This window comes from Haliotis asinina, chromosome 4, assembly GCF_037392515.1.
Source record: "Haliotis asinina isolate JCU_RB_2024 chromosome 4, JCU_Hal_asi_v2, whole genome shotgun sequence".
Taxonomy (NCBI): Eukaryota; Metazoa; Mollusca; class Gastropoda; order Lepetellida; family Haliotidae; genus Haliotis; species Haliotis asinina.
In genome coordinates, this window is record NC_090283.1 from 47966525 (window position 1) to 48038613 (window position 72089).

Sequence of the window (72089 nt, forward strand, 5' to 3'; positions counted from 1 at the left end):
CATCACTCTGATCCTTTGTGTTTCATAAGAACTCTAGCATATACAGCGTAAACACAAACACAGCGTATACATATTGTTCTATTTCTGTGACAATGCGGAGCAGAGTCGGTTACTGAAGTAAAACATCACGCTCTGCTAGTCCGCTTGAGGCTCAAAACCTGGGATCTCTCTCTCTCTCTCTCGCTCCACAACGCACCAGTTTGCCTCGTAAATTGTTATTATTTACGGAAAGGAAGGTGACAGATGACTGACGTTTTTCAACAGGACCCTCATTTTTAAAAGCATTATTTAAACCTCAGACGGTGGGATTGCTGAGTCATTTACTGCTTACCTAAGAGAACCTCGAAGGAACAGAAAGTTTTGATTTCAGCTGGTCGTGATACGACGGGATACAAGGGGAGCTAGGACAGGTATGTACGACATACAAGGGGAGCTTGGACATAGAGAATACTATATGAGATCTCATTACATACGAATTATACTAAACGAGTGTCCTTTCTATGGTATCCGACCGATGTTATTACATCTTGAAAGTGAGTTATGATTCAAGGTCCGCAGCCTTCTCTCAGCCAAGGTGAAGACCCCAAGGTCTGCACCTTGTGTACAATATGGGGTTTATAGCAGGTGACTGAAGCAGTGATTAATTGGAAGACTAATATTGTCATAAAATTCAGACACAGTATGAGTGAGTGCGTGAGTTTAGTTTGACCCCGCCTTTAGCAATATTCCAGCAATATCATGACGGGGGGCACCAGAAATGGTTTTAGAAAGTGTACCCATGTAGGGAATAGATCCTGGGTCTTTTGCGTGACGAGTCAACGGTGTGATGATACGGTATCCAATGCGAACATGTACCATTAGTAAATTAGTTGTAATATGATGCATAAACATTTTGTGCATACTCAGAGCGGAAATATACACAGTTTGTGTATGTGTGTGAACATAGTCAACGTTTGTGGTTTTTTTTTAAAAAAAATGTAAATCCAAACAAAACTTATGGTTATCAAACATGGATATATTTCCATTTTGTGTCTATTCAATATGGACGTGTTTATATGTTATGTTTACTTCGTATGGACAAGTTCACATTTTCTGTATGCAGTTATCAGAATAGATTTGGACGTACACAGAATTTATTCAACCTGGGTGTGGATGGAGATACTCAGATATCACGTATTTAATGTCTACACCAGCACGCTTCATGCTGATCCGGACTTATTTAGTAGCGACATATTTCTGCTTCTTGATTATCCATCTACCATGAATTATATCAAAATCATACTCACGTTTCAAAACCTTTATATTTTCCCATCAACCTCCACCCCACTTTGCTCTCCACTCTCCACAACGTGCCACCATAAGATAGATGCGCTTGCAGTACGTGCGTTAGTCTGAGGGAAACTACAAACAGTTTGCATTTTTGCATGTGTACGAACATCCAACGTTTGAGCTTATTTAATGTAAACATAAACACAGTTTCGAAAATTAATGCTCAATGTATACATTAGCACACTTTTTATTCATACAGCATGGATACTTCCATATTGTGCTTATATTTAATATGGACATATTTCCGTCTCTTGATAATCTGCCTGTACAATAAATCATAATTATTCTCACATTTCATGCAGATTCAACCTGTAGCTATATTCACTGTATCAATCCATTTTACATTTTCCTACCATACATTTCCTTTTCTTTTTACATCTACCTGCTTCATCCTCCACTCTTCACATGCCACCAGGTGATTCACATACACACACGCACGTGCGCACACACGCACGCACATATACATCATCACCACCACCACCACATGTCCGTCCATATCACCCCCACACAGCCACCATCTTACATAGACATACTCATGACAACCCACATAACACATACACACACACCACCACCACCACATGTACATCCATATCACCCCCACACAGCCACCATCTTACATAGACACACTCATGACAACCCACATAATACATACACACACACACCACCACCACCACCACATGTCCATCCATATCACCCCCACACAGCCACCATCTTACATAGACATACTCATGACAACCCACATAACACATACACACACACACCACCACCACCACCACATGTCCATCCATATCACCCCCACACAGCCACCATCTTACATAGACATACTCATGACAACCCACATAATACATACACACACACACCACCACCACCACCACATGTCCATCCATATCACCCCCACACAGCCACCATCTTACATAGACATACTCATGACAACCCACATAATACACACACACACACACACCACCACCACCACATGTCCATCCATATCACCCCCACACAGCCACCATCTTACATAGACATACTCATGACAACCCACATAATACACACACACACACACCACCACCACCACCACACGTCCATCCACATCACCCCCACACAGCCACCATCTTACATAAACATACTCACGACAACCCACATAATACATACACACACACACCACCACCACCACCACATGTCCATCCATATCACCCCCACACAGCCACCATCTTACATAGACATACTCATGACAACCCACATAATACATACACACACACACCACCACCACCACCACATGTCCATCCATATCACCCCCACACAGCCACCATCTTACATAGAAATACTCATGACAACCCACATAATACATACACACACACACCACCACCACCACCACATGTCCATCCATATCACCCCCACACAGCCACCATCTTACATAGACACACTCATGACAACCCACATAATACACACACACACACACCACCACCACCACATGTCCATCCATATCACCCTCACACAGTCACCATCTTACATAGACATACTCATGACAACCCACATAATACACACACACACCACCACCACCACATGTCCATCCATATCACCCCCACACAGCCACCATCTTACATAGACACACTCATGACAACCCACATAATACATACACACACACACACACCACCACCACCACATGTCCATCCATATCACCCCCACACAGCCACCATCTTACATAGACATACTCACGACAACCCACATTACACATACACACACACCACCAGAACCACATGTCCATCCATATCACCCCCACACAGCCACCATCTTACATAGACATACTCACGACAACCCACATAATACATACACACACCACCACCAGAACCACATGGCCATCCATATCACCCCCACACCACCCTCACCTGGCTGTCCATATCACACAGACACACACATGACAACTCATACAACACACACACAACATCCACCACCACATGTACATCCATATCACCCCCACACAGCCACCATCTTACATAGACACACCCATGACCACCCACATAACACATACACACACACCACCAGAACCACATGTCCATCCACATCACCCCCACACCACCCTCACCTGGCTGTCCAAATCACACAGACACACTCATGACAACTCACATAACACACAACCACCACCACCACCACATGTCCATCCATATCACCCCCACACAGCCACCATCTTACATAGACACACTCATGACAACCCACATAACACATACACACACACCACCACTACCACATGTCCATCCATATCACCCCCACACAGCCACCATCTTACATAGACACACTCATGACAACCCACATAATACATACACACACACACCACCACCACCACCACATGTCCATCCATATCACCCCCACACAGCCACCATCTTACATAGACATACTCATGACAACCCACATAATACATACACACACACACCACCACCACCACCACATGTCCATCCATATCACCCCCACACAGCCACCATCTTACATAGACATACTCACGACAACCCACATAATACACACACACACCACCACCACCACATGTCCATCCATATCACCCCCACACAGCCACCATCTTACATAGACATACTCATGACAACCCACATAATACACACACACACACACACCACCACCACCACATGTCCATCCATATCACCCCCACACAGCCACCATCTTACATAGACATACTCACGACAACCCACATAATACATACACACACACACCACCACCACCACCACATGTCCATCCATATCACCCCCACACAGCCACCATCTTACATAGACATACTCACGACAACCCACATAATACATACACACACACACCACCACCACCACCACATGTCCATCCATATCACCCCCACACAGCCACCATCTTACATAGACATACTCATGACAACCCACATAATACATACACACACACACCACCACCACCACCACATGTCCATCCATATCACCCCCACACAGCCACCATCTTACATAAACATACTCACGACAACCCACATAATACATACACACACCACCACCAGAACAACATGGCCATCCACATCACCCCCACACCACCCTCACCTGGCTGTCCATATCACACAGACACACACATGACAACTCATACAACACACACACAACATCCACCACCACATGTCCATCCATATCACCCCCACACAGCCACCATCTTACATAGACACACTCATGACAACCCACATAACACATACACACACACCACCACCACCACATGTACATCCATATCACCCCCACACAGCCACCATCTTACATAGACATACTCATGACAACCCACATAACACATACACACACACCACCAGAACCACATGTCCATCCATATCACCCCCACACAGCCACCATCTTACATAGACATACTCATGACAACCCACATAATACATACACACACACACCACCACCACCACCACATGTCCATCCATATCACCCCCACACAGCCACCATCTTACATAGACATACTCACGACAACCCACATAATACATACACACACACACCACCACCACCACCACATGTCCATCCATATCACCCCCACACAGCCACCACCTTACATAGACATACTCATGACAACCCACATAATACATACACACACACACCACCACCACCACCACATGTCCATCCATATCACCCCCACACAGCCACCATCTTACATAGACATACTCACGACAACCCACATAATACATACACACACACACCACCACCACCACCACATGTCCATCCATATCACCCCCACACAGCCACCATCTTACATAAACATACTCACGACAACCCACATAATACATACACACACCACCACCAGAACAACATGGCCATCCACATCACCCCCACACCACCCTCACCTGGCTGTCCATATCACACAGACACACACATGACAACTCATACAACACACACACAACATCCACCACCACATGTCCATCCATATCACCCCCACACAGCCACCATCTTACATAGACACACTCATGACAACCCACATAACACATACACACACACCACCACCACCACATGTACATCCATATCACCCCCACACAGCCACCATCTTACATAGACATACTCATGACAACCCACATAACACATACACACACACCACCAGAACCACATGTCCATCCATATCACCCCCACACAGCCACCATCTTACATAGACATACTCATGACAACCCACATAATACATACACACACACACCACCACCACCACCACATGTCCATCCATATCACCCCCACACAGCCACCATCTTACATAAACATACTCATGACAACCCACATAACACATACAACACACACACACCACCACCACCACATGTCCATCCATATCACCCCCACACAGCCACCATCTTACATAGACATACTCATGACAACCCACATAACACATACACACACGACCACCACCACCACATGGCCATCCATATCACCCCCACACAGCCACCATCTTACATAGACATACTCACGACAACCCACATAATACATACACACACATACCACCACCACTACCACATGTCCATCCATATCACCCCCACACAGCCACCATCTTACATAGACATACTCACGACAACCCACATAATACATACACACACACACCACCACCACCACCACATGTCCATCCATATCACCCCACACAGCCACCATCTTACATAGACATACTCACGACAACCCACATAATACATACACACACACACCACCACCACCACCACATGTCCATTCATATCACCCCCACACAGCCACCATCTTACATAGACATACTCATGACAACCCACATAATACATACACACACACACACCACCACCACCACCACATGTCCATCCATATCACCCCTACACAGCCACCATCTTACATAGACATACTCATGACAACCCACATAATACACACACACACACACACCACCACCACCACATGTCCATCCATATCACCCCCACACAGCCACCATCTTACATAGACATACTCATGACAACCCACATAATACACACACACACCACCACCACCACCACATGTCCATCCATATCACCCCCACACAGCCACCATCTTACATAGACACACTCACGACAACCCACATAATACATACACACACACACCACCACCACCACATGTCCATCCATATCACCCCCACACAGCCACCATCTTACATAGACACACTCACGACAACCCACATAATACATACACACACACACCACCACCACCACATGTACATCGATATCACCCCCACACAGCCACCATCTTACATAGACATACTCACGACAACCCACATAATACATACACACACACACACCACCACCACCACATGTACATCGATATCACCCCCACACAGCCACCATCTTACATAGACACACCCATGACAACCCACATAATACATACACACACACCACCAGAACCACATGTACATCGATATCACCCCCACACAGCCACCATCTTACATAGACATACTCACGACAACCCACATAATACATACACACACACACCACCACCACATGTCCATCCATATCACCCCCCACACAGCCACCATCTTACATAAACATACTCATGACAACCCACATAACACATACAACACACACACACCACCACCACCACATGTCCATCCATATCACCCCCACACAGCCACCATCTTACATAGACATACTCATGACAACCCACATAATACATACACACACACCACCACCACCACATGTCCATCCATATCACCCCCACACAGCCACCATCTTACATAGACATACTCATGACAACCCACATAACACATACACACACCACCACCACCACCACATGGCCATCCATATCACCCCCACACAGCCACCATCTTACATAGACATACTCACGACAACCCACATAATACATACACACACACACCACCACCACTACCACATGTCCATCCATATCACCCCCACACAGCCACCATCTTACATAGACATACTCACGACAACCCACATAATACATACACACACACACCACCACCAGAACCACATGTCCATCCACATCACCCCACACAGCCACCATCTTACATAGACACACTCACGACAACCCACATAATACATACACACACACACCACCACCACTACCACATGTCCATCCATATCACCCCCACACAGCCACCATCTTACATAGACATACTCACGACAACCCACATAATACATACACACACACACCACCACCAGAACCACATGTCCATCCACATCACCCCACACAGCCACCATCTTACATAGACACACTCACGACAACCCACATAATACATACACACACACACCACCACCACCACATGTACATCCATATCACCCCCACACAGCCACCATCTTACATAGACATACTCATGACAACCCACATAATACATACACACACACCACCACCACCACATGTCCATCCATATCACCCCCACACAGCCACCATCTTACATAGACATACTCATGACAACCCACATAACACATACACACACACCACCACCACCACATGGCCATCCATATCACCCCCACACAGCCACCATCTTACATAGACATACTCACGACAACCCACATAATACATACACACACACACCACCACCACTACCACATGTCCATCCATATCACCCCCACACAGCCACCATCTTACATAGACATACTCACGACAACCCACATAATACATACACACACACACCACCACCACCACCACATGTCCATCCATATCACCCCACACAGCCACCATCTTACATAGACATACTCACGACAACCCACATAATACATACACACACACACCACCACCACCACCACATGTCCATCCATATCACCCCCACACAGCCACCATCTTACATAGACATACTTATGACAACCCACATAATACATACACACACACACACCACCACCACCACCACATGTCCATCCATATCACCCCCACACAGCCACCATCTTACATAGACATACTCATGACAACCCACATAATACACACACACACACACACCACCACCACCACATGTCCATCCATATCACCCCCACACAGCCACCATCTTACATAGACATACTCATGACAACCCACATAATACACACACACACCACCACCACCACCACATGTCCATCCATATCACCCCCACACAGCCACCATCTTACATAGACACACTCACGACAACCCACATAATACATACACACACACACCACCACCACATGTCCATCCATATCACCCCCACACAGCCACCATCTTACATAGACACACTCACGACAACCCACATAATACATACACACACACACACCACCACCACCACATGTACATCGATATCACCCCCACACAGCCACCATCTTACATAGACATACTCACGACAACCCACATAATACATACACACACACACACCACCACCACCACATGTACATCGATATCACCCCCACACAGCCACCATCTTACATAGACACACCCATGACAACCCACATAACACATACACACACCACCACCACCACCACATGGCCATCCATATCACCCCCACACAGCCACCATCTTACATAGACATACTCACGACAACCCACATAATACATACACACACACACCACCACCACTACCACATGTCCATCCATATCACCCCCACACAGCCACCATCTTACATAGACATACTCACGACAACCCACATAATACATACACACACACACCACCATCAGAACCACATGTCCATCCACATCACCCCACACAGCCACCATCTTACATAGACACACTCACGACAACCCACATAATACATACACACACACACCACCACCACCACATGTACATCCATATCACCCCCACACAGCCACCATCTTACATAGACATACTCATGACAACCCACATAATACATACACACACACCACCACCACCACATGTCCATCCATATCACCCCCACACAGCCACCATCTTACATAGACATACTCATGACAACCCACATAACACATACACACACACCACCACCACCACATGGCCATCCATATCACCCCCACACAGCCACCATCTTACATAGACATACTCACGACAACCCACATAATACATACACACACACACCACCACCACTACCACATGTCCATCCATATCACCCCCACACAGCCACCATCTTACATAGACATACTCACGACAACCCACATAATACATACACACACACACCACCACCACCACCACATGTCCATCCATATCACCCCACACAGCCACCATCTTACATAGACATACTCACGACAACCCACATAATACATACACACACACACCACCACCACCACCACATGTCCATCCATATCACCCCCACACAGCCACCATCTTACATAGACATACTTATGACAACCCACATAATACATACACACACACACACCACCACCACCACCACATGTCCATCCATATCACCCCCACACAGCCACCATCTTACATAGACATACTCATGACAACCCACATAATACACACACACACACACACCACCACCACCACATGTCCATCCATATCACCCCCACACAGCCACCATCTTACATAGACATACTCATGACAACCCACATAATACACACACACACCACCACCACCACCACATGTCCATCCATATCACCCCCACACAGCCACCATCTTACATAGACACACTCACGACAACCCACATAATACATACACACACACACCACCACCACCACATGTCCATCCATATCACCCCCACACAGCCACCATCTTACATAGACACACTCACGACAACCCACATAATACATACACACACACACACCACCACCACCACATGTACATCGATATCACCCCCACACAGCCACCATCTTACATAGACATACTCACGACAACCCACATAATACATACACACACACACACCACCACCACCACATGTACATCGATATCACCCCCACACAGCCACCATCTTACATAGACACACCCATGACAACCCACATAATACATACACACACACCACCAGAACCACATGTACATCCATATCACCCCCACACAGCCACCATCTTACATAGACACACTCACGACAACCCACATAATACATACACACACACACCACCACCACCACATGTACATCGATATCACCCCCACACAGCCACCATCTTACATAGACACACCCATGACAACCCACATAACACATACACACACACCACCAGAACCACATGGCCATCCATATCACCCCCACACCACCCTCACATGGCTCTCCACATCTCACAGACACACACATGACAACTCATACAACACATACACAACAGCCACCACAATACATGTCCATCCATATCACCACCACACCACCCTCACCTGGCTCTCCACATCACACAGACACACACATGACAACTCACATAACGCAGACACAACCACCACCAAATGTCCATCCATATCATCCTCCACACTACCCTCGCTTGACTCTCCATATTACACTGACACACACTTGACAACCCACATAACACACACACCACCACAAAATGTCCATCCATATCACCCCCACACCACCGTCACATGGGTCTCCACATGACACAGACACACACATGACAATCCACATAACACACACACAACCACCACCACATGTCCATCCATGTCGCCCCCACACCACCGTCACATGGGTCTCCATATCACACAGAATCATTTATTTAAGAAGCAGTATGTAGTAGTAATGTCTAAGTCGTCCGATGGAAGCAATCTGTTAGGCGTCTTAGTGGTAAGCGACGCGTTTCATGTTTACGATCTCCATCCTTAATCGCAGTGTGCACATAGTTTAGAAATTTTCACTTTGTGAAGATACCCTTCCAACTCATCATTTCATAATGTGGTCAACGCATACACTATTACGATAGAAAAGTTCTACTGCAAGGTTATAATCCGAAATCTGTGAAGATTTGAAAATAACTAATCATGTGTACGCTTGTACATAACTTCACGTTGTACAAAGGTGTTCAGACTGAAAAAAGCTTCACAAAGTGTACTCAGTGAACAAAGTGTACTCAGTGAAGACATGCATGAATGAGCGCGATTGTCAGTGCAACCCGCAGGTGCGTGCATAATATCTGAATGATACAGTGACTTGAATTGTATGTCAGTATCGCTATAATACAAACACGGGTCGTCCGCGTGACATTCTTAGATGTAGTTTGGCTGACACTAGTTCCACTCCGACTGATTACAATATACAGTCTAGTCTGTCTCACAGTCTTTTTCTAACATTGAAATCTACACAAGTGGCTCTAAGGGACAACTCAGCGTTGTACAGTAGACTTCCTCACAGTCTTTTATGAGTTTATTGTCCCCAGGAAACCAGAACAGTCTCCTTAGATATAAACAAGTCAGCTTGTGGATATTCCAAGGTTATACATGAGCATGACCCTAGTGTGACGGTTATACATGAGTATGACCCTAGTGTGACGGTTATACATGAATATGACCCTAGTGTGACGGTTATACATGAGTATGACCCTAGTGTGACGGTTATACATGAGTATGACCCTAGTGTGACGGTTATACATGAGCATGACCCTAGTGTGACGGTTATACATGAGTATGACCCTAGTGTGACGGTTATACATGAGCATGAGTTTGACCCTAGTGTGAAGCAGATGTAAGTGACTGACCGCCCATAACAATGTCAACATTCAGGCCTCGCGTCTATCAGTGAAGCTTCCCATTCATAAATTGTGTAACCAGTGTACTACCGTATTTACGATAGGTTAGGGAAGATTTGTTGTTTGTTAAGGGACGTTTTTAGTTACATGATATATATCGCCCTCATTCAACCTTTGTAAGAGGCGACTAACGGGATCGGGTGGTCAGGCTCGCTGACTTGGTTGACACATGTCATCGGTTCCCAATTGCGCAGATCGATGCTCATGTTGTTGATCACTGGATTGTCTGGTCCAGACTCGATTATTTACAGACCGCCGCCATATAGCTGTAATATTGCTGAGTGCGGCGTAAAACTAAACTCACTCACTCACTCACTCATTCAACCTTTGTTTTGCTGATGTGTATGTGTACAGTTACTGTACCCTGTCTTTAATACATGTGAATGATGCCCATTTTCCCGTTCATGAGGTTGAACTGTAGTCGATCCTTAACTTTGGTGGTAGGTTTTAGATCAATGGTGAGTTGTCCATAGGGTGTTTCAGCAACCTTTTCATACATAGCCATCTACGGGCAAAGATTTGTTCGGGGAAAATTCGACGGGTTTGATTTGCTGTTTATCTATGGACGAATGAAACAGTCTGGCCTCATGTGCGTTGAAAGCAATGTCTCTCGATTTGTTACCTCTCGGAAACAGGTTTTGTACCAAGAGAGAGATCAATACATTCTTGTGATGGGAGGTTTGAGTAAACAGCCGCGAAATAGGCTTGTCGTGCTTTGCTTCGGCCATGAAATCGTCCAACACTAATACCTTCCACTGGCCAGCATCAAAGTAGTCCTCGGCCAAGATTTCAAGGAATTCCTTTCGCAAAGGTCACCCTAGGCAGGTGCTCGCTGATGTCCTGATATAAGGGCTGCCATTGAGTATAACACCAAGCAATGCGGGTAGGTTGGGGTTGGACTAGGCCATGTTGGAGCATGTGGGAGGTAAACACGGACTTTCCACAGCCACTGGGTCCAACCACGAGAACATTGGGTTGAATCAGGAACCTGAACTGTTCTTGCTGCTTGTCGTCTTGGCGAGGAGGAGGGTGTCTCTCCTGAGGAGGAGGTAGAGGTCTCTCTTGAGGAGGAGGTCTCTCTTGAGGAGGGTTATTACCTATGGGAGGGGCATCGGTATCTAGAGGAGGTACGTTTGGAGCGGATCCGTGCATCTGTTTCCAATGTCTCGTGTGAAGTTCCCATAGTCCTATAGAAGTGTTCAGGTTACCAGGGTTCAAGCTTTCTTTTAAGCTTTGACGTTTCAAGTCAGCTTCCGCCTGTTTCAAATAAGCTTTTGCCCGATTCACCACAACTTGCATCTCTGTTATATGTCGTATTTTCATGGGTTGGGGTGTTGTCTTCTGCCCCCTCTGGGTTGTCACCGTTTTCATTTTAAATGATACCTGTCTCTTCTTTGCCTTGAGCATCGACATCTTGGGTGCTTCGGGTTTCTTTCTCTTTTGTGATTTTCCTACGATGGTTAATATATCTCTAGGGTCAAGTGTAATCTCTGAAGCTTTCATCATGTTATTCACGTCCAGTCTGTTTGCTGGTGACAGTTACTGGTAAACTGTTTGTCAGGCTACACTACCGCCGAAGAAGTCTATAGAGTTTATAGTGTCTTACAGGCCCAGGAGGGAATCTTTTCTTCACAACCCACTTGTGGCTCGGCGTTAAAAAGCGATGATAAGTCTATTAAAATTGGTCTTAAAATACACACAGGTAAATAATACACACGGGAAACAGACCAGAACATGCGCCACATAGGTAATACTGTGTAACTGAACCATAAGCAGTCTTAAAGGGCATTAGTGCATGCACAACGGATCACAAAGCCTAAGGGTTGGAGGGGTGAGGCGGTAGGCTGATATTCGTGTATAACCGTGGATATTTGAAAGGGAGCCTTCAGAGGAATGGTTTATTCACAAGCTCATCTTGACTTGCTCATTTCTAAGGTGACTTTGGAGTGGCCGGCTCGGTTGAGTGGATGAGGAGACTATTGTAAACATGAAACACGTACTTGCCACTAAGACGTCTAGATTGTTCTTTCCTAACATACCTACTCTCTTGGTGTTGCACTCATCAGTTTTCTAAATGATATAATTATGTTTCAAACCAACTATTTTAATATACCACAACCTGAAGTAAAACAGTATACATATTTTAGTTGACACGGTTAAAGTCAAACAGTACGGTCTATTTGTCATAACGATGCTAGCATGCAATATCACATAAACATCGGGTTCAGCTATGCAAGTCGGCACAGGGCTGAGTAATTCTTTACAAATGGCTAACAATAGGTTCCAGACGTTCACCCGAGTTGTCAAACGCGCTCGGTTCATACTGGTCTGACGGATGCTGTCGGTCTTCACGTTTTGTTTTCTCATGAAAGGTTTTTCCCTCTCCCTTGACGGGCTATTTATGGCGCACCTAACGGTGATCACGTGACTTGAATCAGACAATCAACGTCGGATCCGGTTGGATCCGGCAAAACTGACATCTGACTTAGACATTACTACTATCAATACTACGAAAGTCTAATGCTGCCACTTTCGTAGCATAAAATATTTTGTCAAAGACAATTCTCGTTACTTCGGTTAATTTCTCGTTGCTTCGAATATTTTCTCGTCACTTCAAGTTCCGGTTAAAAACTTGAAATTTCGAATATTTTCTCGTTGCTTCAAGTTTCAGTCAAAACTTTGAAATTTCGAGTATTTACTCGTTGCTTCGTTTCTTTTTTCTTAATTTCTAAGTTTGATGAAGCTAGCATGTATATTTTAGGAGATCTGCTCCGAGCAAGATGACATCCTCACAGTCACAGCCCAAGTCAGGTGTCCATGGATACAGCAAAAAAATAAAATTCATATCTGAGTATAACCATCAAATGGCACATCTATGGGTCATGGTTGTGTGTCAAATTTGATTAAGCTAGCATGTACAGTTTAAGGAAATCTGCCCCGAACAACATGACATCCTCATATCCAAGTCACATTTGGATTCCTATCTAGGTTTAAACTCCCAATGGCAAATCTGTCTGTCATGCTTTATACGTGTTCCAAGTCTGATGAAGTTATCACGAATAGTTTAGGAAATATGCTTCTGGCGGTATCGACCCCCAAAAGAAAGACCACTTAAAACAACACATTTTGTGGCTGGTTGCATAAGACTGTACCGTTGAAAATTGTGGTACGTGCCCTGATCAAAAAGACAACGTTAGGTTTAGAAATGGTTGTACGACCTCTGGCCATATGAAACTTTCAGTGTTATTGAAATGTTCATTTAATATTTTCAAGAAAACTGCTTCGCTACATGTTGTATGTGGAGACTGGAAGCAAACCAATTGGTAGCGATATTACTACCAAAATGGTATGCTTTTTGAGCAAATTGAGTTGAGTCAAATCCTCAAAGTTACGTTATTATGTGATATCATTTCATAGTTAACTCTTAGTTGCGGTTCACTTCCAAATGACAGACCTCCTGTAAGATAAACTCAATGAGTACACTAATTAGCTCAGCCATGCTCTCCACCCCTATTCCATTAATAAGTTCACCCGGAGTCAGTACATAGTATAGTGAGTACAGTGAGTTAGACCAGTTTGTTCAGTCTTGGAATTCAAGCAATACTCAATCATCAAAAGGATTTCATTTCACAATGTATGAAAATGCAGAACCTCATCTTAAATTAACCTTACAAAGTAGAATTTCACTGACAAAATTTAGGACAACGAATCATAGGTAACCAATGGAAACAGGGCGCTGTCTGAATGGTTTGAAAGAAAGCCGACTTTGTAATCTTTGCAGTCAATCCATATCTGACGAATAACATGTTTTACTAATATGCCCACCACTTGTCGAACAACGAATATCATATTTAACAATATATTTCTGTGTGAATCCCTCTGTCTGAACATGTATTTTTCTCATGAAATGTAATTATCAACCACTCACTGACAAATTATCCAAATATATGAAACACTGTGCCTTTTCAAATGATATGATGTAAATATTTTAATTATAGTTACACATACTTGTATGTTCTATGTTTCACCTTTTGCGTTTTTGAGAAAAGAATAAAAATTCTGTTTTGTTCTGCTACAAGTCACTGCAGAGTACAATAGCAACACATTTCCATCTTTCTTAGATTACTACTAATTTGATTGAAAAGCAGTCGAAAACTGAGTTTTTGAGAAGCTGAGAATGTTCTCAAGCACTTTATTTTGTATCTTTGATGCAATAGATCTTAATATAGACCTCATAATACATTACATGAATTTAAAAAGGTATTGTTTATATATTACATATCTGGGCACATGTTATTATTATCAGCTTAATTAAGCCTTATGCAAACAACCCTAAAGTTTGTTGTTTTAAGCGGTCTGTCATTTGTGAGGTCTGCTTTATGGGAATATACCGTGGTTGCAAGGGTGCGCATCCTCCCTATTGAATTGAAAGTTTGATTTATGACCACTGAAACACGGGTGGTGTAGGGTGTAGGGTGTAGGGTGTAGGGTGTAGGGTGTAGGGTGTGTGTGACTATGAGGATGTCATCTTGCTCGGAGCAGATCTCCTAAAATATACATGCTAGCTTCATCAAACTTAGAAATTAAGAAAAATGAAATCGAAGCAACGAGTAAATACTCGAAATTTCAAGTTTTTTAAAGTAACGAGAAAATATTCGAAATTTCAAGTTTTTAACTGAAACTTGAAGTAACGAGAAAATTCTCGAAGTGACGAGAAAGTAATCGAAGCAACGAAAAAATATTTGAAATAACGATAGAATACTCGAAGCAACGGGTAAATAATTGAAGTAACGAGAATTGTCTTTGAAAAAGATATTTTATGCTACAAACGTGGCAGCATTAGGCTTTCGTACAATACAACTACTTGTCTGACTTCTATTTTTGTGGAAGTCGTGGTGGCTGAGCGGGTTAGGCAGCTGACTTTGTGTACTGGCGATTAGGTGTCTTACACTGAGATAGAGGGTTCGAAACTCGGATGGAACACAACCTGACAAAAGTACTAGAATCTATACTTCACTCAGAAAGTGTAATCCCAAATATAACGTATGTCACATCTGACCACTTCCTAAATGGTATTGAGGAACCATAGCTTTCCTTAGTGGGAGCTGTGTCAATTAACACTCATCAGAGGGGTACACAAAGTCCGTAGTCTGGACTACCGCCTGTCCGACTAAACCCAACAAAGGTACTAGAATACGTCCCTTACTAAGAAAGTGTAATCCCAACTATAGCATATGTTCATTTAACCACTCTCTAAATTGCATTCATTCCACTTTCAATAAGCATCAGTTACCTATGGAATCCGAGAAGGGACATTGTCGGATTCCATAGTTACCAGCAAAAGCGTGTGATTCATAAACCGGCCACATGACACCGTTGTCACGGGAATTCCCAAGGATGAAAGGGAGCCGGTGGTGGAATGTTCATATATTCCTGACATGCTACACATTCCACGACCTTGGCTTCCATGACGAGCAAAGCTAGTAACATCAGGATGGTTGATATGTAGCTCTCTCTCTCTCAAACTTGTTCTTTGACTTTGAAGTTTTTGAATATTATGTGAACCGCGAACAATATACTCATACGCTCTGGATATGGTGCACGTGTTGTCTTATGCGTTCCAACATAAACTTCTTTTATTTGTATCTGTACCTTCCACATGAAAGTGGACTCATTGTACCAGCATAGGTATAATCACTACCTTTCTTGTAGATCATTGTGTAGTTCTGCTTGTAGCAAAATACACTGACGCTGAATGCGTGGTGATACCATACCGGGTTTGTTTTGACTAAACAGTGGTAACAGAGGCTTGTGGCCTATGAAATCTCAAAACTGCGCCCATATTCATCTTTGTGAAAATACTTCCAGCCGTAAATGTCACTGAGGCCTTCCCGATTAAGTTTTTTCTCGACAGGTGTGAGTGTGCAAGAGACATACTCAATAGGTCGCTCTGTTCCACGTGGAAGTCTGTGGGCCCGTACAACACAAACACAATATGGTGATGTATCACACTGTGATAAGATTTAGAATCGTCAAAGTGAATAACCACATCATCTGACTGAAGACTTTTTAGACAAGAGAAAAGCATATTTCTCCCTTTTCCTCAAGGACAATGCAACATCTTTTTATAAACAGTATACAATGTGTCCGGCATAGCAGGAAAGAATCGATGATAATGGCTGAAAATTCCCAGACATGCGCGCAACTCACACACTGTTCTGGGTTCAGATGCAGTCCATTTTTATCCAGTTTATGACTTCTTCGGCGATAAACACACATTTCTCTCGTTTCAGTTCAAATCTTTGCATAATTTCATTCAAAATGTGTATGTGTTGGGGATCATCTCTGCCAGGGATGATGACGTCATCCACGTATTCGGCTGGACAGCCAATATTGAGAGAAAATTTTGTGAGTGTTGATAACCACATAATTACATCAGTCTTCATCTAGAACAAGCTGCTGGTAAGTGTGACTCATGTCACGTTTAGTGAACGTTTCACCTCTAGCTAACTTGTTCGACATATCTTCCAGTTCAAGTATTAATACTGTTCAAGCTGGGGACCCGTGACGGTCCCGGGGTAGAAAAAGCCTTCAGCAACCCATGCTTGCCACAAAAGGCGACTATGCTTGTCGTAAGAGGTGACTAACTGGATCGGGTGGTCAGACTAGCTGACTTGGTTGACACATGTCATCGGTTCCCAATTGGACAGATCGATGCTTATGTTGTTGATCACTGGATTGTGTGGTCCAGACTCGATTATTTACAGACCGCCGCCATATAGGTGGAATATTGCTGAGTGCGGCGTAAACCTAACCTCACTCACTCACTCAAGCTGGGAAAATTTGCATAGAGTTAAACTGTATTCAGCACTAATTCTAACTTTGCCATCAGGCTTCACGATAGGCTTATTGGACAGGCCCATTCCGGGAGCTGTTTGAAGCATATATACCGAATCGTACACTTCAGCCAACCTTTGTGAATCAAGCGATTCCAATTTTGCATCTTGCTGTTGTCTTAGTAAAGCCGCCGGGACTACATTTGAACGTCTTGTCAAGATGTATTTTTCGGAATGTGAGGCAAATCTTTTCGTAGCCATAGCAAGATTTTGCAGGCGTTACAAGAAACGTCATCTCCCTTCCATGATATGCATTCGCTAAACATCGGTAATTTTCGTGCATCATGCGTGAGTCAGTGTTATTCGAGATAAAGAAATATTATCTCGAAGTACGCATCGAGCTGCTATTGGCAGCGGGACCCACTACAATATACCTTCCTTGAAAGTAGGGTACACTTAAAATAATAGAAGAGCGCTTAGCAAATCAGAAAACGACATACTGGTATATATCCCAAAATAACTGTCTTCTTGTATCAGAACAGTTGCTGTTGCACAAGCAGACAGTTTCAGACTGGTTGTATTTATAATACCCAAGGTGCTTGCAGATTTTCGTTTTGAAATAGTCACACTGCCACCAGTGTCAAGTTCAAGTATAATGGGAACATCTAAAGTTAACTTGAAAGGCGGTTGTGTATCACCTCTAGGCACAGAGGCTATGGTTGTGAACTGAAATACTGAATCTGCAAACAAATGCACAACATCAGGTTCTCAGATGGGAATAGAAACCAAATGCAATCTCGACTTTGAGTGTTTAGCTGTTGGGTACAAATGTTTATCCCTGCCCGGATACGGCCTCCTGACTTAGTCTGGCAATTTCGACACGTGTGCAGAATCTAGCCACGTTTGTTACATCTATGTACATGTAAACGCACGAGTCAGGTGAGTGAGTATCTTTACCACAATGACATGGTGCTCTGTCTGGACTGCACAAGTGGCAGTCTAAAATCTTTGCCTTGTCTGACACTTTGTCTATTTAAGAAACGCACGACTAGTAATGATTAATGCTCTGGACAACAAATCTGAATTTTATCATATTTCCGGTCATTAACAAGACATACTTGCATGTTATCAAAAGTATTGTATAAATGGACAGCTATAGTAACAATATGGACATGAATCCAAAATCCACCCCGTGAGTGATGGATATCGTGTGATGGGATACCCGCATGCCTGTGCAGGATTCAAGTTACCCGTATTAGAGGCTTTCTCCACCTCAAGCACAGATCTACCGCATTTCAACAGGCTGTATATTCATCACTGCATGCATTCCATGCATAGTAACGTGTTTGATTTCTCCACCTCAAGCACAGATCTACCGCATTTCAACAGGCTGTATATTCATCACTGCATGCATTCCATGCATAGTAACGTGTTTGATTTCTCCACCTCAAGCACAGATCTACCGCATTTCAACAGGCTGTTTATTCATCACTGCATGCATTCCCTGCATAGTAACATGTTTGATTTCTCCACCTCAAGCACAGATCTACCGCATTTGAACAGGCTGTTTATTCATCACTGCATGCATTCCCTGCATAGTAACATGTTTGATTTCTCCACCTCAAGCACAGATCTACCGCATTTCAACAGGCTGTTTATTTATCACTGCATGCATTCCCTGCATAGTAACGCGTTTGATTTCTCCACCTCAAGCACAGATCTACCGCATTTCAACAAGCTGTTTATTCATCACTGCATGCATTCCATGCATAGTAACGCGTTTGATTTCTCCACCTCAAGCACAGATCTACCGCATTTCAACAAGCTGTTTATTCATCACTGCATGCATTCCCTGCATAGTAACATGTTTGTTTTCTCCACCTCAAGCACAGATCTACCGCATTTCAACAGGCTGTTCATTCTTCACTGCATGCATTCCCTGCATAGTAACATGTTTGATTTCTCCACCTCAAGCACAGATCTACCGCATTTCAACAGGCTGTTTATTCATCACTGCATGCATTCCCTGCATAGTAACATGTTTGATTTCTCCACCTCAAGCACAGATCTACCGCTTTTCAACAGGCTGTTTATTCATCACTGCATGCATTCCCTGCATAGTAACATGTTTGATTTCTCCACCTCAAGCACAGATCTACCGCTTTTCAACAGGCTGTTTATTCATCACTGCATGCATTCCCTGCATAGTAACATGTTTGATTTCTCCACCTCAAGCACAGATCTACCGCATTTCAACAGGCTGTTTATTCATCACTGCATGCATTCCATGCATAGTAACATGTTTGATTTCTCCACCTCAAGCACAGATCTACCGCATTTCAACAGACTGTTTATTCATCACTGCATGCATTCCATGCATAGTAACGTGTTTGATTTCTCCACCTCAAGCACATATCTACCGCATTTGAACAGGCTGTATATTCATCACTGCATGCATTCCCTGCATAGTAACGTGTTTGATTTCTCCACCTCAAGCACAGATCTACCGCATTTCAACAGGCTGTTTATTCATCACTGCATGCATTCCCTGCATAGTAACGTGTTTGATTTCTCCTCACTCATGACCAAAGTTGGAGTACTATCATATTTTGATCTTCACTTTGGTGTATTACTCTATGCTGTAATACAGGTATTGTAGTCAAAGAAACAATAGCAATGTGTACAATACTTCCTCTCATACAAATACTAACTATAACGTTTCAGGAGAAGAAAGGGGCAGATCGTCTTCCAGTTGAACCAAACGGAACAATGTTAAGAAAAGGTACATTAAGATAATGCATAGTCTGTTTGTAGTGAGAAGGTAACGATAAATTTCACATTAAACAAAAATTTTTTAAAAAAAATCAAATACAGTGTAATTATGATTGCGGATTAAGTTATTAGACAACTTTCATCATATGCTGCTTAACAGGGTTACCCATCCAAGAACTGTCTGTGACCAACGTTGCTCTACTCTGATTTGTGATCTGGTCTGAAAGCACATGTTGTAATTATCCTTACATATCATACATAAGTGAGAACACGTGTCATTTTGTCTTGTGTTGAAGATTACAGATTCGTTCCGGTCCTAGTATTGATGTTCGTGGTTGTCATTCTTTGGAAATATCTGACACTGAATAGGAATGAAAATCGGCGCCCAGACACACTGGCTACTGCAGACATCACTCGTTCTAATAACAAACTGGAGGTTGTTGATGGCACTCGTCCAAGTAAGACACTGGAGATTTAGTTCATCACTCGTTCAACTGAGACTGACGATACAGTTAAACATTAGGAAATCCTTACAGCTGTTAAGGTTAGATGTGTACTCTGTGGGAACACGTGCCTTTCGGGAGAAAATGGCATTTGATGTAGTCTACCACGAAGGCAAGAATGACTTGAAAATGGTGCTTGCTTGCATTGCGTAAACACACTTGGGTACAGAGGTAACTGGCTTTAGAATATTCCTTAATGGGTTAGTTAATGTTGCAAGAAATGCTGATTTCAGAACGATTGTATATTTCACACGCTAAGGGTGAGTGAAGTTTTTAGTTTCTTTAAGTTTCATGTCTATCATTGTTTCAGACTCTCGATTGGATGAAGAAATACACATTAAAAGGCTGTTAAAACTCTATCAGCAGAAAATGGAAGGTATGTCTTATAATGTGTAAGGGATTGTCTTTACTGCAGGTGCTTTCCTAAATTTTCATACATTCACCCACACCCGCTGCTCTGTTGTGCGAGGAAAAGCATTAACACAAACGTCCACCTATTGCTTGTTGCTTTGAACAAAACATAATCAAAGGCTGAAATGGATATTAATATGCAAATGTATACTAAAAGACCAAATCTTTTGAAAAATCGAGTTAAACTAGGGAAAGGAAAAAAGAAAGCATAGAGCGAGTAAATGAGTTCACTGGTTAAAATATGTAGGGCTCTTCATTACAATACAGACATTTAAAAAATAAATTCTTAAATGTTTCTTTCACATTTGCAGCCTCACGTGCACGGGCTCAAAAGACTCCAGTGCCTACGCCGGATGTATGTTCGAAAAGATTGCACCCAAGTAATTTTGCCCATTCTCAGTTATCCATTTTCAAACTTATTTCTTTTAAGCGGTTCAAACCATTTATTATTTGTCAATTTGTAAATGAACGTCACGATATTCAACATGATTATTAAAACAAAAAACCTTAACTTAACACGTCTGAGTAGCATCTCAATGTAAGGTTAACACAAATATTAGTGAGTGAGTGAGTCAGTGGAACTTCCATTGAACGTTCACCGAAAGCCCAAACTGATGTTAGACATTGAATCCTACATATGTAAATTAAAACAACCAAGAATAATCATTTGACGTTGATCTTTATCTGTTTTGTGACCGTTTTAGATAAAGAATGTGTGGATCCGAAATGCAAACACACCGAGCCACAAAGCCTCTCGGCCAGACTTCACAGCATCGTGGATTTGGCGAGTTCATCGGCCGTGACGACTTTGAACAGAATTATGCAGTTAAAAGAGATGAGAGGGAAACCTACAGGAAAAGAGATACTCTTCATCACTGCAGCATCGTCAAACCACTATCTAGAGTCACAAGCAATGCTGAAGAACTTTCATAAAACTGTCCTTCCAAACGTGAAGAATTATTCGCTCGTCTATTATGACCTTGGACTTACACCCGAACAACGTGCACAGGTAAAACGATCGTGACATGTATTCCATCATTAGGGACAACTGAATAAATGACAGACCTCTTAAGGTAAACGCTTTCAGAGTACCATGCTATTTCGATCGTGATGATAACCTGACTCATCAGGAAATACGGATAAATATAGGAATGGGCTCGCTAAGAAACTTTTAGGATCTTTTTAGCTGGACTGCAACTATAATAACCCTGTCGGGAACAAAATACTAAAGCTCATTGTTACTGTTTTGAGTTGCACCGATAAGGTCGTTCCTCGTGTAACCGCGCAGGAAGCAAACGCATTGTGTGTTCCGACGGTCTAAATTCAGGTCTACTTTATGTTAATGCCGATCTGTAGCCCGTTTATCTATTGCATTGTTCAGTAGCGTGAGATACGTTTATGCTTACATACTGAATTTGCAAAAACACCAGTCATACTCTTGCTAATTTCTTTTGATGACCTTATTGTATGCTACCCTCCAATAGTTTAAACTCACTCGCGTAAATGTAGCCACTTACTCTAGCCAACTGTTTTAAACTAAATTTTGCAAAATATACCATACTGTTAAAAGTACTGTTGACACATAAAACGATGTATTGCCAAAGACATTTGTAACGTTTGAGAGATTATTTTCTTGATATGATATGGCTGAAATACGGTCGGTTGACTTTGAAGTTTGACTCTATATTTTAAATATTTAGCCCTTTCTAAATTCATGACTCTCTTTTAACAAATATGCAGACGTGTGGCTTTTAAACTTGCTGCAACACTGGAAAAGCATCGTATCAGGTGTTATCTCGGAGTTGTGCATACTGTTTACACATGCCAAGTCAGATGCCATGCCATGTATGAAGTCAAGTTTGTACTGGCATATTTCAACCTAATACCGCTAGACACATATTAGATGATCCTGCGCACTAAACGCATTTGTGACAAGAGAGGCGGTACAACGAATTGGGAGAGTACACTTGGCTGCTACAGGTAACTTGACGATTATGCACGTGTAATAGATGCTAGCCATGACATGAAATCAACACCGCTACTGATTAACACCAGTCTCGCTACTGTTTTACACCTGTCTCAATACTGTTAAACAGATTTCAGTTGTAGTAAAAAATGTCCAAGTTAGGAAAACATGGGAAAATAGTTCATTCTCAGGAAAGGGAGATAGCATACAATGCTATCATGTATATGGACAAAAATTGTGCAACCAAAGCAGATTCTCTTTTACAAAGTAGCGTTGCTACTGGACTCTCAACGGCAACTTTAAAGCGCATTAAGGCAGAAAGTGGTAGGAGTGCGAATGGACCTACATTTATCAGTCCCACCAAGTTGCGCAAACCCAAAACTTGCAGTTACAAACTTGATGATTTCGACCGGTGGGCAGTCCGTCACTTTCTACAAAGTTTATATGGGGTAAAAAACAACTACCCACTCTGGATACGATGTATGATATGGCAACGTGCCAGTTGAACTACAAGGGTTCTATGGAAAGTTTTCGAAAAAATCTCAAAGACATGGGCTTTAGGTGGCGAAAACCACAGTCAAACCGTAAACTTTTAATGGAACGTAAAGACATTGTTTCCAAGTGTTTGCAATACTTGTGTGCAATAAAGAAATACAGAGAAGAAAATCGACCACTCATCTTTATCGATGAAACATAGTTGCATGTACACCACATTGTCCCAAAGTGTTGGCAGCTTGAGGGTGAAGTAATAAATGGGGTTCAACCTCCGTCTGGCACCGGACGTCGGCTTATTGTGGTTTATGCAGGGGGTGAAATCGGTTTTGTTCCAAATGCTTTGCTTGTTTTTGATTCCAAACTCAAATCAGCAGACTATCATGACGCGATGAACTTTGATAATTTTTCCAAATGGCTCCAGGAAAAGTTGATCCCAAACCTTCCACTGCACTCTGTCATCGTTATGGATAATGCACCATATCATAGCAAGCAAGTGGACAAATGTCCGACAAACGCCAACAGAAAAGATGACATAAAAGCGTGGCTACAAAGGGACAATATCTCATTTGATGACAAAATGCTTACAGCAGAACTATTGTTTCTTGCAAAATCCTACAAATCGGGCCCTGTCTACAGAGTAGACACGATGTTGAAGCAACATGGTCATGAAGTACTACGTCTCCCTCCATACCACGCAGAGCTAAACCCGATTGAGTTAATTTGGGCAAATGTGAAAAATTATGTCGCTTCACAAAACTTGCAGTTCACAAAAAGTTCCTTAAGAATTGCCATAAATGAAAGGATGTCTGCAATCGGTGCAAAAGAATGGTCGGAATGTTGTAAACATGTTAAAACAATTGAAGATGGTTACTGGCAACGCGAAATCGCAGTAGAAATGGAAATTGACAGACCAGTGATTGACTTAGGACTTGCAAGTGATTCAGACACCGAGACTGATTCAGAGAGAAATAACTAAAGCATAAATCAGTAAGTCCACCTAATTTCCAGCATTGTTGTGTCTTGTATAATAATTGACACATACTATATCAGGTGTTTACTGTTCCCATACTTTGTCATAAAAAAGAGTAATCTTTGGTGAGTTGTCTGTATTTTATATTTTTTTAGTCGCTGATAAATCTACTGAGTCTGGTACTGAGTAATCCCCAAACCGACAAATTTGTGTACAAAGATATTTCTCACTGACTTATCAATGTCAAAAGGTATTTTCAGCTTTCTGTACACAATTGTGGTGACCATAATAAAAATATGACAGAAATTTGGAAATATTGTTTGAATACTAACCATTTCTCTGAAACCGGTTATATAAATTTCCAAGACATGCATCCCCGGTCGATCACCAGCGGAATTATGGACAGAAAAATAGGAACAAAATTATGGGATTGAAATATTTCCCCCTTGCTACTATGATTTAGCCAACACCATTCAGTAACAGATCACTTTTACCATATCAAAAAGCTAAATGAAGCACAATTAACTATATGTAGTTATTATCTATTTAATATTTAGCAGACGAAAAGTCAACTTTACCCATTAAAACAACACCGCATATTCCTTCGAATAATAAGACTGCAATTTCAGGCATAAGATACTGATATTCCACTCTAACCTTTAGTTAAGACGAAGACAAATAGATGATTGGGGCATTGACAATCATTTAAGATATTCAACAATTTTGTTAAAAAAAACCCAGGAAAATGTCACTTGCTTCGTGAAATGGATCGGTGGTCCTAAACATATTTGCTCAGTATATTGTGTTGATTCAATTCGTTGGGATTGTACCTGTTCCCAAATTGAGTGTGCTATAACAATTCATGCGTGAAACGCACGGAGAAAATGAACTTCTCGATATTTATCAGATAACCTGTCTCCCTCTTGTTTCAAGTGGATCGTTCTGTGGGGCGTTCCCAAGTATGCAAATTGGGGTCATTTGTCAGGTCGTGGATCATCTTATATGTGTTTACCAGTGGTTTTATGCATGGAGCAGGTTGATTGTATATACTTGTATCACTTAAGCAATCTAATTAAGCGGAGCATCTCTAACTGGGTCTCGGATATTGGGAAACGGCATATACTTCAGGCATAATCAACACTCCTATACTAAGTTTCAGGACCCGTGAAGGTCCCGGGGTAGAATAGGCCTTCAGCAAGCCATGCTTGCCATGAATGGCGACTTTGCTTGTCGTAAGATGCGACTAACGCGATCGGGTGGTCAAGCTCGCTGACTTGGTTGGCACGTCATCTGTCCCTAGTTGCGCAGATCGATGCTCATGTTGTTGGTCACTGGATTGTCTGGTCCAGACTCGATTATTTACAGACCGTCGCCATATAGATGGATTATTGCTAAACTCACTTACTCACTCACGCGTAATCAATCATGCATGACGGCTCGTGACGTCATTACCTTGTTTTCAAATAAACTTTGATCACAATGGATAAATCTGTTTCAGTGACCTGTCCTTTGTTTTGTTGACATGTCATGGGCGGTATTTTCTGTATTGTCGTTGAAGTTTTTAGTTAACATTAATCATTTTATGTTTAGTTTGTTCTTTAATCTTTAATCAGCCGCAAAGGCGATAAAAATACAGATTTTAGAACTCTAGTTATAAAATTTGCTTAAAAGCAGCTATATAATGGATAGAGTTGTTAGGCGTCACATATGTGACTGTTTCCAAGTGAAATTGTGTAATAAATTACCATTCCTCTATTTTTAAAAAGTGTTTAGCATGAATGGAAGCATAATAACAATAGCTCTTGTCTCCGTTATCAGGAAAGCACCTTTGACCCTCCCATAAGCTGAACTAATTGGTTGTATAATCACAAATAATTTGCAAAAGTTGTTCGAGTACGTTCGTGAGACAGCTAGTGGCTTTCCTGGGCTGTTAACTTGCAGTTGCCATCAGTGCAGGGCATCTTCGTCAATCATGTTTACTAACCGCACAACTACAGGAAAAACGCTGCTGATCCATTAACTGCATTGATGCTTACTGAATATATTAATGTACAACTGCTTTGATATGTTCCTCAGATTATTACTGTAGGATTAATACACATTTCTAGACGGTGAAGACTGTGTATGGTTCAGTAACCATGTGCTCTTCTGCGTTGTGTTGTATAATGTGTTGTATTCATATCTTTCTAAGGTAGTAATTCCGTGACGCAATTTTGGCTAGGGTAGCACACTGCAGTTAATAAAGTGATGAAAATATCTTAGGCGGTCTCTACAAAGTCTTTGAAATGGTCTTTGTTTACAGGTGCAGAAGCACTGCAAATGTGAGGTGAGGGTTTACCCTGTCACAGCACTAGAAGACTGGATGAAGAATCTGAGGTGTTATGCATGGAAACCGCTGATAATACAGGTAGTTTTATGTTATGATGTTCTGGGTATCTTAATAATATGGATTCAATCTCTTTGCCAGTCGGGCAAGTTGTTTATTTCAGGAGCCAGAGGATTTTGACATAATGTTAACCAGGTAGCCTGAATACAGAGGGGGAAGAAACTCCCCGAAAAGTCCCTGAACGTATGTCTTGGATCGTTACGTAACCAGTGTAGCCAATATGGTGGCAGTGTAGTATTTAAGATACAGTCCGGTTTACTTTCAACAGCTGATTCAGTTCGCTGAGTGTTATAACAACTGAAATCCTACATATAGAAGATAGGTTAACTATTTTCTCACTTCAGTTTAAGTCAAATGATTGGTATTAGTGTCCGTATTAGGACAGCAGATTTGTAGTAAGGTTTCAAGTCGGAATGTCATAGCTCACTGGCTTCTATTTTCGAAGATAGACTAAATTGTGCCGATGAAAATCTCTTTCATACATTCGTTTAATTTTTAGACGGAAAACATACCTTCTGTTGAAGGGTATTTGCAAGTAATAGTGATAGCTTCATGACTTTAAAAAATTATTAGGGTGTAATTGAGGTGTGTGAAAAATATGACATTTCGACGACCTGTCCTGATACCCCGTTGAAATGCTTCACGCCGTTGTTTGAGTGGTTCTGGGTATTTCTAGAAAACATTTTTCACATACACCTTTGATTCATATAAGAGGAATATACTATCAGGTGAAATGTGTTTGCAAGTTATAGTAATCTAATAACGAATGTTAGGGTGTATATGAGGTGTGTGAAAAATGTGACATATCGCCGATCTGTTCTGATTCGACATTGATGCTTGAGGGTTATAGTTCCATAAAGTCTTTCTTTCTTGTTGATCTTATTATTTGTCAAAACTGGAAAGGTGTTTTAGAATGGTGTTATGTTGAAATCACAATCATATATAATCAGTGTCCACAATGAAGGTTCACACATCCTTGATACCACATTGGAAGTAGACCTGGACTACAGGGTCTGTGGCCGAAGGTTGATGTTCATCTGGATGTCTCCTATGTTGTCCTATTTGTGTTGGGCAAGAGTGCATATACATGGGGAAACACCTAAGTTTGTTATTGACGAAGGCGTCATGGAATAGAGCTGATAGAAGAGTCCAGGACACATGCTGAAACTACCATCGCAGAAGTAGGTATGTGTTGCTAAAAGATGTTGGAGGTTGTAAGAAGTGGCGAAGATCGGGATGTCTTCGTTGGAATGGATGGGAAGGACCTGGCCTGTACTCGCCTTCTTGTAGGCATCTGGGAGATCGTTGATGGCACGAGATATTGGCAATAGGGGTAGATCGACCATGTCTCATAATCCTCTGACTCCTTCAATAAACAACTTGCCCGACAGGCAAATGATACCACCCATTACACACACGTTGCCAGTTATACGAATACACATGTAGTCTTCACTCCATCAATCGTTTAGGGATTAAGAGTAATAGAGCCTCTATTCTGTCAGTAAAGGTCTTCATCGAATTGTTTTCGATGTGTTTAGCATCCATTTTTAAAGAATTTGTAAATACGCCATCAACATTACTGTCTGACCAATGAACAGTTATGTCACGGATGTGCGATTGATTATTCTTCAGAACACCCTCAAATGGACATCGTTTACTTAATTTCAGGCTAATATTGGGTCTGCTGACATGCTGGTTTGGTTAGACACTTCTGTGAGACTTACCATCAAGGGACTGAAGGATACCCTCCAGGATGTCAAGACCCAAGGAATGGTCCTACGACCTTCACTAACGTCAGTGCCGCAACACATCGACCCGCAAATGATGCGGTACTTCAATTCCACAGCTTGTGCGTATTCCCCCTACAGAATGACAAGTGCGACTTTTATTTTCCTCCATAATGAACTGTTTGTCAGGGATGCAATTGTCATACCCTGGGCAATGTGTGCTGTAACTCAGAATTGTATCTGCCCTAAACATTCTGTGTTACACTGCGATCAAACTATTCGTAAAAATGGAAAATGCCATAGATACGATCAAGCTGGATTAAGTATGATTGTCACGAAATTGTTTGGCCAATATATTGAAAGTTTCCGACTCAATAAACTTTCATTCGAGGTCAAAAGGGGAGACAAATATGAATATTTCAAATACTTAGAGTCACAGCTACGTGTTAAGTGAGAGTTAAAAGCATGTCTTAAAACAGTTTCCATGCACTAGTTTCAGATCAGTCCTTTAAAGTTTCATGGAACCGTAGAGGACATTTAACATGCCAAATATATATACAAATATATATGAAAATGTCATTAAAATTAACAATAAAAAAGGGTCTTACCTGTGATGTGTTCTGCTTTTGAAAGCAATGATATGTCCTTTATATAAGATCGTAAGGCACCCGTGGCGAACCACCTCCTCGTGGTGGGTGCTGGGTAACGCTAAATGCTCGCCAACCCTCCGCCGGCATTATCCATCAGCCCATTAGGCGTGGGTTGCGGCCCTGTGTCGGTGGAGGAAGGGATCCTGGTGGTTGAGGACATGGGAACAGGACCAGTGTTTCTATTGCTCAATACACCACTTTGGCCCTGACTTCACCTAGACGGGTCGTTGAATGGGCTCGGTTCAACCAATCGGTTGGGTCACGCCAAGCCCTGAGCATTACTATATGTAGTGTTGCACAAAATTTTGAAACCTATAACGTGTATTAATAGGTTTGGGTCTTTATTAGGCCTTTCGTTTTGGTCTTTATTAGGTCTTTTTGAACCTTCTGAATTTCAAACATACAATTTCATGTTTTCCCTAAGGTCGTATGCCAAGAAGGCGGTGGCTCATGCGCCAATCTGGTGCAATAATTAAACTTTTAATTTTTCTGCCGGGAATCCTTGGTACTGCAAGTCGGAGGCCCGCTTGTTATCAGCATTGTCCTTGTGATACTCCGTGGTGGGTGGGGAGCTCGGATGATGCAAATCTAAACATTAAACATGGCTTATGAAGCCCCAACTAAGAAAACCAAACGTCCTCTTGAAACTGATCCAAATGATGATGACCTCCGACTGTCCAAATCAATGGATTTTTGGGCACGTTTTTTAGTGACTGAAACTGTTCACAAGACACCATTAAAGTTAAACCCTTTCGCAATATCGAAGGGTATACAGGGTATTGCTGGACAAGTCAAGAACATTAAAAAGTTACGTTCAGGTTCGCTGCTGGTTGAATGCACTGAAAGAGAGCAATCAGCCAACCTTACGAGCACCGAATCGTTCCTCGGCGTTCCAGTTACTGTCTCTGCTCATAAGACCTTAGATCTTAGATGCAAGCAAAGGCATCGTCAGAGACCGCCATCGACTGTTTGCTGAAATGTCAGAAATTGACATCGCGTACGAAATGAAAGATCAAGATGTGCTGTACGTCAAATGCTTCTCAACCAATATCTTAGCATTGTCAGCATGAGCCACCTGCAAGGGGTGTAGAAATACGCTGAAGTGTTACATGAGCATGTTTGTGTCAGTAAACGGTTAGTTTCAATAAACGGGATATTCCTGAGAAGTAGAAGTTGTTACAGTGCAGTTCCTTTGGTTCAGATCTTCTGTCTCTTACCATGTCAGTGGCGAAAACAGTTTTAGGGAAATTCGGTTTGATCTCATCTCTCAGGTTGAAAGCAATAACAGTTTTAAAGCACCGGCCAATGAGCCTGCACTCCAGAGAGTGGGTGAGTTACTATTTGACGTCACATCGGCAATATCTCAGCCATACCGTGACGAGGACATTTAACATTTAAATGGTATAAATGCATATTTTAAAAATCCGCAAACGAAGAACAGTAAAACAACTAGAATATCACATTTAGAATTAAAACTACCTTGGTAAGTTAAAACTAATATCACTGTTTAGACAATACAATAGAAAAACAGGCTATAGGTCGCCAGCAACAGAAGGTAGATCGCCATACTAGGGTGCAATCAAGTCTGTCAAGATTATCACTGTACGTTCAAAATTACGTTTGAAGCTAACGTGGCTCTTTCTACAATATGTAACGTGCATATGGCCCCCGTCTATGAACGTCAATCAATGGCGTCATAGATACCGGGTGGACTAAACCACAATAGGAATACAGTCATGAATATTTATGCTTCAACGGCCAAGCTTCGTTCGTTTTCTCTTTCTTTATTATGTATGAACTATTTCATGCATTTTGTATCAATACGTGACCCGTAGATTGTATTTATGAGTATTTATTTCAACAGATGTCTGTTATTTCATGTTACGAATGGGGTTAGATTGGAATGTCGGCGTACGTTGGAATGCACGATGAAGAGAGTAACCTCCTTTGAACCACCGATAATACGGTTTGACCTGTTACGAATATCATGGAATCAGCAATGTAATTGTTGTCATTAGTTTCATGCATTTCAGTTCCGACGAGTTGCTCTTTATCAGCAATGCAGCCTGCATGAAGTATTGGGATTTACACACCCCTCCAACAATTCAGTTTTTGAATCAGTTCAAAAATAATATTCGTTATGAAACGCAGCATACTTCAACAAAGCTTTATCACACAATTCACTTTCATCACGAAAAACCTGGAATAAAATCATACCTCACTTTGAAAAGTGGAGGAATCTATGTACATAGTGGATTTTTGTTGGTGGTTGTTATAATTTCTAAGGGATGGTGGGGCAGCTTTGTGTCTAAATCGCTCATTCGTCATGCCGAAGACCCGGGTTCGATTCCCCACACTATGTGTGAAGACCATATCTGGTGTTCTCTGAGGTGATATTGCTGCAGTGTTGTTAAAAGTGGCGTTAAACTAAACACCTTCACATCTTTCTATTAATCCGATAACTGAATATTACTACAACACTGATGAAGGCCCAACATCAGTGAATTTTACAAATTCCAGAATATTGCTCAAAGTGGCGTAAAACCATGCACACTCACTCACTATGTTTTTAAAACATAACAATAACCATGAGTCTCAGCTTTAATATTTCAGTGAAATATTTATCGGAGAGTGTTTTATCGTCTCAGCGTTTTGTGGTGACTAATTAGCCTGGCCATGTTAAATTTAAGCTTTAACTGTCTTTTACATGTGTTAGATGTTCTAGGATCAGTGTTGTCACTGTTAGTATCATTTCTGAAAGTTTCTCTAATTAATCGTAGTTGTCAATATTACAACTTCATTCGAGTGAAACTCCAATGTGTGGTGTTTTAACTCCAGCATATATCACCTGAGTTATATTTCTAAATTAAATACTAAGTTAAACGGATTGGTATTGCGGTTCAGATTCACAAACTCAAAATCGGGAACATTTCCATCACAAGAGAGTTCATCCTTTGAAGGATCTTTTTACAGAAAGTTGTCATTAATCATAAAGTGGTTTATAGAATAAACATAGCGTATTATCATACTGTTTAAAAATGTATATTATTATGTGTAAGTCAGTTTCATTTTCTTAAAACGAATAAATAAAATTGTTAGTGGCTTTATCTTCTAAACGAGTTAAGAAGCGAAAAATCAGTTTTACGTGAATTCCAATTCATTCAAAGCGTTCCTCAACATACTACTAACACACCGAATAACAATCTACATCTGTGATAGATTACAGTTGTTTTCTGTCTTTTGTTGACAAATGTTACATTCTAAGTGTATACATTACATTAATTTGATAGTTTCAGTTATTACTATTCTGTTTATAAACTACACATATTAGGAGTGCACCATGATCAATATTGTGGCATAAGAACATCTGACTAACACCAAACACGCTAACTCAGGCTATGCTTGTAGACAACATTTTATTATGAAGTATGATCAGTGTGGATTTGTGACATATCATCACTTATTATGTGCAAACAAATTACACAATTTAGCAATACAGCATGATCATTATTTTGGCATAAATCTGTCAATCTAGCACCACCCAGGGCTCCATACATCTCCGAAATTGCTAGGGTCAGAAGCTGGATCTCCATCGGGATAATTGGCTGGCACCATGGTCTTCTTGTACTCCTCAAACCTGGCGCGCAACTTCGCCACCATATCCGGCATCGTCTGTGCGATGCTGTTGTGCTCAGTGGGATCTTCTGGATGTTTGGTACAGTAGTTGCTTAGGTTTGTTTGTTTGTTATTCAACATCCAGCAATGTGTCAGATATATGGCGGCAGTCTAAAACAATTGAGTCTGGGCCCGACCATCCAGTGGTCAACAGCATGAGCATCGATCTATGCTTGAGATACTATGGTATGTGTTAGACCAAGTCAGTGAGGCTGATCACCTGGGCCACTTGCACAAAACGATCTTAGCGCTACGACTATCTTAAGCCTATATTGGAGAATGGGAGTTACAATCATTGTGGCGCCAAGATCGCACTGTGCAAGTGGGCTCACATCCCATTAGTCGCCTCTTACGACAAGCATGGGTTGCTGAAGACCAAATCTAACCCAGGTCTTCACATGTTTGAGAAGTTCATGACATGACGCATTCAACTCACAACGCAGCATTCAGTTTTGAAAATGGAAGTGATCAACGGTCTGGGTGGGATGAGGAAGAACCATTGGTCTTAAAAATCACAAATTGATTCTAATAGCCTCAGGTGTTCAGTGTATACTAGTGCTGGCTAAATGATCGATAATCGGAAATATCGTCTGGAGGAATGAATATTGATGATAAGGGATGTTATGTTGCACATTCTCTTTTGTGACAAAAAAGGTAATATTTTGTTCATAAATCATGCAAAAATGTCACCACTTACCAATGATGTGACACTTATGATATATCTTAATTTCCGATAATAATCGATAACCAGTTGACATTTATTTAATGATTATCGATCTCTATAATCTATATTGATAACCAGTCCCAGTGTATGCCATGATGGTTCGATCATTAGCAGGGGTCCAATCCAAGCACAGAGTCAGGTAATGTCAGCAGCAGTGGATGTACGAGTTGTTGAGTAATGTTGGTTTCGAGACCATGAAAACCTGCGGCAAGTAACTGCATACCTCGAATGTTGAAGAGTTGAACTGGGTCATCTCCTGTGAAGTAAACCGTTTCTTCATAGATGTCATCTTCGGTTCTGTTCATGGGTTTGTGCCAGCCATCAGGATCTCCAGGGTACCCCAGGATCAGCTTGTAGTCTCCTACCCTGATACATTACAGGTAAACACCTCAACATTAAATAAGTATCTCTTTGCTTCAACCCTTTACTAGATCCAGTGGCCAGTGATGAATCAGAAAGGCATTATTGATGTAACGATGCAGTGATGTAAATCATACACACAGTTCTGACAGCTTGCACAATGTACCTGTAATCCAATAAGCCATTTTCCAGTTTTGTCGTTTAGAGTTATCTGCCCTTTGTGACACGTGACCGCGGGCATGACAACGCGTAAATCATACAGACATATCTGACAGCTTGTGCAATGTACCTGTAATCCAATAAGCCATTTTCCAGTTTTGCCGTTTAGAGTTATCTGCCCTTTGTGACACGTGACCGCGGGCATGACAACACGTAAATCATACAGATATATCTGACAGCTTGTACAATGTACCTGTAATCCAATAAGCCATTTTCCAGTTTTGCCGTTTAGAGTTATCTGCCCTTTGTGACACGTGACCGCGGGCATGACGACACGTAAACAACAGCTGTCAGGTTGACGTTCCGTTTGTTTTGTCGGCAGACTATATTGTTTACCTTTGGTCTGCGATCATTATTTGAAGAAAATATCAAGTCTCTACTCGTCAAAGACTGTACCACAGTTGAAAAATTTAATGTATTTGAAAGATCGTGGTGTGACATTTACAGGCTACATTCGTCGCGAATTGGATCACTTTGTGCGAGTGTGTTGCCAACTTGCATTTGCCCGTCTTGCATGATTTTTCCGATGTAAGCTGCACACCCCAAAAACTATCACACCTGAACATTAATTCTGATCCCTTCCTTACACACGGCTACTCTTACAATTTGTCACAATCCCCGTAAATTGGAATATATGACATATTTAATTACTTGGTGTCGTTCAGGCCCGAGTACGACAGAAGGAAGCTCCGTGCTTACAAATCTTTTCAAGACTATCGCTTGTATGCCGATGGGCACGTCAACAGTGTAGAGTATGTTGAGGCTACTGACACCGTTGGAATATTTAAAGCATCTGTGAAGCCAACACAAACGGACAAGACCTACTTACAGTCAGAGTTCTACAACCTATGGAGGGTAAGTGATCAAACAGTGGGAAGGTCTAAATCTCACAATGATCCTTAAATGTAAATGGATTGCCTGTTTTTGACTACACAGCATAAAACTTAAACAAGATTAAATACCATCAAAGCCGAATTTCCCAACTGTCTTCAGTTTGCAAAGAAACAACCAGTCCCAAACTCTTGGAAACAATGTGTATTTAAATTCATGTTTCAGTGGATCATAGCCAATATTTTTAAGTTCCTAATATTTATGGAGACGTAGTCAGAATATTGTGAAAGTAGTTATTGATGTTGCTCATGAAGATTACACATACAATATTTGTTGAAGTATACCTTATCCTGAAAAAAAACCTTTATGAAGATTCTTTTCACATATTTCAGTTCTGATGGAGCCTGCAGACATATAGCAGCAACACTTTTTGATATTGAACCTTTTGAGAAAAAGAGCGTCATGGATGGCCTTCCCTTTTTACCGAAGGACCAAAACCTCATGAAGAACCTGTGCCACTGGGTCACTGGGTCAAGAAAATCAGGTACAAAAAGAAAAACAAGAGGATATATGGGGATTTTCAATACATTACTCTGTAAGTGGCAAAAATCTATAACATAATCTGGTTTTAAATAAATGACAAACAACAGGAAATAAATGGAAATATTTTTAATTTTGCTATATATATAACCAATCTGTACTGTGTTGCAGTTATGGACAAACACTTGCTGACACAAGTAGTGACCATGGCCAGGATAATTTTGATCCTCGACCAATAAGTGACAGATCAAATCTATCACTTGAACAGGTGGCCAATTTTGCAGCCTCACTGCACCAGGTTAGAATGACTGAAATATTTCTGTTTCAGTTTGCAACATGTGACATGTAGCTTAAGCATGAAAATGTTAAGTATTCATATAAAAGGTTATGGAAAAGGCGAAATCAGTGAATATCTATCTGTAAAACAGTGCACTTAATGCTTATAACACTTCCAATGTGGAATCATGACAGAAAAGGACAGTTTTCAGTGTTCAGCACGAGATGTAAACCAGGTGAACTGTATCATATATGTATTATGTAACTTATCCAAAACTTTCACATTTGCAGGTCAATCCTAATGCTTGTGCCTTAGAGAGCCTCCTTGATCCCACTGACACACAGATTCAAGCAATGAAAATCAACGAGGAATGTGTTGCTATGTCCATACTCAAGAAGCTAGTGCTGGAGGCCCTTGAATTGCCTCTTAGTTCTGACATTTCTGAGGACATTATTGATAGACTGAAGTATTGTCCTGATGACATTATTTACAGTGAACATGAAACAACAGGGCAGAGTGAGAATCCTACATGGTCAGTTATGAGAAAAGGCATGGTGACTACTTCAAATTTTAAACGTCTTTGCACCAGGGCAGATGCTTTTGAAAAGAACAAAAACATTGATTGCGCAAAGTTAGTGAAATGTTTGCTCCATGACAGTCTTAGCACTGACATTAGCAATGTACCATCTGCTATTGTGTGGGGTAGGAAAAGGGAAAGCAAGGCCAAAGAAATGTACAAACAGATTGAAAGAAGGAGACACAAACAAATATCTGTGAAAATAAAAGGTTTATTGATTGATAAGGAAAATCCTTTCCTTGGTACTTCAGTGGATGGTACAGTTGAATGTCAATGCAAAGAAAATCATCAAAACAAACTGTTAGAAATTAAATGTCCATGGGCTTTGCGAGACTGTGATCCTAAAAGTGCTGCACGAACATAGGGGGTGTTACCTGAAAGATGGTAATTGGCACCTTAAAGATGACAGTGATTATTTTTATCAAATTCAAGGCCAATTAGGCATATATGGATTTCAGTCCTGTGATTTGGTCATTTACAAAAGGAAAGGTATACATGTCATTACTGTACCTTTTCTTTGAGTCTATGATCGGAAAAATCAAATCTATTTATGTAAAACAATTGCTTCCTTCATTGTTGCAGACTTTAAACAAATAAAATAGATGAAGACTTTTGTCAGCTCTGACTGAAAATTCCTGTTTACTGTATGAGGTACATGTATTTCTTTTGAATGAACCCAAAGACTATTTAGCAAGAACATTGTCCAAGTTACATAGTGAAGCTGCCACATTCACACACTGACAAAGAGAACCTTTAATTTTCAAAGAAATAACACCCTGTAATAGTTTATATTCTTTCAGTCTACCAATAGCTCTCTCAACATGTATTCTAGCATTTGCTATTCTCCTAGTTTTGGTAACTGCTACTGAACTGAGTTGTCTTCCATGAGAAAAGGGTGGTATGTTGAGAGTTGCCTTTTTAAAGGCTAACAGATCTCTTATTAAAAAGCCTCTATTAGCCATGATTTCATCATGTTCAGATAATAAATCTAAGAAACTAGATTGCTGAACTATCTTCCTATCTGAAATGCTGCTTGACCATAATTTTGAAACAAAAGTAAATGAACCTTTAGGAGAGCAAACAACCAAACACTTTAAGGTATTTCTATGTTTATAAGATGACCATGTTACTCTCTCTGGCTGAAATGAATGCTTGGTTTTTGAAGCAGAAATTCTGTACAATAACTGCTTTTGGTATTTGGAAAATATTTAAAACATTTAGGAAGATTATGTTTCACCTGTCTTGTGGAAGGCCATTTGATAAGAAAACATAATTCTTTGCATATCAGATTGATCCATGTGTTGAAAATTCTACTTATGTGAGAATTTGAAACACCAAATAAATCTGACAACTGTTCCACATCATTAGCTCGCCGTAGACGCATCAGCGTGATGGTGAATTCGTCATACAGAGAGAGCAGTCTTGAGGCACCTCTGCTGGATTTTTGCTGCAATAAAAAGTAGGAAATTGTTAGCATTTACTGTGCTGTACCACTTACATTCTGAACTGATGTTCTCAGAAACTATTTTGGAAATAATGCACTAGTTGCCAGCTAACATTCAGACATGTATTAATCAGGAACCTTCTTTATTATCAATAATATGTCTTTATGTTCTGAACATAATACACTGAATATTTATGAAAGAGTAACCAGTAACTTGGGGTTCTGCAGCATATCATCTGTGTATGTGCTGATGTCACCAAAACACAGGTTTGTTTGTGTAGAGGCATCAGCAGTAGATTTGACAGTGCAGTAGGCATGATCACCAAGAGCTGTCATTGGACCAACAATGTCCATGCCCGTCTGAATTTCACCTGTTAAATAATTGAACATAATTACACCGACAGAATATTGACATAGAGCATATGCAAGTATGTAAAATTGATTCAATCCAAAACAAGACAATGCATTAATTGTAAGGCAACATGCTAAAGTGAATTTTTTTAAACATACATACATTTGGTAGGTAAGACATCATCCTCTACTCTTCTCTTTTTGCATGGAGTGTCTGAAGCCACTGGGTCAGCCTGTCTTTGACGAGTTGGTGGTCTGGGCTTCGAGGGCGTGGAGGTTACCAGGACTGGGTCGGGGAAATCCACAGTTGGTCCACGGCCGCCTGACAGGATATTTATAAACCAGTTGCAGTGAACACAAGCACTGAAACATCAGTTTAAAACTATGCATAGGTGCATTATTTTACAACATACAGTTATAGATCGGTGACTCAGGTTGTTGTTTTTTGGGGGTTGTGCGAGAAATTAATCATTTGCATTGACGATACATGCACAATTTTCACTTTCACCTGACGCAAACAAACACAGTAGAGTAGCATATTCACAAAAAAACTCATCTAGGAAGTGTTTGGAACAAACGTAGGTGTGCCTCGTGATGCTTTTCACCTCAAATCCCTCTCGACCACAGGCCCTCGTCCACCTCAAACATTTCTCCGGTTGACTCTTTGGCTTCGGAAAAGGGATAAAAAATACGTTTTCCATATCATGGCGATCCTTGTACCTGTTATCAGACTTGCACAAGCCATACTAACAGTAGTGGTAAGGCATATTCAACTTCTCTCGGTGTACACGTCAGACAGTGGTCGGTGCACCGTCAAACACGTTACAAAATTTGACAGCCGTTTGTTTTGACAATTTGCTCGCGGTCACGTGGTTTTGCAAGGGACATCACTCTAAACGACCGTTTGTCGCGAAACTGGAAAATGGCTTATTGGAACCAGTGTTTTAATTACTTTGATTTACCAGCTGGCCATCAGGACCTGCTGCTACCTGCAGGCTTTAAAATCTACAGGCCCTAAATGAAATCTGCAGGCCCATTTTGTTTAAGTCAAATCAGTAAAAACAAAATGGACTACAATGTACATAGGGTCACGGTGTTTCTACAAAATCTAGCAAAGTCTATGGCACACAGAAGAGTTTTTATTTGTTAAACTGGTGTTGGCATTCCTACGGCAAAACGCTGAAATACCATGAAGTGAAACTGTATGTTGTCGTAACAAAATGGATGGTGGATACCAGAGAAAAAAGAGGAAACATGCCAGTTGAATAATGATTGACGGATAATTTACAGAAGTCCATAAGGGCCTGCCCATATTTGAAACTGCCGGCCCAATTCAATAACAATAACAACAGGCGCTGGTTATTTCTAAGGTTGTGTGGAATCCCAAACACCCGTAAATACCTTATTGCAGCGTGCCCTTCCTCTGGAAAGTCAAAGTAGTCAATGTTGTAGATGAACTCCGTCCTAGATGAGGGGAGGCCATTGCATCAATAGTAGATTCTGTGCCTATGTATGTTACATTTGTGAAAAGAGTTTATTGAACAAAAGACATTGAATCTGGATGTTAGTAAACGCAGTTGCAAAAGAATCGCTTGTTTAAAGAGTTATTTGATAATAAAAATCTCTTTTTACCTGGAGTTCCTCCAGCAGCAGACACCAAAGTGGGCTTCCAGTCTATGGCGTGAATCATCCTAGATTCAGACGGGATTATAACAGAGAAAATCTTCATGTCAACAGTCTAACCACAAATTCGTTGACACGTTTTTACAACATACCATTATTTTGTACGTCTATACTCTATACGATATGGATGATGTAATGATAAATCTTAACTCACTTATTCTGACCACAAAATATCCCTTATATATAGTTTACAAATACAACTCCTCTGTGGGGTATAATAGAAATTTTGCTTTCTGAGTAAACGTCCATGTTATCAAATTAGTTCAGTGAGATTTCAGGTGTGTCATCCACGTTATGCCATATGTCGTTGCTTTCAAAATACGGAAATATATAAATGAAATAATAATTTAACCGTCTTACCATCTCTTGTTCTTTATAGTGCCCTGAAGAAAGAATGTGAAGTTTCTTTTTTAACTGGATCCTTGGATGTCAATATCAACGGCACATCAGTCTCAACTCCCTAGGGAGTATATAACTAAGGTAACGGAGGGACAAAGAAACGACTCCGTAGAGGAATTAATAATTATCAGCTGAGCTTTGTGCAGTGTCAACTTGCATAATACTTACAGCAGAATATTGTCCTGTATAGTTTCTTGCAGGAAGCGTATTGTCCCTGAAGTCCAAGTAACGCCCTGATGAAAAATGAACCATTTCAAGTAATCAACGTCTGTGTAAACTACTAAAACACCATGGTTCAACGTGAATCTTTGAAATACACGTAAGCAGTGGAAGATTGCAAGACCAATACTATCAAGCGGGATCATACGCACCAGAAGTGTGAGTGAAGTAGTCTTCACCGGCGTTATAATAACCAAGGAAAGTATCAAAGCCTCGGTACGTCGGGGTGCATTCCCACTTGCAATACCCAAGATGCCACCTGGAATGAGTATCTGCAAATTCACCCCTATTCAAGCTAATATTACGAGGTTTCACAATCTTACTTTCACGTTATTTCATTTACTTTTATTTGTTTAAAGTGGAATTTCATGGGTTCGTTTCCACTGCAAACAGACTACACATTGATATAGAATGACAACAATTCATAAGAAAGATGAAATCAGATTTAAATATTGCATCCACTGCAATCTTTGTTTTATATATGAATTCGGTTTCTTTGTTGCGTAGTTTATACCTACTTTCAGATTATGTGGGTGGCATAGCAGAGTTTCTTAGTTCCTGGAGGAGGAATGTATAGTTGAGGGGCACACACACTTTCTGGTCACGGTTTAGCGCGATATGTTGAATAATAATGTGTCATTATTAGAACTTTCCTTATGTTCACAGCTGATATAAACTGAAAATTATCCAAATCCGGGAACACGATGTTTCTGAGAATTCCCATACTCCGACATCTGATGGATGACCAAAATATTTGTTACTGAGTACACGTGAAAGAACAGTGATGAGGTAACAGCAAGGGGAAGCTAGTTCGACAAGCCGACTAGTAATTAATTCGAACATATATAGTGAGAGCAACTTTCAATATTTGACACAAAATTGCGTAAAAAGTTAGACTACACAAATGTCACACAAATGCGTCCCATCGAAAAATCAGTGAACGATTAACACACTCAAATAGCCGGATAATACACGTGATAACTTGCATACTTTCGTGAATTTCTAGTATGAATCATAATCTAAAGTGTACGTAGCTTGTTCAGTCTGTATATGCACGTTCTATAATCTAAAGTGTAAGTAGCTTGTTCAGTCTGTATATGCACGTTCTATAATCTAAAGTGTAAGTAGCGTGTTCAGTCTGTATATGCACGTTCTATAATCTAAAGTGTAAGTAGCTTGTTCAGTCTGTATATGCACGTTCTATAATCTAAAGTGTACGTAGCTTGTTCAGTCTGTATATGCACGTTCTATAATCTAAAGTGTAAGTAGCTTGTTCAGTCTGTATATGCACGTTCTATAATCTAAAGTGTAAGTAGCGTGTTCAGTCTGTATATGCACGTTCTATAATCTAAAGTGTAAGTAGCTTGTTCAGTCTGTATATGCACGTTCTATAATCTAAAGTGTAAGTAGCTTGTTCAGTCTGTATATGCACGTTCTGTAATCTAAAGTGTAAGTAGCTTGTTCAGTGTGTATATGCAGGTTCTGTAATCTAAAGTGTAAGTACCTTGTTCAGTCTGTATATGCAGGTTCTGTAATCTAAAGTGTAAGTAGCTTGTTCAGTGTGTATATGCACGTTCTATAATCTAAAGTGTAAGTAGCTTGTTCAGTCTGTATATGCACGTTCTATTCCTTTTGAACTTTACAATATAATTACCTGCATACCTGCATGGAACGGATACATCCCACTCATACAGGCGGTTCGGGATCTGAAACGGTCAGTTGAATAACATTACTTGGCTTGGCTTTGTTTTGCAAAAAAGGAATATACATTTTCATGTTTTGAGCCGGCAATTTAAAACTGCAGTATACGTTAAAATACTGTAGTAGAATGTCGGAAAGTTTAGCCTGACTTCATTACTTCTTTGAGTGGCATTATTTAGAATTTGGGGAGTTCTATAAGGACAAGCTGTATGAATTAACTACTTCTTTATTCAGATGATGCGACGTTTCTATACAGGTATAAATTCTTGTATGGTTGTCAAGCTGGTATGCGTAAGGCAATCAATGAATCAGTCACAGAACAGTCTGGCTAGCACCATTGTCACCGACGGGGTAGGTGGGTGATAATTTAATGATTAATAAGGCAGACATGTTTATACAGGTAATTAAGAGATCATGAGATAAAGAATTTTGTTACGTCTCTCGTTTCGTATATTAAGAGAGTGAAAATGACATTGCACAGAGGCTGGACGTATGCATTATTGAAGATGATCCCCTCTGTGGCCAGTTTGTCGATGTTTGAGGTTATCATGTCAGGATTCCGGAAACCAACATTATTCCACCCTGGGCAAACACAGAGATTTTCCTGAATACAGTATGTTGACAGAGACGTTGTGCAATTATAGTATTCTTTTAAAATATATGAGGTCTGTTATTTAAGTAGGGAGTTCACATTAAAATACTTAGTAATCGAATTCAAATGTAACACCTAAATCATCTGCCACGATGAAAACGATGTTAGTACGCAGTGCCGATGGCAGTGATACGAAAAACAGGGAAATTGCAAGGAGCTGTAGAGCCCCCATCGCGGTTGCTTAGTCAGCCTAAATGGGACTGTATTATCTTATCTCCCTACACGTAAATTTTACAGGGTTATAGATAGGACTGATAAAGCTTATCTATATCTCAGAACTGACCTACATTCTCTGGTATGTGTGAAATTCACTACCGGGTCATAATGAAGAAAGAAACGTTTAAATACCGTTTTAATGGCATTTAGCGGACGACGTGTATATTCGTTACATATTTATGTAACATGTAACTATTTTAATCTTCAGTTCTTTCACCACTACCCTCAGATCGTTAGTGGCTGTATCCTCCAGGGGGTTGAAGTGCGGTAAGATTATAGTCCTCCTGAGAGGGTACGTAAGTGCCAAAACATTCAATGTCAAAATTAATCTTCCTCTTTTTAGCTGTAGTATTATTGTCATTTTAATTTGTGGCTAAACTTGCGTACAGTTGCCAGCAGCTGAGGGGATGATGTACATGCAAATTCAGCTAGGGTCCATGCAGGTAGCAGAGGGACTGTAAGTCGCTATTTTCCCCAGTATGGGGGTATTCCTTCAGTTGTTGGCGATCTATAGCCCGTGTTTTATATTGTATTGTCTGCTTTAATTGCTTAACTGTTTTACTTTTCCATGCTAGTTTTATATCCATATCTGAGGTACACTAGTATTTTTACTGTCCATTCGTGACAGGTTTTATTCTTCAAAGTGTTTTCATTTTTTATATATAAATTGTTTTCGTCACGATATGGCTGAGATATTGTCGATGTTACGTTACACATTAATTCACTCACTCACTCACTCACTCACTAACTCGCTAACTCACGCACGCACTGTCCCCAGACATGTAACAACAGCTGATGATTAACATTAAAAAAGACTGAAATATTTATCCGTTTTGAGGAAATACATACGCACCTCAGGAGCAGTATATCACACATGGTGAGAAAAACTGAAGTATTGAAAGTGAGTGAGTGAGTGAGTGAGTGGGTTTTGTTTTACATCGCACTCAGTGATATTCCAGCAGCGGTCTGTAAATAGTCGAGTTTAGACCAGACAATCCAGTGATCAACAGCATGACCATCGTTTTGCGCTATTGGGAACCGATGACGTGTCAACCAAGTCAGCGTAACTCACATCTTACGACAAGCATATTCACCCTGTATGGGAAGCATGGGTTGTTGAAGGCCTATTCTACCCCGGACCTTCACGGGTACATGTCAACTGAAGATACTATGTACTATAACGATCAATGTCAAACAGTATTGCATGCTCACAACAGAATATCAAAGAAAAACCTCCGAAAATCTCCGATCTCAAGCAGCAGAATAAACATTGTTATTATAAGAATGGCAAGTTGATCGTGGTCGACCGTCGTCCGGCTGGGGGTACACAAGATGAAAGGAACAACGAGCCTACACATGAGGAGGAGGACACGCCTTCCAGGTGGGGAATCACCCCTTCGCACCATCGTGACAGCAACTCCACGCGGATATAGGGGTGGGGCCGACCCATGACACTACGCCCTTATGTAAACACTGTGATAAACTGTCTTTTTTGGAATATAGCAGGATTTCAGAATAAAAGTGGTGATAATAATTTTCTAGTATTTCTCAAACATTATAATATCATTGGTCTCTCTGAAACCTGGACTGTAGGATTTGATTACTCATCAATATTGTAACAAAGTAAGAGGCAACAACCAGAAATACAAGGATGTAGACGCTTCTTTATTTTTCAACTCCGCCACATAGTCGTCTGGAAGAGAGAGAGAGAGCCTGGGTAGTAGCGAGGCTGTGTTGTGAACTCGTTCTTTCTCTCTGTCTTTCTGAGTATTTGAGCACTACTCTTTATACGCTACCCATGCTCGGCCAGAGCTATTCTGCACTGCATCTCTTAGACCACTGGTCACTCTTACTACACTGGCTAGAGTCTACTGTAAGAGTCAATTCTCCACTCATGCGGAGTTACGGGGAGCTAACCTGCACTGACCATTTGGTCATTGTTCTGAGTTTCTACACGCGGGCTATGGCCCCTACATCAACCCCGATTCTCCGGGTTAGACATGGCTTCTTCCCTCTCCCTTTCGTTAAAACGGATTTGTTAACACAGTGGTCATGGCCCATTGAGTCCTCTTTGTTATAATATTTCATGATTTTAAGTGTTATTGTGTTGACGCTGTGAAAACTTCCATTACAGGAAGACCTTCTGGTGGTGTTGTGCTTCCAATAAGATCCAACTTAATCAAATATGTGAAATTTGATCAAATCATTGATAATGCTGTATTTTTACTACTAGATAAGTCCATGTTTGGCTTTGATAAAGATGTCCTTTTGTCAACTGTGTATGTTAATCCACCCGGTTCATCATGGTATAACCATAAACCATTCTCTTGTGGATTGTTATTTTATTTTGAAACTTTGCTCGCCCTATTGTGTGATTTGGAAGATCCATATGTTATCATAGGTGGTGACTTTAATGCAAGAACTGGCGAAGAACCTGACAGTGTTGAAGATAGTATTGCTGAAATCATTGAAGATGAACACTTTAGTATAGAGTCTGATATAATAAATACAACACGTAAATCATGTGACAAAATTGTTAATGAATCATGCAAGAAACTTCTAAGATGGTGTGCTGTTTTAAAGCAGTTCATTATTAATGGCCATTGTGGCCAGGATGAACATGGCGATTTTACATTTATAAGTCATTCTGGAAGGAGTGTCATTGACTATGTTATTGCCTCACCGCTTGTACTCCAAAACTGTAAACAATTCAGCTTTCCCTCTCGTGCAGAGTGTGATCACTTACCGTTATCTTGTCAATTTCAACCACGTGATATCCATGTAGAAAACATGCATGATGGGGAAGCAGGCACAGCACGTGCTAATCAATATCGTTACGTCTGGGATGATACAAAGCTGAACTCTTTCGTGAATATTCATTGTCAGAAAATTTTTTAAAATAGATGACTGATTGTTTAGATCTCAAGTTTGATAATGTTTTTGATGCTGTTGAACTATTTATTACAGCGATTTGTGAAGCTGGTATATGTATGGAACGTAAAGTTTCTTCTGGTTTTACCACTTCTAAACCATGGTATGATTCTGAATGTTGCTATTATCGCGCTGAGAGGGAAAGGCTTTTACGTGTCTTCAGAAGATGTAGAGATGATGAGTCCCTTAGAAATTATTTAAATATGAAAAATAAGTTTACGTCTGTCACGAGAAATAAGCAACGCTCCTACCACGATAAAGTCGTACAGACTCTGAACGATAGCCTCAATAATAGCAAGACATTTTGGAATGTTTTGAAAAGGTTTTCTAATCCAGTCCGTATTAGCCCTAATATTCCACTCCGGGAATGGTATGAATATTTTTCTGGTATTTTCATGGCTTCCAATTCTAATAATATAGATGAATTTTTGTATGCATCTGAGATTTGTGACGATAATGTTACATCTATTCTGGATTCCCCTATTTCAGTTGATGAAGTGTTAAAAGCAATTGATGCCCTTAAAAATTCGAAATCGGCTGGTGATGATAAGATAATTGCAGAGTTCTTCAAGCACTCGCTTGATGTGGTGGTCCCTATGATAACTACTCTCTTTAACATTCTATTTGATAAAGGTATTTTTCCTGAAAACTGGTCTGTCGGTATAATTGTTCCCATACATACGAAGGGTGATCTAAATGATGTCTCCAATTATAGAGGCATCACTGTTCTCAGTGTTTTTAGCAAGTTATACATTTCAATCATTAAGGAAAGGCTGGAATTTTGGTCTGATGCTTTTGGTAACATTTCTGAGTCGCAAGCTGGATTTAGAGCTGGGTACTCCACTATTGACGATGTTTTTATTTTATATAATATTGCAGAAAGAACTCTTTCAAAAAAAAGTGTATGCTTTTTTCGTAGACTATTTCAAGGCTTTTGATTTGATTAAAAGGTCAAAGTTATGGTTGATTTTGAATAAAAATGGTCTGTCTCCTAAAATGGCGAGGTCTATTAAGTCCATTTATTATCTTGTGTCAAAGCAAATAATATGTTTACAGAAAGGTTCCAGTGTAACATTGGTGTACGTCAAGGTTGTGTGTTAAGCCCATTTTCCATATTCATTAACGAGTTGGTAGAAAATTTTGAATCCGTGTGGTATCCAGGCATTCAAATGCACCCCGAGTTGACACCCCGAGTTATTTCTCCTACTCTTTGCTGATGATGTTGTCCTCTTCTCTGACACAATATATGGTCTACAAAAGCGTATAAACGTTTTAAAACAGCATTGTATTGATTATGACCTTACTATAAATTTAGATAAATAAAAAATCTTAGTATTTAGACACGGTGGCAAGCTTTCAAAAAAAGGAAAATGGTTCTTGGAGATATCCGCATTGATTGTGTATCTTCTTACAAGTATTTGGGTATTCAATTTTCGCAAACATTAGCTTGGTATAAACATTTTGATAACTCAGTTTTACAAGCTAAAAAGGCTTTGTTTATTGTACTCAGATCTATTTCCAAATTGCAGTCTTCGAATAGTCACTTCTTTTTTAAAATCTTTGATTCTAAAGTTATGCCTATTCTGCTTTATGGCGCTGAGGTATGGAGTCTAGACTGTGATCTTAGTTCTCCCAGACTGTCCATACTTTGGCTTGTGAAAACGTAGTAGATGTTAAAACTACCACGTCTCACCAGGTTGCTAGGGGGGAATGTGGAAGATTTCCTGTATATATCTATGCGTATAAGCGCTGTATTAAATTTTGGAACAAGTTGTTGAAAATGCCATCATCACGTTTTCCTAGAAAATGTTATAATTTAATGTTATTGGATGTATCCAATGGTAAAATTAAATGGGCTGCCAAACTTAGAATGTTGTTATATAAGATGGGGTTTGGGTATGTGTGGGAAAGACAATGCATTAATAATATTCATGCATTTTTATCAGAATTCGTGATGAGGGCGCAGAATATGTACATCCAGGGTTGGTATGAATCTCTGTCATCAAGTTCTAAAAGTTATTCTTATTCACTAAGTATTTAGACAACACACAGGTCCCCTTTCTGCGAGTTGTGTGTTTAGTTCCAGAGGGAGGAATGTAAAGTTGAGGGGCACACACACCTTTTATTCCAAATTCAGTGCCATATGGTGAATAAAATCAGTTATGCTTGTATGAACCTCGTGTATACATATAGGTGACGAAAAATGAACTCAACTTTTATCCAGAGTTATGATGAGCACAAAATGAAAAGGTAGACTAGAGATTTCCATATTTTACATGCCAATGAGCGAAAACTAACAAACACGCCATAAAGACAATGAAACAGGAAGGTGAAAGATCTTTTTAACAATCGTCAATATTCGTAAGTGAAAAGGTTTACCTTCGGTTGAAGAGTAGAAGATCAATATATACTCTTCAGACAAACTAGGGGAACTGTACTTTTAATGTACGATTGTCGAAATTGGGAGGATATGGGATTGAGTCAATGTTGATGCCATCATAATGGATGTTTTGAGAATGCATCACCACATGGATTGCATTCAAAGCAAAGCTGGTCGTTCAGTTATTCCCCTTCTTAGGTGACTGGAGTATGGCATGAAAATTTCAGGTTTACAATTTTCAGTCAGTAGTGTGTGAGTTTTGAATCTGAAACCCCTGACCATGCACAGATGCAAGAAAATTATCGGACACAATGGTCTAAAGTGATTTATCGACCTGCCTGAAAAACGTCAAGATTCATAGTGACACCCCATGCACGTGTAGGAGGCTCGCACGTTGTGCACGTGCTTCCCATGCATTGTATTTGCGGGTGGTGATAACGTGAAATGATGCGGCATACACAAGATGAATGTCATTGTAACGTTCCCCAATGGGTTTTCTTTCTATCAGACTTCAGTGTTCAGTTTCCCCTACTTTTTTCGAAGAGTATATAACACCTGCCAGATCGTGTTATGAGCTGTAGCTTAAATACCCTGCTTATTATCATAGTTTATCCTAATATTCATTATGTTAACAACATGTCCACTTGCAAGCCTGCATAGAAAGATACATTCCACTCACAAAAGCGGTCCGGGATCTGAAACGGAGAGGGAAATGGTTAACTGTACATGTATTATATTGAAATAAAAGCACGCCTTGAAACCAGTTTTGCCACTTGTGTGGTGTTTTGGCTGCGTCACTCAGGATCGAGAAATCTGGGTGAATCGCTCAGGATCCGAGTGTACCACCCAGAATAGACACATCCGAGCGTGTCACCTTGAATCGATACTTCCTGGTGCGTCAGTCTGGATGGGCACATCCAGCTGCGTCACTTAGGAATCAAGGCATCCGACAGTGTTACTCAGAACTGACACATCCGGGCGCGTCGCTCATAATGGATATGTTCGGGTGAGTGACTCAATATCAATACATCTAGGAGCGTTACCTTTGAAAAACAGCCGAGTAAATTGGTAGAACATTCCAAAGCATGTTGGGCAACGTTTGACTATGCATTTTAGGCCCCTATGAACAGAGGTTGTAGTAGTGTCAACCGTTACTGATATTGTGCCTCCCTCTGTGCCATGTGTACATGACACTTTTGAGGTCATGTCCAGTGGTATTCCATGTAGTCACAATCTTTTATTATATTCATTTTCTTTTCGGTTTTTACAGATCTTTTACCAGATCTAGCAAGCCTATATTCACGAAGCAGTTCATGCTCCAAATGCGAGTCTGTCCAGTATGATTTTACTAGACCAGACCAAGTGTACAACCAGTCTTGGCTGTCACAGCTGTTGACTGACGAGCATTCGAAAACGCATGAAATGTTGTTTGTCACCGGAAGTACTAAGGTCTTGCGAGGTGCCGTGACCTGCTTATGGGACCCATAGGAAATTGACATTCCACTCATCGTTTCTTTTTGGAGTGTGATGATGTTCCGATGTGTATTCAATGTCAACAACATGTTACCATGAGACATACATGTTTTACTGCATTAATGCACTTTTTACGTCACACACATTACGTTTCCACTTCAAATAACAATAACATATTATCGTTTTTGAAAGGCATAAATACCTTTTAGCAAATATGTCAGTTGTTTTCGTTACTTGTTATATTATGAATGCTAGTTTACATGCGGTGGACATAATTCTTGTTTTTGTTCCACTGACAAATTCAGAACTACTTAATGAATTCGAATGGACAGTCCACGATGACCTCTGTGGAAGTGACCATTTTCCTAGTATATTAAAAGCTGTAACTCCATCTGATGTTCCTCCATCATCAAGGCGGAATTTTAAAAGGCTAACTGGGCTTTATATGAAACACTGTGTTCTGAAAAACTTAGACCTGAACGTTTTATTCATGTTCCTGATGCTATTAAATGCTTTTCTGATGAATTGAACTCCATAGCTGATGACTGTATACCAAATTCCTCTGCAGTTCCACACATATTCGAAAACCATGGTTCAACGATGACTGCAAACAAGCTAGGAAGACAAGGAAAAAAACAGAACATTATTTCCGTCGCCATCCTATGGTGCATAATTTAAATAAATTTAAAATTCTAAATGCTAAAGCACGGCGTACTTTTAAACAGAACAAACGCCAATCTTGGCCAAAATATGTATCTAAAATAAATTCTCGGACACCCATGTCCAAGGTATGGAACATGGTCCAAAAAATTAAAGGAAAAGGTGCTAAATCAACTGTCAATCATCTTAAACATGGAGATCAGTTACTTACGGATAAATCAGATATCGCAAATAAACTGGGCGAAACCTTCGCTAAACACTCTTCCTCTTCTAATTATATACCTAAATTCCAGCAGTATCGAAAACAATAAGAGAAGAAAACTATTAATTTCAACTCAGATAATGGGAAAGATTATAATGAAACTGTTTCTATTCATGAACTCCATACTGCTCTTGATCAAGCTCATGATACTGCTACAGGAGCTGATACATATTAATTATCAACTCCTGAAGCACTTACCAGAATCCTGTTTAGAGACGCTCTTATCAATGTTTGATGACATTTGGACTTCCGGGAAATTTCCTTCTTCATGGCGTGATGCCATAGTAGTACCAATACCTAAACCTGGACGTTATCATACCGATCCATCTAATTATCGTCCGATTTCATTTCCTAGCTGTGTTTGCAAAACCATGGAACGCATGATAAATAATCGACTTGTTTGGTACTTGGAAACAAATAACCTCATAACAGATATACAATGTGGTTTCCGTAAAAACAGAAGTACTGTCGATCACTTAGTGCGTTTGGAATCATGTGTGAAAAACGCGCTGATTAATACACAACACGCTGTGTCTATCTTTTTTGACCTCGAGAAAGCATATGACACAACATGGAAATATGGCATTTTGAGAGATTTACATGATTTCGGTTTGCAAGGTCGTTTGCCTGAATTCATAGGCATATTTTTAAATAACAGACAATTTCAAGTTCTACCCTGTCTGATCATTACAATCAGGATCAGGGTGTTCCACAAGGCAGTATTTTGTCAGTGATACTTTTTAGTATAACGATAAATCGTTTATCAAAAGTTTTAAACGATTCAATTGATGGGTTGTTATTTGTGGATGATTTTAATATTTCTTGTCGTGGTAAAACATGCATACTATTGAACGGCAACTGCACCTGTGTTTGAACAAAATAGATAAATGGTGTCTTGAAAATGGCTTCAAATTTTCTAAATCAAAAACCAATTGTATACACTTCTGCCGTAAATATAAACCTTATAATGACCCAGAACTATTTCTAAGTGGCACCCCTATCAAAGTTGTCAAGGAGGCTAAGTTCTTGGGACTTATTTTGGATTCACATTTGACCTTTTTGCCGCATATTAAATCCCTTAAAGCCAAATGCTTGAACCGCTCGATTTGTTGAAGGTTGTTTCTAATTCAAAGTTGGGAGGGGATCAGACTACTCTCCTTCACTTGTATAGACCACTCATCCGCTCAGAACTTGATTATGGCTCTATCGTATATGGCGAAGCCTGCAAAAGCAACCTGAAACTATTAGATTCTGTCCATCACCAAGGTCTAAGACTTTGTCTTGGTTCTTTTAGAACTTCACCTATTGACAGTGTCTATGTTGAGGCTGATGAACCATCTCCTGAGCAGCGCCGTATTAAGTTAGCTTTACAGTACATTACTAAATTATACTCTAATGAATCTAACCCTGCCTATAACTGTGTTTTCAACCCCCTTCACGAGGATTTATACAATAAAAAATCTTCTCTTGTTCCGCCTCTAGGATTTAGAATTAAACCATTTCTTTCCTCGGCCGGCATTCAGCTGGAAAACATAGCTCCCTCCCGTCTTCTTTCTTTTCCTCCTTGGCAGTTGGTTAGGCCTAAAGGGGACCTAACAATAGCCAAACATTGGTTACACCTACTTGGGTTGTCAGTCCAGATTTGAAGAGGTTATTTTACGACGACGTCGTATTGGCCACACAAGATATACAGATAAATATTTGCTTAAAGGTGAGGATCCTCCTTTTTCATCCCTTGTGATGAAATAATCACAGTCAAGCATGTCCTGCTTGACTGTGTTGAGTATTCCATCACATGGGATCAGTATTTTAATTCACGAACTATGAAGGATCTTTTTGCTAAAACCAGCTCTCATTTAATAATGATTTTTAAAAGAATTAGATTTGTTGTCAGAATTGTAAATATTAAATTTTTATTATTGGTAGTCTAGATTAGTAACTGAGATTGTTAGTGGCTGTACCCTAGAGGGGGGTTGAAGTATTGTAAAATTATTGTCCTTCTGAGAGGGTACATAAGTTCTAAGTAAATTTAGTACGACCAAACTTTTATTCGTGGTATATATGTGGTTTCTAATAATGGCTAAATTTCAGTATAATCGCCAATGGCTGAGGGGATGGTGTAACTCCATCTGGGGTCCATGCAGGTAGCAAAGGTACTGTAAGTCCCCATGGTCCCCAGTATGGTGATGTACCTTCAGTTAGTGGCGATCTACAGCCCGTATTTTATATTGTATTGTCCAAATAGTTGTATTTGTTTTAACTCTCCACACTAGTTTAAATTGTAACTGTGATATTCTAGTTGTTTTACTGTCCTTTGACGACAGGTTTTTATAATGTATACATATGTCATTTCAGTATCAAAATGTTCTCGTCATGATATGGCTGAAATATTGCCAGTGTGACGTTAAATATTAACTCACTCACTCACTCACTCACTCACTCACTCACTCACTCACTATGTCTCCCATGTTTAATTAGTATTCATCTTGTGCTTACAAGACGAAACGGTGTGTTATATACCGGCACTGGCGATAACTACAGTGAACCACAAAAGAAAGGTGGATAGTGGTTTTCCTGAAGCACACACTTTAATTCACTCTCAGCAACAATCACACTTGGAGGATTGACTTCAAACTTTACAATAAGGGTTAACACATTTCCGGGAATTACTTAAGAGTTCTCACAAAAAAAATCGCCAAAAATGGAATCATTAAGATACCCTAATGTCAGCATTGTGCGTGGCCTTGATGGAGATCTATGAAAGTATTGCATTATCTGTACATGGAAAGAATTAGGCGGTTGATGAAACCCATTGGCTCTTGGGTCCATACTAGGTGCCTGATTAAGTCCAGCCGCAGTTGTCGGCCGTGGTGGGACGTCACTCAGTCGTCTTTGAAACTCGTCCCAACGGTATTCTATTTGACTCAAATCCTAACTGAGTGCAGGCTATTGTAGGGTTTGGATGCCATGTTGTCGTAAGAAGTCCAATGTTGCCCTGGCAGTGTGGACAAGAGCGTTGTCTTGCTGGAAGTTCAAAAAACGTCCAAAATGTGGAACAACATTGGGTCTTATGACTTTGTCAATACAGCTAGCAGCTGTCACGTCATTTGCTCTTCCTGGATCAAGATTCTGGAAAACCACGGTGTCAACTAACTGGTTCAGACTGACTGAACCCCACACCACGATGCTCGAACCAACTCGCCTCTTTCAACAAAACATTTACTGGAAAACAGTGCCCATGCTTTTGTTATACACTCACTCTGCCATCAACTATCGAAACACAATATCGACCTTCCATGGTCGATAACACCAACATCGATGGTGAGGTGCCAACTGAAGATGGCTTTGGCGCCAGGTAGCGGTGAGGACAGAGTTATGATATGGTCTGTGACAGGAGAGGTTCCTTTCGCGGAATGGTTGGCGCACTGTCTTGGCACTGATGTGTCTGTTGAGCGCCTGAATGGTCTGGCGTGTTGTTTCCGTAGTTTTGGGGCAGCGCTCTTGCAGGTGGTTGCTCACAATCTGTCGGTCTTGACACTGTGATGTTACTAAAGGTCGTCCACTGCGTGGACGGTCCTGGATGCTGTTAGTCACGTGATACCTCTCTTGCAGTTGGTAGATTTCCTACAGCTTTGGTAGACTTTTACACACAGCCCAGACAGTTGTGTGTAAGTAAGCCCGTCAGGCCTTACATAGTATGGTTGCATTCTAGCTTATCCCATAGGCCCTCATGTAGCCAGGTCATAGTGATATAGTCAAAGCCGTGGTACACAACATAACACTGCCTCTTACACCTCCAGCCCTGTTATCCCATACATGGCCCCACAGGCGTTCGACACACAAACCCGTTAGAACTCTACAAAGCCTCATTATGCAGTAAGACACGGCATGACTTGATCTCCATTACATACCCGTTTCTCCTAAATTTCCTGTTTATTTCTTGTCTCACCTAATGAGCAGACATATCAGAACGCCTAGTATGTATAATCACTGAACGTGGAGTCTGTCTGGAAAAGGCTAAGTTCCCAAGTTGGGGTGTCCGTCTTCCAGCACTACATTAATTCATAGAACAACATAAATTAAGCTGTATAAATTAAGTAGATTTATGTGATTATGAGGTGAATTTAGAGCAGGATATGTGGAAAAATATATATAAGTACACAGGTTATGCTTGCCACAGATTCTGCACGTAGACTTTAAGAAAGTCGTCGCAAACGCAGTCCATGCTGTCTTCGATGGAGTGGAAATCCGTGGCTGCAACATCCAATACACTCAAGCATTATGGAAAACGATTCACAATATTGGACTTACACCATCACACTACAAGAAGGATGCCGATTTCAGGCACCTGGCTCATAGAGCAAGGACCCTCCACGTGCACCCCTAGAGCAGGTCGACAATATTTGGACAGACGCTGTTGCCAAAGCACCCATGGATGAGTCGTGTACGAAGTTTATGGACTATATCACTATGACCTGGCTACATGATGTCCTGTGGGATAAGCTTGAATGGAGCCACTTTGCCAACAGAACAAATAACAACATTGAAGGCTGAACTCCGTGACATCCTGCCATCCCAGCATTAATGCGTTTGTAAAACTGATTAAGAGGGAGCAGTCAAGGACGACGTGAGCCAAAGAGGAAGAGGAAGTATATTGTTGTGTACGACCGATTGAGATGTGCTAAAGACAGACTGTTTGACGGCGAATGTTGTGATGCACTTCATAGTGAACGTGACTGAATGTATGACATGAGTATGGCATTTCTACAAATTCATTCACAAGAATACACATTAATATAAAACGCACCCTCGCACAACTGGTAACATATCTCCTCTGTGATGAGTGTTGATATTACATAGTTATATCTACCTACATGATGAATGTATGCTTGTGCACATCTGTTGTGACCCACCGGCATACTGAGCTTGTACTGCCTGCTCTGGGTTACCAATACTCAGCTTACTGACACACGATATTAACCTTCAGCTACCTACACTGTTCTATATACCTTTACATCAAAGCAGAATACATGATTTCCTTCCATTAGATTCATCTATTATTGTGAATGAGTGGAGCTTGTGTTAATCATATGTCAATTATGTGTATCAAACATTACATGTAAATAGGAAGGTAGCTTGCATTTTGTCATTCTTTGAACACCCCTCTGATCACTACATGTGGATTCTTCCACTCCCACTTCTCCTACTCCTTGGGGACCATCCAGGCGTTACTTTTCCCCATTACCTGTAAGATTGTCCGTACCTAATGGGTTAGAATTAGACGCAGTGGGAGGACACCTATGACACAAACACTACTTCTTGTCAAGCCTCCAAGCACAGTCCCCTTATACCTCCACACAAGCCTGACGCCAAATAATCAAATATTCTAATCAAATATTCTAGACATCCATGTCAGAAGGCTCTTCTATTGAAAGGTATTTTCCTGAAACAAAATATATACACTATTAACAGTGTCATTTGTTTGGCACAAACGGTTTCCAAATCTAAAAAGTTAACTTATTGGGAACAGTATAAAATCCACATTGTGTTCTACCCACACTTCACCATGTTTGTTATGAAATGCATCAACCCACATCCCACACTGAATTGTGATCATACAATCGCAGTGTAAATCTAGTCATATCATTACAGATATAAAATAGGTTCATGATATATCTGGAAATGAACTTGCTTGTCTGCTTTGTTTTTGCATATTCGAAAATGCGTTTTCATCTAAACTTGGGAGTTGCACATAGCTTCTGTAGTCCTACACTATGTTTACATTGAAATGTGATATTTATTCACAGTCTGCAGCAACCCGTGAAGGCCCGGGGTAGAATAGGCCTTCAGCAACCCATGTTTGCCATAAAAGGGGACTTTGTTTGTCGTAAGAGGTGACTAACGGGACCGGGTGGTCAGGCTCGCTGACTGCTGTGGCCGAAATGTTTTGGGGGTCCATTGGACCCCTTCACTTAAAATTTAGGGATCCAAACTCAAAATGGAAGGGTCCATATTTTGGTTTGTAATATAGCATTAACAACAGAACACAGTGGTTGTAAATATTCAAGTTTAATTTTGAATCTGCAAAAACATCAACAATGTTCATTTCAGCAAAAGAGCTTTCTCTTTCTGTCACTTCTCCATTTTGTGACGGCTGGTGCAAGAGAAACATCCCTTACAGGAGGTCTTAAAGCCAGCTGCATCAGCGTGTCAAGCCTCTCTGATGACAGCCTGTTTCTGTGTGGCCTCTTTATGAGATTGTTAACACTGAAAGCCCTCTCCACAGTTGCTGTTTAGAGGGGCAACAGGACAGACACTTGCGAAATCTTGCACGGATTTGGAAAAGTATCAGGGTGTCTTGACGACAGTATCTGCCATAACTGACAGATACTTGTGCAAGGATAATGCTGTTGATGAACCATATCCTTGCACATTGCCCATTCTCTGATGGTCTCCTCTACAAAGGTGTTATCACAATGACTGTAGAAGTCAATGAAGCTACGGTCTATTGAAAAATTGGGTATTTTATGTATATATTTTTAGGAATTATACTGTAGTTTAATAAAGCGTTGTCTGTTTTCATCAGATTAGCCAAACTGATAGCACGTTTCAAAGTTATTATATTACCTTCAGACAAGAAAGACAGTCCTCTAAATGACAGGACTGACATGCATGTGACAACGTCAGTAGCCACAGCTGGGAATCTGCTCTCAAGCTCGCTTATGACGTTTTGTAGGAAAGCAGCCCTAACATTTGAGAACTGCTTCTCAACGCCAGCCTCTGATGTTATTGGAAGGTTAACACCATCAAATTTTCAGCTTTGTGATACCTGTATAACAGCATCAATGGATGGCCTCAGTGCAGCAAGGTCTATGTCCTCCTTCTGAAACTGGAGGCTTAGTCTGGTCATGGTGGGGATGATGTCCATCAAAAGGTGCAGAACAAGGAGGAACTTGTTAGACGAAATGAGCTGCAAGATACCTTTGGCAGTATTGTTGTTGGTTTCATGTCATCGGTTCCCAATTAAGCAGATCGATGCTAGTTTTGTTGATGGATTGTTTGGTTCAGACCTGATTATTTGCAGAACACCGTCATATAGCTGGAATATCGCCGAGTGCGGCGTAAAACTCAACTCTCTCATCCACTCACTCATACTGAACTGCAATGACGAGGATATAATATTCTACGAAAATAGTGCAACCGTATTTTCTAAAATGATCATTATACGTTCATGAGCCCCTGCCTCTCTTGCGATGAAAGGTTTCTATACCTAGTATAGTGCCCCAGCCTCTCTCGTCATGAAAGGTTCGTGTACCTAGTATAGTGCCCCTGCCTCTCTCGTCATGAAAGGTTTCTGTACCTAGTATAGTGCGACTTTCTCTCTCGTCATGAAAGGTTTCTGTACCTAGTATAGTGCGCATCAAAAGGTAATCAGATAGCGTGACTGCACTTTACGTCAGAGTTCAAACAATGTTTAGGTAACATGGTTGGTTGGACATGGCTACATAATATGAACGAGTGACTTGAAAGTGGTGTCAGATAACTACAATAATAGTATTAGCTGTTCAACAGTTAACAATCAAAGGCGACAAAACAAAATCTTTTTTTCAGAATAGTAATATCAGAGAGTTACCTCCCTTCGCCGACAACTCCAACCAACTTCATGTTGTCATATAAACGTTGATGTTATATGCTTCATTATTGATTTCTGTAACGGTAGAACATTAAATACACCGTTTATTCTTTCTAACTGTTTCATCGGCATTCGTTAACTGTCTCTCTTTATCGTTCATTATGCCGCCTGATTAACGCTAATATCAAGATATACAATTAATATGCTGTATTCAAAACTTTGTATATTGGGATACTGATAATGAATAACCATATTTAAATGATAAGAAATGACTGTCCATTACCATACTAGTTTTTGTGTGTAATCTTTCATACATAATGCATGTGTAAGGAGCACGGGTCTCGGTTCCAAAACACGCAACTATGTTTAGGACTGTATTACATCACTGAAGCAGTCATACATGCAACTCTGTGAAACTATAAGTATATACTAAGTGTAAAAACTGGGATATGTATTTGATGATAGAAAAACGATTTATATCATTCCATTTTCTTATGTACAAAAAATATATCAAATTCTAGAGTTTGCCCTTGAATTATAACTAAATACAACCAGGTATCAAAACGCGTAAAGTTTTTTTCAGTCACAATACTAACATCCGTGGGAATGTGCTTAGATAATATATTTGCATCTTTCATGACGGTCACAAAATATAGGATTAAAGCATTAAGACAGTAGGACATTAAGTGAACAAATTCCCACTTTCGTCATGCAATTGGTTTCAACACACAATAAAAACTGCTTATCTTCAAGCAATTACAACAGACAACAGACTTTACATCATGTGGATTTGGTTACTATTTTTGACTGATGACCAGGTATTGGTCATAAGGCATTGACTTGACTCCTACTGACAAGAAATATCTTTAAATACATGAAGTATATTTCCAGATCTATTTACAGTTTCTATAGTCTGTACTGGTTTATTCGCAGGAAGGCGTCTCTTTAGTTTTACTTGTGTTTGTCGCATCTCGCATCTAATCCTCTGGGATTGGGGTTCTTGTTACACACCTGAATCCTTTGACAGTCTAATCATAAAGTAAAATAACACACATACTGCAGATAAAATGATAGTTTGAATTTATTTGAATTGTTTTGGACCTTACATACCCTCTTAGGAGGACAAGAGTTTTCAAGTACTTTAAGGCTGCATATACATAATTGATTGTTTCTCGGGCACATTTGTTTCAAAAGTGAGGCGATAGGACTTTCTTTTTTGTTTCTTGATAGAAAAAAAGTGACTAGGGAGGAACACATCTTTGTATTTTGTTCTCTCAGAAATACAGCTTGGGATATTTAGCACGTGTTAATGAGGGTAGATTCAGCCACTCATTCTTAGAGTGGACAACTGGATGATCGTGATGCGAAAACGTCAAATTATATTTTTTTCAAATGGCAATAAAGCATTGTTGCGCGCACACATGAAAGTGACCCGCCTATGCCCGAGAAACATTTCACTTTTTTATTTAGTCTATCCCATTTCGAGGATACAGTCAAAAACAATATTGCTTATTAATTTAAACTACCAATCATTAAACATTTATCCGTTTACACAGCATTAATCCAAATTTATATGGCAAGCTATTTTTCTTTTAAATAATAAATGATTAAATGATACTTAAAACGGATCCTTCATACTTTTGACACTGAAATAATTATCCTTTGCGATGGAAGCACCGTAAGTCCCCAGGGTCTTTACCAGGTTGAAAATTCCAATCGCCCAACGCCGGGGACAAGTCAGTTTACATTTTGGGCAATCAAATAATGGTAACTTACTTGTCCTCTACTAGATAATTTCCACTTATGGTTTAAAACTGAAAACAATCTTGGACTTCATTTCATGTCTGCTCAACTTTTCCATAAGTAAACCTGAACATCAGATACCATGTTGGTTTATTCCTTCATCATTACTTCATCATGATTGCGTAATAAAATCAGAGCCAGTGGAAATTTAGTCAGGACAAGTTACTTTCTTAAAAATTCATTCGTTTAATTATTTACAGTTTTCTTGGCCACTGAAATACTGTTGATGTGGCTCTCTATTTTACTCACTCACTCATATGGCTATGAAAAAGAGTAAAATTGTTATTTTCAAGAAGAACATATAGTTTCAAAGGTATTTTGAAAAACATGGTGCTACTGACTTCCTTTACATCAGGTACAGGTTCAGTTTAGCTTGTTCAATACGAAACGTACATTAGGTTTCATACGGAGGCCGAGTTCTAACATTATCGTGCACCTCATCTCATCAGCCTCAGATACGTCCGTGACCTGCCACAGGATGTAGTTCAACTTCTGTTCCAGTAGGATCTGCCCAGTATTCACTGGGTTCCATGGATCTTTTAAGTTTCTGAAATGTACAGTCCACTGTTATTCCAAGTGTCATAATAGAATTAATATTTTTTCAGCTATTTGTTTGATTCCTTTGGAGACTTACTGCGATGTTATTGCATGTTTAATGAAGATATTATACACTTTGATCTGTGAATGTCAATACATGCAAATGTTACATATCAACATACAACACATGAACTCAAATATAGTATGGCGAAACGTAAAGTATACCTCTTTCAGTGTAGATTCATTTCTGTTGCAAATGGTCCACAAGCACATGATAGGAATGGGTAGAATTGAGGCCAGTGATATCATCCACCCAACGCCTGCAGCCCACGTAGGGTATATGTAGTCATCATATTTCGGAGGCCGGTAGGAATACAAGGAGTAGGAGAATGTGACCTGAATCGATTAGAAGGAATATATTGCATGGGATTACTTTGTCAATTAGTATCCCAAGATAGCTGAAGTACAATTGTCTGGAGCCTTGGGATTTGGGGGTGACAACGTCAGCACTGTGGGCACCGTTTTGATTTTGGGAGACATTCTGAGCACTGGGTTTGGAACAAAATACGGCGTAATTATGAATAGTAATAATTTGAAGAATTTCCATAGGTGTCATTCATGGAGCAATGAATACTTGAATTACTGTTTCACGTCTATATATAGAAATAGTTTATGTAATTTGTGTACGCTTGCCACATCCATCTCGGTATACAGTCGACATAAAAGAATGTCGTCAACGAACATCTGATGCACTTAGAAAATTTTCATTTTCAATTCTGTCTATATGAAGGTTATCCGCCATACAAGGTGCAATGGAGACTTGCAGCACTTGAGCTTCCTGCATGGATCCCACCTGCATTTACACCATCCCTTTCGATGTTGATGACGATTAAAGCAACAAATATTCTTTGATTAATACCATGGTAGCAATAAATACAGAGGACAATCATGTTGCACTTTTTCTAGTCTATTCTGTTATTCTTTAGTATTCCAATTCAGATGAAATACACATCTCTATGTGACGTTATATATAGTTAATCTCTGTTGGTCGTGCAATGATGTTGATGTTGATGTCATATTCACAATTCGTTCCCATCTGAGCAATATTTTTGTTAGTTTGTATGTTTTTTTGAATTTTGGTGCTCTAAACATCCAAACACCTTCAAATGTATTTTTGACCAATTTTTAATGACGACCACTAACGTCACATAATGTCAACTCCATTTTATAATATCTAAGGTTTTTAAATTCTTCGTCTCAGAACTTGCCGTTGATCAGTGTCGCTCCGATGTATTCGACAGTACCATTAAGAGGAACTTACGAGCAGAAGTACTGGACACACGAACTTCAGACTGATGACCATAAACAAAGGCACCCTTTGTTTCCACATCCCACTGACAATCGTCTGTAGTCTCTCTGTGCCTGAAAGAATACACATTGATAATCACACAACCTTACAGACAACAGTATGTCCCCTTGGAGATTGCCCGTATACCACAGATATTTTTATAAAGATTGTCAATTAAAAGATAAACTGTAAACACCATCTTCGGCAGTAGTTCAGTTAAAGATAACACTACGCTCGGTACGCCTACGCTTACCATAGAACCATCCAACAACAATACATGCCAGCATTTGATTAAAGATTACACTGTGCTCAAGACGTGAATGTTTACCACAGAACCACCTAACAACAATACATGCCAGCATTTGATTAAACATTACACTGGACTCGAGTCGCCAATCCTTACCATAGAGCCACCCAACAACAATGCATTCCAGCATTGCAATCAAGGCAGTGGACGGAAAGTAGGCGTACCAGTCCACCAGTGTCACCACATATATTCCTCCCTTAAATGTGCACAGGTTTATATCAGCATCATGGTATACTGCATCCATATACTAAAAACAATCAACTATGGGAGCACACTAAACTTTGATAGTCATATATAAACTAAAACGTAGAAAGGTCATGTGTACTCTATGGGAGCACACTAAACTTTGATAGTCATATATAAACTAAAACTTGGCAAGGTCATGTGTACTCTATGGGAGCACACTAAACTTTGATAGTCATATATAAACTAAAACGTAGAAAGGTCATGTGTACTCTATGGGAGCACACTAAACTTTGATAGTCATATATAAACTAAAACTTGGCAAGGTCATGTGTACTCTATGGGAGCACACTAAACTTTGATAGTCATATATAAACTAAAACGTGGCAAGGTCATGTGTACTCTAAGGTAAATGTTTTATTTTCACAATGTTTTATTTGACTTAGACTCAAAGGATATTGAATCAGTTGCTTCACTACGTTTAACGTGCCCATTAAGCACAGCTACAGTTCAGTTAACTTACACTATTAATGACCGTACCACTTTTGAGTTTCTGTCAAACAACAACAACACCAAAAACAACAAAAAGCAAACAAAGAAACAAAACAACAAAAACAAACGGTATATAGAATTACAACCAATATTTTTTTGTCAATTATATTTCTTTTATAGGCAAAACGTAATTTAATGGAATAAAGATGTCTATTGATTATACCTGTGATACATATATAAGAGCAAACAGAAGAGTGCTAAGAAGAACTGCACATGTGAAGAACAGCCGCTTCTTAAAACATTGCGTAAACAAGTCTTCTAAAGCTGCCGCGATGCTTTCAGTTCCTGGTACCTGTGGAAATAGATCTGAGTTTAGTTTGTGGTAGTTACTATTAGTTGAGTATCTTTGGAAACAACATGGAGTTGTCTTAGATTTCTACAAACCCGCTTGCTAATATAGCAGTGACTATAGCATGGAAGATTAGCGGTGATGGAGAAAAATGTCTTAGCTCTGTCTAAGCAGTGACTGTGTTTTACCTCCTGAAAAGCTGACATGTCAGTGAGGGCCATCACAAATGATCATCCGATTAAACATGTCATGGTTTAATTGAGCAACTAGAAGTTCTGTAATAGAGTTTGAACAATGCTCCAAAACTGAAAGTTCAAAACGACCTCTTCTTAATTTGTACAACTATCATTATCATCAACCTCACCATACTGTCTATTCCCAACATCATCAGTGTGGCAAACGTCAAGACCGACCACGACTGGGGAAAAGGGAGAGAGGCCAGCATCTCTGGGTAAACGATGAAGGCAAGGTTGTAACCTGAAAAGTACAAGTTTCCAATATGTTCAGTGTTCTTACAATTATGGGTATCTGTCAGCTTATTGACCCCTGACACAGAGTTGCATATCACTCCTTCAAGGGCTAGGACATTTGAACCCGTGAAGATCAGGGTGAGAAATTTTCTTCCTCAACCCTTGCTTATCATATGAGGGCACTGTAGGGATCTCGATCTGATCTTCTGATGTGTAAGCAGATGTCATTATGTCTCCTCAGAAAACAGACAAATGGACACAGTGCTTGCAGCAGCAAAGAGCCACCCCTTTGCTTTCACTTGCAATAAGTCTTCCTTGTTCCCGCCTGGAGCAATGTTTATCACAGTAGGTGGTGAATGTAGCCCAACTGACCACCAGAGGAGCATCAGAACTGTGAAGGCTATTTCTAAAAGTTCCTAATCACCCATAACCTCAAGAGGACTCGTGGAAATATGTAATATCTGCTACGTACCTGATGATTCCAAAGCATCCACGCGAACTCCACGCATGTAGGCAGCATGGCCGACGATTGTGAAGAAAGCAAATCCAGTTATGACAGCTGTGAGGGAATCCACCAAGCAAAGCAGTACTGCATTTCTGAAATGATCACCTCATCAAGTCAGGATGCATGCCACTAGAGAAAATGGTTGGCTGATGTATTTTCCAAATGTGCACAGAAAGGAGGTTTATTACACAGTTGACTTCTAATCATATTGACATGTCTTGAATGCATGTCTTCCGCTAGTTAATGTGAGTTTAAAGGCTGAATTGAACAACATTCCGCTGTCTCAGTGTCAGAGTGATGTTGGAGTTACTAACGAACTCACTGATCGTTTGATTATTTTGTAATCTCAAGGTAATTTCTGGATTCGTGCAGACCACAGTAGGTTTCTGCCACGTCAAACGGATACACTAAGGTAATTCAGGTATCTTAGGAGGGAGTAAGAGCAACTAATAACACGAGTTTAGAAGCCAGTGAAAAGTAAAAGAGTAAAATCACTCTTTCCACGATCATTAGAAATCTCAGCTGAAAGCTACAAGATGATGGGGTGTTAGTGATATAGCCTATAGCTTAATTGACTCTTTGTAGACCGATCATATGTAGTACCCTTTGTCTCTGTTGATCAAGGGATGGTATGCGACGACCTCTTGTTTTTATTCCCTACCTGGCCTCATCCAGTTATGTGCCAGCTATATGCTATTGTTAATATGAATCTGATGTTTGTCATAACATACTAAAGATATATATATATATATATATATATATATATTTCATCCCTTGGTTCTAGTTACTGTTAGCTTGATAACGGTAAGAATCTACAGTGAAACATAGCTCGACGGAATAACCAAGAAGTTGCCACTATAAGGATGTATGTTTCCTTATTCACCAAGGTGGTAAACGACAATCACGTAAAGCTTCCGTTTCAGGTCAGGATAACACAACGTGATATTACACATGAATAAACCACAGTGATTACGTTAAACATGATATATTATATATTATATATTATTTAACATCCCGAACAAACATAAATAATACTTAAGGCAGTTGTTGTCCATTCTGTTGCGACCAGACATGGTAATAATGCATCCAGTGGCAATACCCAGAGAATGCAGTGCATAGCTACAGGATTGGATCCAAACCTGCAAGCAAGCAGCAGAGAGAGCTGTGAATAATAGTTACACCAAGGGTGTTTAAGCCATGTGGTATCGACAAAGGACAATAAAGTCAGCTCAAGTACCGTACCACAGATATGAATGAAGAATAGCATTTTACCTAGAAGACAACGCAATCAAAAGGACTATAGATACCAAAACAGAAGAATCAATGTTTCTATTGATGTTATATTCATATAAGGTTTAAATGGTAATGACATGTTAAAATGTCTGCATTAATAGAATTTTCAATAATATAGCTATTTTACCATGCATGAGTGGCCGTGCTTGGCAGATTGTCATTTTCACTCATGTGAATTTCCGTCCTCCAGCACAACAAAACGCATGTGATACATCTGGTCTCAGATGAGACAACCGGCGTCACCGGTTTGTAGGTATATATATAGATAATATATAATAATATATATAATACCTTTGCGAAGTTAGTTATTTACTTTTTTTTGCTTCTCACTGAAGAATTTGATGTAACCAGACCAGTGAACAGCTCACTGCTCACCGTGTGAATGAGTCACTGAATGTGTATTGTTGCCATTGACATGGCTCTTTAATAGTCATAAATTTTCAGTGTTACTTATGTATAGGTCTTTCTCCTCTGTATCAGCTACTGGCCTCGGCCTCCTACCCTTTCATACTGACATGCTGTACCTCTGATTAAGTCGTCAGTTTATGGGCGAGTACACCTAGGACAGAGTGTAATCAAGTCATGCGATATCCGCTGCGAAACAAACAGCTGCACGTTGTTGAAATGCCCGTGCCACTTTAATTCATTCGAACATCTGTTTCTGTCAATTTCATTTCTGCTTAGAGTAGGTTTGAGGACATCTTCATCTAAATTCATGGGTCTAATCAATATTGGGTATGTTTCATTGAAAATATTAAATAACCGGGATTTACATTTTAATATCATGCATCTCATCAAAAATCATCAGGCCATATAAGTTGTTATCGTGTTACAGTACTGAACTCAGAACATGAGTGCAAAAGAATGACATGTGTTAGCTATCCTTAGAAGTCTGTTTGATGTACAAGGGAGTGGATCACTGACAATCAGTGATTACGCCAGTATTCCCGAAAAGGATGAACCTCCTCACCCCTACCGATAGCACCGTTCATTCTCACAAAATGTATGTTGTGTTGACGCCGCGGACACTTGAAATCCACCACACTAAATCAGAATCTCATGCTCCCTGAGGGAGTACCATGTGCAAACAACTGAAGAGATAGTGTGAGATGTTTATATTTTTCTAAAGCACAGCTATCCAGTAATTAAAACTGCAATTCTAAATTATTATTGCTGTCTTTTTTATCATCGTGACTTATGCGGAACATTTGAGATGACATTTGGTGCGGAACTGTGTTCAGCTTCCTGTGCTCGGAAAATTAGCTGGACAACCTGGTCAGAAATGGTGTTTTATCGTAGTTTGAAGGGCAGAGTGTACCCATGTGTACACGGAATGGCTGCTGATAGTCTGGAAAATTTATGCTACTAGCATGGACCCTGGCTGGACTTCCACATCCTTTAAACTATTGGTGAGTGAAGACAAATCTAGCAATAAATTAAACGGTGTTTACGTAGTTGGTTACCACATCTGCATGTTTTTGGTGCGGACAAGCAGAATGCGCATGCCTTCTTGTGGCTTGTTAATACCAGGGATTAAAAAAACTCTTTATTTCGTCTGAACCACCCCGTCGTACACTGCACTCACTTTGGGTTCCATGAGCCGCTCCAACTTTGGATAAATGTAATAGTATATTCCGTCAGCAGATCCAGGAAGTAGGCAACCACGGATGAGGAGCACTGTGATGAGGATGATTGGAAGAGCCACAGTGATGTAGACAAGCTGAGCCAAGAATATACATACAATATTAGATCACATGCAAGAGTTGCTTTCGTTTTTATGGGGAGCAAGGCTGTCGAGAAGGTCAGTTGTGTTCGCTCATCACACCGACGTCGTTAGTTCGAATACTCACATAGGTACAAATTACGACTGGTATTATTTTCACCTCCGTCGTGAAAATGGAATATTGTTAAAAGCGACAGAAACCTATACTCACTCACGTGTGTGGGGAACTAACTTTTATGCATGACATTGGAACTTGGGTATATTTTGTATTGCAGTTATCTTTTAGAACAAACAGAACAATAACAGGCCAGAGATTACTTAATTTCATTATGGACTGGTTCATATGTTCGCGTGACCCACATTTGTAATGTCGAGGGTATTCCCAACTTTCTTACCTTCCCCGATACCTTTATTCCTTTGAAAATCCACAGAAATATGATCACATGTGTGATCACCAAGCATCCCAAAAGATGCCATGTGATACCACCGAGGTCCATCAAACCATCAGTCATTTCCAGCACCTTGTTTCTTAAAAAGACAGGATGATCACGTAAAAAGAATGTGAACAATGAAAATCCAATACATAATACAACATACAGTATCAAGAGCTTGTACTGAAGTTTCAGTGAAGCACGTAACACGTCAAAATTCCCTTCTGAAAACCCCAAAGTCTAGAAACTCTGGCCAAATTTTGACAATGTATTTGACAAGACTCATGCAGTTACCATGATTATAGGCTAAGGATAAAAAACAGGCTGTCTGTCGAAAACTTAGTTTGAATAATTTAGAAGGTTATTAAAATATTCCAAGGACGAGAATACTTTTTCCCCTTTCAACAGCAATACGTATCAAGGGGTAGGCCAAGGGACGATGGTTTGTATATGTAAGAATTCAAAATCGTATTACTTTGAAAAGGTGGAAACCTTACTTCCAGAATTCTTCAGCAGCAGTGACCCCTTTTATTTTGGAGGTATTTCCTATCTCACTTGCATTATACGGCGGAATACTGACATTCCTCCAAAGATTCGTGTTGGATACACATGCAGGTGTGTTCCAAGTGTTGTTACAGTTGTCCCAGGGTATTACTTCAGAGAAGGAAAAGAAGAAGTAATACATGAACCAACAAAATGTGACATTATAGTAGCTGTGGAAAAACCAGGCACACATGACAGATCCCAAACCCAGACCTGCAACAGAAAATAATTTACGTGAGAGCGTTATCAATTTGACGAATTAGTGTAACACAGTAGTTGAAAACTTAGTTTCTTGAAAATTTGGACCACGGATTTACTTATTCACTTGCTCAAATTGAAACTTGAATCTTCTTATGAACATTTCACGGTATCTTCTAATTTAGTCTAGTTGCCATGATGCTAACGTGTACATAGTCTCTGTTAAGGTTGGTTGGTTATAAATCAATGAATAGAAGTGAAGTCATAACTTCTCTGGCAATCAAATAATATAACGCATCACTGAGCTGAGAAGTCATAATTTCTCTTGCAGAAATCACTGACCTGTCTTCCTCCTCTTGGGTAGTAATTCGTAAAACAAAAGGGAACATATACTCATTTATGTAAGTACTAACTATTTCTTGAGGAACATTTACAAATTGGAATACATAAGCAAGATTCATGAATGTCAAAATTTTGATCGTGAACAATACGACGTTTTTGGAGTGTATAGTTACTCCTTAATCTTTTCTTTGATACGTACCTTTGAAAAGAGGACACAAGTTCCAGACGTTAACAGGTCCACTCTGAGAGTGCTGGCCTATTGTCATCTCCACGAAAGTGCATGGGATGGCACCGATTATTGTGAAGAACATGAACAGTATCAAAAATGCCCCTTTGTAAAAAAATAAACATGTGTCAGTATTCTGAAAAGACTGGCTTTCATACTCTTATTGCCTGCCATGATAATATGAGTATTCCTTTATCAAATGCTGGGATACGACATTTTAGCTTTGTCAAATCATCGTCCACGCATTTACAATATACAACATCTACACTGATCCCATCTCATATGTGAATAGTGGAATATTAGCAGTAATTAAAGACAATGAAAAAGCACAAAATAAAATAATTGCACTGATCCCAGTTCATATGTGAATAACGGAATAGTAACAGTAATTACCGACATTCAAAAGAACACAGAAAGCAACTACACTGTTCCAAACTGATATGTAAATAGTGGAATACTATCAGTAATTACTGAGATGTTTAACAGGCACTTGAAGCTGGACGGGTAATACAACATACTACGTACGTGAATAGTTGAATATTAACAGTAATTACTGGCATTTAATAGAACACGTAGCAAGATGAAGCCAGACACCACCAACCTCCGCCATTGCGCATACAGTAGAAAGGAAACTTGATGAATGCTCCAGATCCCACCCCATATCCTACTAGGGTGACAAAGAAGTCGAACTGGTGTCTCCAGTGTTCACGCGCCATGCTCGTTTCTGCAACTGATAAGAACATATTTACGTCACGGACAAGGAGTGAACGGTTTTATTGGCTTAATCGGCACATCGGCAGAATTCTAGCCATATCGTGACAAAAGAAAAATATATATCAGTGACAAACATAGTTCAACCGTTCATAGAATATAGCATTTTGTATTTTTTTAAAAACATAAACAAAAGCCAGTTGTTGTATTATTAGCACATCATTTTTACCTGATTTTCACTGACGTCATTATTTGTCTCTTTTACAGAAAACAATTGTGTTTAAATATGGGATTTAATATGCTCCTTCCTGACCAGGCAAGAAACTGCCGTCGGTCTGAAGATAATCGACTCTGGGCCAGACAGGTGGTAATTTATATTACTAAAGTATTTAGTTGATAAATGATGTCTAACTAACGTTTATTCAAATGTTTTCAAGCATTATTTAATTATAATTACCATGTCTGGTCCTTTATCACGTCAATCATTACATTACATGCAATTGCAATATACATAACAAACATCAATAAGTGTATCATGTAATTACATTCTGATTATATCATATCCAACTCATATGATTATTAAAGCTCCATTCCATTTGGTTGAATTTTGAGCAATATGTTTCTGTAGATAGATATATTTTAATGATTGGTAGTTTAGATTAGTAACTAGAATTGTTAGTGGCTGTACCCTCAAAGGGGGTGAAGCATTGTAAAATTATTGTCCTCCTGACCCAAAACATTTGATGTAAATTTAAGTCTACCAGGTTTTTAATCGTAGTATTCATGTTATTTTAAGTTTGGCTAGCATTTCATACAATCTCCAGCGGCTGAGGGGATTGTGT

The 72089-nt window shown here is 40.2% G+C and overlaps 2 protein-coding genes and 3 pseudogenes across 5 annotated transcripts in view; 1 reads left to right on the forward strand and 4 right to left on the reverse strand.

Annotated features, from left to right (window-relative positions):
* Nucleotides 1–307: 307 nt before the first annotated feature.
* On the forward strand, nt 308–30503 carry LOC137282540 (uncharacterized). 2 transcript variants are annotated; one of them, XM_067814302.1, is made up of 8 exons: nt 308–410; nt 21424–21481; nt 21768–21929; nt 22285–22350; nt 22697–22765; nt 23090–23394; nt 28119–28223; nt 29871–30503. In XM_067814302.1, exons 2-8 carry the CDS (start codon nt 21469–21471, stop codon nt 30381–30383), a joined length of 1233 nt encoding a protein of 410 aa, XP_067670403.1. In that variant the 5' UTR covers nt 308–410; nt 21424–21468; the 3' UTR covers nt 30384–30503. The 2 variants fall into 2 exon arrangements, with proteins under 2 accessions (XP_067670403.1, XP_067670404.1); XM_067814303.1 differs by lacking the exons at nt 21424–21481; nt 21768–21929 and having other exon boundaries at nt 343–410.
* Nucleotides 30504–34110: 3607 nt separating this feature from the next.
* LOC137282541 (arylsulfatase I-like) lies at nt 34111–41267 on the reverse strand (annotated as a pseudogene).
* On the reverse strand, nt 38466–39801 carry LOC137282078 (uncharacterized; annotated as a pseudogene).
* Nucleotides 41268–58260: 16993 nt separating the features above from the next.
* Nucleotides 58261–59152, reverse strand: LOC137281625 (uncharacterized; annotated as a pseudogene).
* Nucleotides 59153–60849: 1697 nt separating this feature from the next.
* Nucleotides 60850–72089, reverse strand: part of LOC137281624 (sodium-dependent noradrenaline transporter-like) — a 21322-nt gene continuing 10082 nt past the window's right edge. The window contains exons 2-14 of one of the 3 annotated variants that reach the window (XM_067812984.1): nt 71138–71266; nt 70510–70641; nt 69725–69983; nt 69192–69324; nt 68659–68793; nt 66816–66919; nt 65748–65872; nt 65170–65282; nt 64680–64808; nt 63878–63977; nt 63448–63548; nt 62352–62522; nt 60850–62136 (exon numbers count right to left, since the gene is read on the reverse strand). In XM_067812984.1, the coding sequence (XP_067669085.1) occupies nt 62041–62136; nt 62352–62522; nt 63448–63548; nt 63878–63977; nt 64680–64808; nt 65170–65282; nt 65748–65872; nt 66816–66919; nt 68659–68793; nt 69192–69324; nt 69725–69983; nt 70510–70641; nt 71138–71252 (1713 nt within the window). In that variant the 5' untranslated portion in view covers nt 71253–71266 and the 3' untranslated portion in view covers nt 60850–62040. The remainder of the gene's footprint in view (nt 62137–62351; nt 62523–63447; nt 63549–63877; nt 63978–64679; nt 64809–65169; nt 65283–65747; nt 65873–66815; nt 66920–68658; nt 68794–69191; nt 69325–69724; nt 69984–70509; nt 70642–71137; nt 71267–72089) is intronic. The other 2 variants (XM_067812985.1, XM_067812986.1) reach the window with 2 other exon arrangements.

Excerpts from the sequence above, each read along its gene's own strand:
- LOC137282540 (XM_067814302.1), top strand. Across the intron at positions 21,930-22,284 it reads TGTTGATGGCACTCGTCCAA|ACTCTCGATTGGATGAAGAA; the intron begins GTAAGACACTGG and ends TCATTGTTTCAG. Across the intron at positions 22,766-23,089 it reads TTCGAAAAGATTGCACCCAA|ATAAAGAATGTGTGGATCCG; the intron begins GTAATTTTGCCC and ends TGACCGTTTTAG.